Source organism: Schistocerca gregaria, chromosome X (assembly GCF_023897955.1).
Source record: "Schistocerca gregaria isolate iqSchGreg1 chromosome X, iqSchGreg1.2, whole genome shotgun sequence".
NCBI lineage: Eukaryota > Metazoa > Arthropoda > Insecta > Orthoptera > Acrididae > Schistocerca > Schistocerca gregaria.
The window spans coordinates 343422173-343494261 of NC_064931.1; the positions used below are offsets into that span (position 1 = coordinate 343422173).

Sequence of the window (72089 nt, forward strand, 5' to 3'; positions counted from 1 at the left end):
GTCGGCTTATTCTGACATTTTGTCGTATGCACAGGATAAGATTAGGAAACGGGTCGGTTATCACGTGACAATTTACATAATTAATGAGAATAACGTACTCCTACTGGGGGACGTATAAGTGACAGGGCGACTTCAGTAGCGATAAAATATCCATTGCGCAAATTATCACATGGACGTACTCATGGCAAGTAGCAAGTAGAGGAAGTGGAGGTACGTTGGAAACATAAATCGAAATAGTTCTAAACGCATTCTCTGAAAATTATTTTGAGCAAGTAGTTTATGAGCCCATTCGAATAGTAAACGGATGTGAACACGAATCTTAGCAAAATAATCCTGAACTAATACATCAAAATGGATACAGGAATTAGTGAACACAGGGTTGTCGTAGCGAGACTGAATACCGTAGCTCCGAAAAATGAACGAAAAATTTATTAATTAAAAAAAAAAAGCAGACAAAAGTTCGCTTTGCCCATTTCTGAGAGAGAATCTCCATTCCTTCCAAATTAACAATGTACCGGTAAGTGTAGACCACATGTGGCTTGAATTCAAAGAAATAGTAACGACAGTAATTCAGAGATTTAGATCAAATAAATTAACAAACGACGGATCTGATCCCCCATGGTACACAAAACATGTCAGAACGATGTTGCGTTCCCAGAATAATATCCAACAGGATGCTTTATATAAATTTCTGTAGTCTAGTTTGAGTAAGTAGACATGAAGTAATAAAAAGGTGGTGTGGTGGTAGGAGATAATGATGAGGTCTCATACTCTGAGGAGCGTACGGGACGACGCGGGAGACCAGCGCCGCCGACTAGGCAAGGTCCTAGCGGAGGTGGTTTACCATAGCCTTTCTCCGACCGTAATGAGGATGAATGATGATGAGGAAGATGACACAACAACACCAAGTCATCTCGAGACAGGGAAAATCCCTGACCCCGCCTGGAATCGAACCCGTGACCCCGTGCGCAGCAAGCGAGAACGCTACAGCAAGACCACGAGCTGCGGACGGCGGTAGGAGAGGAAGGAGTAAAATACTCTGGCCATATTTGTGATAACGCTAAATTTAACAGGTAGCAATACTACAAAGACTAAAGATATTTAAATTGAATACTGAGCAACTGATGGTATTGCTACCTCTTAAAGCTATCGTTATCGCAAATACCGTCACAATTGCTAGTATTTTCGTTAATTGTACATTATTTTCGTATATCTAAAATGATATCTCATAAACGCCCCGAATATAATTTCGTCTAGCGTTTTTCTTCACTTCACGTTATCACTATAGTATAAAATCTGTTTGCACTTGCTTGTCATCACTGAAAGTTGACTAGATACTTTCTATCTACGCTGAACATATCCATTTGGTTTATTATGCAGGAATGTGTTTCTGGTGAGTGATTTATTTCAAAATGTAATTGACATATTGTGCTACTGCCATAATTACCCTTCACTGATACCAGTTTATATTTAAGTAGTCTTTGAAAATGGAAAAAGCCGAAACGCGTAAGGCGTAATGAGTGAATAAATATCATAGACATGACACATAAAATGGTCTGAGTCCATTGTATACCACACAGAAGGTGCAGATCGGCCAACTCTTCATTAGTAAACCTACCCTCACTGCTATGTATAACTGTTAACGTACAGCTAGAGCTGCCAGAAAAAGAAACCGGATACAAAATGGAGCAGTACTGAAGGAAATTTATGGACGAAGAGTAAAATGCGCATTACTGTTGTCAACAGCAAATGCCGTCGCTAAATGAAACACTTTTGCATCCGAACAAGTCACACATGGCATACCGTGAGCGTTTCCACTATTTTGCGGATATTTTCAATGCAGTGTGGATACAATGAGAAATGGGGCAAGAAATCGAATGAAGTGCAGGTGCACTGTAACGGGCCATTGGACACCACCAGTTCCACGTGCTTTGATCCACCACAAATATCTCAGAAAAAAAAAGTTCAAGTGTGTGTGAAATCTTATGGGACTTAACTGCTAAGGTCATCAGTCCCTAAGCTTACACACTACTTAACCTAAATTATCCTAAGGACAAACACCCATGCCCGAGGGACGACTCGAACCTTCGCCGGGATCAGCCGCAGAGTCCATGACTGCAGCGCCTCAGACCGCTCGGCTAATCCCACGCGGCCAAATATCTCAGAATGTCAGATCCACTTTTCAGAGGTGGAACATTCTGCCAACTTATGCTGAGATGACAGGTGTCATGGGATGCCCCCTAATATGGTGTCGAACTTCCTTTTGTCGGCGTAGTGCACGAGTTCGACGTGGCATGGACTCAACAAGTCGTTAGAAGTCCCTTCAGAAATATTTAGCCACGCTGCATCTATAACAATCCATAAATGCGGCAGTGTTGACGGCAGGAGTTTGTGCACGAAATGATCTCTCCCATTATGCCCCACAAATGTTCGATGGGATTCATGTCGGGCGGGTAGCCAAATCATTTGCTCCAATTGTCTAGAATGTTCTTGAAACCAATCGCAAACAATTGTGGCTCGGTGACATGGCACATGCTCAATCATAAAAATTCCATCGTTGTTCAGGACCATAAAGTTCATGGAAGGCTGCAAATAGTCTTTAAGTATCCGAATATAACCATTTCAGTTAAATGATCAGTTCAGTTGGTCCACAGGACCCAGTACATTCCATGTAAATAAAACACACGCCATTGTGGAGCCACCACCAGCTTTCACAACTTCGGTCCATGGCCATATCATAGGTTCTTATCCACTGAAATCGGGACTCATCTGATCAGGCCACTGTTCTCCAGTCATCTTGGGTCCAACCGATAAGATCACGAGCCCAGGAGAGGTGTTGTTAGTATAAACAATTGCGTCGGTCGTCAGCTAAATTTCTCCACAATGTCCTAACGGACACATTCGCCTTACGTTTCACATTGATTTCTGCGGTTATTTCACGCAGTGCTGCTTGTCTGTAGCACTAACAACTCTACGAAAAGGCCGCTGCTCTCGGTCGTTAGGTGAAGGCTGTCGGCCAGTGGTTGCCCCCATTGAGGGGTGATACCTGAAATTTGGCATTCTCGGCACAGTCTTGACACTGTGGACCTCGGAGTATTGAATTCCCTTGCGGTTTCCGAAATGGAATGTCCCATGGGTCTAGCTCCAACTATCATTCAGTGTTCAAAGTCTGGCAATTCCCGTCGTGTTGCCATAATCACACCGGGAACATTTCACATGACTCACATGAGTGCAAGTGACAGCTCCGCCAGTGATACTATTATCATCTGTATATGTGCATAACGCTATCCAATGACTATTGTCACCTCAGTGTGGAACACACTCATGTGCTGGAACTGCACATGAAACTTTGCTAGATTTTCGTTTGCGTAGCACCGACTTTTCGGACCATACACGAGAGGGCGTCGCCGGATCTTTTTGAACACCCTGTCTGCGTTGTATTGATCCAAAAACTATTCACTCGCTCATTTAAATGCACCCTCATAACTATTTTAGCAAAACGATGGGTAGCATACATGTACATAACGTAGGTACAGTACGAATCAGCTGATGTCATGTCTTCGATTCTTGGCCGGTGAGAGCAAACTAACTCACTTCATTTCTTTTTGTTTGAGTGTTATGCATCAATTCGACAGCTAGGTCATAACAGACAACAGACTACCTCTGATCTGAAAAAAATTGGCGGCAGAATTCGTCTGAAACCTTTTCCATTCACTCGGTGTGATTAAGGAAAACAACTGATAACTCAAAGGAGGTTGACCAAACGACCCAGTTTTTCCCGATCACAAGTTCAGTGGTTCACATCTCCATCATAACGTCTGTTAAAGGTGTATTAAATTCTAAGTATATAAGCACCACGAAAACCGATATGTAAGGGACCCTCAACAAGTTTCCTTTTTAGTGCGATGCTACAGCGTATATTCAACGTAGCGCGACTCCGATACAAGTTTCTGATACCGAAGTGTAGGCAAGGTCTTAGTGTGGCATTCGTGTCTTTTCGATGAACGTGCGGTCAATGCGTTAATATGAACTATGGCGATGTAATTACCAAATACGTCCAACGTACTGTTATTCTTTTCTTGGCTGCCGAAGCACCAACACCGATAGATATCCAGTGGAGAATGAAAAATATGTCTGTCGGAAATCACCCTTGTGAAACGGTGCGAAAAGTTCCGTGCTGGTCGCAATTCGACACAAGATGCCCCCATGTGGCGAATGTCGTAACGCAGAAGCTACGCGATCCGATGTGAAAGACATTGAGCGTCCGGTCTCTTAAAAGAGGCCTTGAATTCTCGACGATTCCTGTCGGATGCGAATGTGCAGCAGGCAGTTACGGATTTCTTGACACAGTAGGAAACGGTGTTTTAGCAAACTGGTATCTTCCACTTGATGCATCGGTAGGGTGAATAACTCAATGCTCACGGTGATTTTGCCTGATTGCCACACGGATTCTGGATTCTACGACGTTGGAATGGAAACTTTTTGATCGCCCCTTACACATAAACAATTTAGCAGATAGGGCCACCAGCACTAAAAGATTTTTCGGTGCTGATGTTGTTGTGTAGATGAAAGTATCGTCGTTGGAAGATCTTAAGGAATTTCAAGAAACTGTGGACATATTTTCCTGCGGATAGATTAAATGAAGATCACTTTTGGTCTCTATTGGCGCAAGGCTCCCTCACGAGGATGCAGCAAGCCTCTGGTCACTGTCGCTGCAGGTAAGAATTTTGCAACAGAACACGATGTTTTATCAAACGGATATCTTCAACCTGGTGCGTCGGTGGGATGATTGCCTCAATGCTCAAGGCAATTTTGCCTGATTTTTCCGATTGAGGTCAGTACTGCTGTCGAATGGTAACTTTTTGATCACCCTTTTTAGTAGGCGAACTCTGATGGTGAGTCACAAAAATGTTCTTATTTGTTGTTTCTTTTTCCGCCAGACGTGTTGCACGCAATAAATTTCAGTGTTTTGTATCAGTAGGCATGCGCGTAACGATGGTGCTGCCACAGAGAGGATGCGATAACATTTCAAGTGGAGAGAGAACGATACGATTGTTTGTGTCAGTTTCTCTGTTGGCGGAAGAAAGAATTCTCAGCCGTATTTGGTCTGTTAGCTAATTCTGATACCGAGGAAATCGTTAGCTTATCACGTAACAAGCGCGCCACACAAATATCGACATCATCTAAAAAAAAATTATTATAAAAGCGGTGAGCCTTTACAGCGAATGTGGCTACAACAGATACAATTTTTTTATTGCTTGCCGTTTAGAATATCACAGGAAAAGTGACGAATAAACAGACTGTGAAGTTCCGACGGCATCGGATCTCATTAATTTCAGCATCGTTTTAATTGGGTTTTGGAGGTGCAGAGAGAAAACCTTCTGTCTCGTCGTCGGCAAGCCCGTGGTTGGTATTCAATAGAATATTCGTGTTCCCAGGCACAATACTTGTCAAATGAAACATTACGTGGGGGCAACATTATGAAAAATATGATATGTTGCTCAACTTTTTTGTCGTATTTACCAGTCCTGTTATTAAGTTAGCCTCCAGCTCCTCTGTTGCCTGACCATGATGTTGCTGTTTTCTGACTTTGTCTAAAGATCTGACTTGGACGTCCTCAGAGTGATGTCCTGTGTCAGTTAGCTATGCATTACTGGTAGGTAGTCAAGTCATTAACGTTTAGAAAACTAGTGAGTGGGGAAACTTTGGCAACAAATTATCGTTGTCTATGTCGATAACAATTTTATCACAACACTATTTCTCAAAAATGTACATTCCTTTGGTCTTCCAGCACACTACAAAAAAAAAAAAAAAAAAAAACAGAGCTGCTTTGATAGAGTTACGCGTTTGTATGAAGTGAAGCAATTATGAATGAAGATTCAGGCCTACTATAATGGGAAACTCGGCAAATAATAAACAATACAGTGAAGATCGATCAGATTTTTGGAAATTACCAAATAACAAAGTAGAACAAGCGTCTTTTACTCAGTACATTCAGAGTATAATGCACAAATGGTTCAAATGGCTCCGAGGACAATGGGACTTAACATCTGAGGTCATCAATCACCTAGAACTTAGAACTACTTAAACCTAACTAACCTAAGGAAATCACACACATCCGTGCCGAGGCAGAATTCGAACCTGCGACCGCAGCGGTCACGCGGTTCCAGAATGAAGTGCCTAGAACCGCTCGGTCACAGCGGTCGGCCTGCAGCCCACCTCAAATAGTGTAGCGGAAGACGTGACTGGTTTCCTGACTGGTTTGATGATTGTCGCATGATTGTGTTCACTGATGAAACCAGGTTCTACTTTGCCGTCAGTGATGCCTTTTCGACTAGGAGGTTGGTAACTACTGTGTCACCTAATGCTGTTTACTTTTTACCGTCAGCTGCAATAATTTATAATCCATTTCGAGACAGTCTGCAACAGCGGCCACCTGTCAGTTGTGCTTGCTGGTGTTTCCAGCAGTCGTCAAAATTTTGAACATTGTTCTCCTTTTTTCTACTACTTATGATAACAATGAAAAGAAAAATACGAAGTGTATTATCACATGAGTGTAAGATGACATTTCATATTTTTGTTATGCAAATGCAAAGGAATCTTTGAACTTGCAAGACGGAAAGTGCTTGGTACTGTGTTTCTTGTGAGTGTACCACTGAGGAGCTCAGTAAATCTTTTGTAATCTGTTTGAAATAAACAGTCTCAGCAGGTTACGGTTCCAGGTCGTGAATGAACTGCTGCAAAGAATATGTTTTCGATTGTGAACACATTTTCGTGAAATAATGTGAACATGGCCGTTGTTTTTTTTTTTTTTTTTTTGTTCGAGTAAAATAGCAACCGGCGTTGGTGACTACTAATTTCAAGTAGATAAACTGGAAGCACCTGAAGACAGGACAAAATGGAAATGGCATGTGTCGGCCATATGCACTTGAAGACGTCATTAACGGTGATGTGCCCGCGGAAGTCGGCGCAGGATGAATAGTCGGGTATTAAATGAATATGAAGTTTCTTGTAAAACATAAACAGTCCTCTCCGATTGGAGTTAGTTTGGAACACAGTGATTGAAACAAGTCAGTTCTCGAATACTGACAGAACATCAAGATATCTAAAGGCTGAGAGTCTGAAAATGGCACGGTAAGTTGAAAGTTTCAAAATACAAAGTCCATACACTAAGGGTCCCACAGTCAGAGCCCGGAAGGGACGTGCAAAAGTTAGAGTTCCGAGAGGACGAGCAATAGTTACAGTCCTGAAAAACGCACTAATGGTTAAGTCTGGCGTATTGCCTGTGGAAAAACAAAGATAAAGATTACAATGTCCAGTTGCTCGTCAAGGCGTCAGAGGCCCAATCTGTTCGGTGTAGAGGCCAGAATTGGTTCAAATGGGTCTGAGCACTATGGGACTTAACATCTGAGGTCATCAGTCCCCTAGAACTTAGAACTACATAAACCTAACTAACCTAAGGACATCACACACATCCATGCCCGAGGCAGGATTCGAACCTGCGACCGTTGCAGTCGCGCCGTTCCAGACTGTAGAGGCCACAAATGGTGTACGTTCGCAGCTGACAGCTCCTGGAGGCGAATGTCGATGAGGACAGCAACGTTGTCGTAGCGGCGGCTCCAGAGTGACATACTGATTTTGGGAATGCTTCTGTAATCGAGGAATCTCACTCGGAGTCAACTACCGGAGAGTAGCCTTTTTTAAAGTCCCATCGCTTCTAGCAGGTTAAGGTTTAGTTTTCATCACTTTATTTATTTCACTTGGGTAGGACTTGTAAGGGCCACAGGTCCGGAAGCCTCTCCTCTGACGGTTTGTTTCTTTCTATGTAGTGTCTCATTTCCAATTTTCCTATTCGACTAATGCCTTGGGGACTCTGAACCGATGCCAGGGTTCTGCTCTGGTAATACCTACTTCTCGGATGTGAAGTATGCCATGTCTGACTTGATCTAATTTCTCACGAATTTTTGTCGATCTGAGTTTGATCATTTCTACAATAAGTTCTGTATTGAGCTCCTCATGCAGTGTTCGGCTGCACGTTTATTGTGTGAAGTCCTAAGTATGCAACGGAGGACTTTTTTTTTTTTTTGTAAAACTTGGATGTGCTCTATTTGGGTCTTCCTAGCGGGGCCCCGTGATCTATGGAGAGTAGCGTGAGGGCAGGCTTAAATACTGCCAGGGTGCAAGGATACTGCAGGTACTACCGCCGGTCAGGTGGTCTGCAGAAGAAAATAGGTCCAGTGAGCGCTGCCTAGCGACCGGGTGGAGTGCGGCCACCCCTTGTGTGTCATCTGAAGAAAAGCCCTTGCGAGGTCCGTGCCCACATAATCCGTCAGTGTTGTCGGATGCTGGCTGAATAAGTGCAAAGTCTCGATACAGCAAACAGTACGTATAAGTGTACTGAGTTGGAGGAGGTACACATGAGAACTAGTTGACGATCTTATCTGATACATATAAGCATTGCCATCAATTAACTGAGCACATGGAGTATTAGTAACTGAAGTAGTTCTTTAGCATAAATGCTTTGTGTCCTTTTCGTATATTGTCGTATTCGTCAAACACTGACAATGAAACTGCACACTGTTCATATTTAAGAACGTCCTTCCTTTGTTGGGAGATAATTAATAAGCGAGCATGTGTCTTCCCTGAATCATAAATTTCTTTCTTTCCAAGTGTATTGCTTTTCTTCATTACAGCCGTGGTTGTTACCTCTTTGTGAATCATGTCTTATAAGCGAGCAAGTAATCTGTTTCTGAGAGCAGTGACCATTCTCTCACCAGTATGTAGAGCATCGTGAACATTTACTCTTTTATCAGCTTTATGACCAGAATGTTGACTGCAGTATCATCTTCAACAAACAAAGGATGCATGTATTGTGACAGAGCGAATTGTGTTATCTTGTTGCCGTGAGCATCTAACATTTGTCTACGACTTCTCTTCTCGTTATGAGAAATGGCAACTACTCCTCTCGATATTCGAAACATTAGGTCCACTCACAAGCATACTTCACTGCCTATGTGTTGCGAAGGTACGCATCCAGCTATCTGATCAGTATACAGCATCATCCCTGCAAGACGCCCTTTCTCTTTCCCATAGTGGATGTATGTCTGTTCACCAAACTGGTCGTGAGTTACAGAATTTCAAAACTCGGGTTTGTGTCGACGTATGTGAGCTCCTTTTCTTAGAAGAATTTTCGTACCTTCTGGCAATGTATAATATTTTCCATTTTTGGTACGTGAATTGTCATATAGCTAGCATAATTCCAGTGACCAGTTGCAAAAAAGTATGGAAGCATACGTTTATGCAATGCATTTATAACAACCAGTCCCCTTCTCTTTGCCATATTATGAGGAGATGGATAATTATCACGTGGTAAATAAGCATACCATCCATAACCTACTGATAGGATTATTACTAATTTCCTCCAAAGTTATCTGAAGTTCATCCGTATTAGAGAGATCAGTAGGAAAGAAAGTGCAGGGGAGAGCTGTGACTACCATATGTAAACGTCTAACTGCTTTTCGCCGTGCTATGCCTGACAAAATAGTGAGAACACACATATCTAAAAAAGGAACATCAGCCATCGGTAAATTCTATATAATTTTCATGGGGAATCCGAATCTGCAACCAAAATTAAAAGGTGTAATTGAAGAGTTTAAAATTGCCACCCCCATAACACTCGTAATGGAGAGGAGGGAGCGAGGTGGAAAAATTTTTCGTGTCATTCTCTTTCCCACTACTAGTGTAACACATTTTGTGATTCACTTTCTTCGATCCAACGCATAGTTTTCGTGATATTTCAATACCGTCAGTAAATTAGCCACACCATATATTATGTAATAAGACGAAATATATGAAGACATAAAAACTCATGCTCAAGAGTGCCAAAGTGGCATCCGCCAGAATATGAATTCTTTCATGTCTAACTTTCACCTTGGAAAGAAAAGCAATATACCAAATGTTATGGTGTCACAAATTTTTACATTGATCGCTGCCTGACTAACTGCAGGGGCCATTACGCAGTGAACTGCTTCGCCTTGAGCTGTAGTATTAATTTAATTTCATTTTCACAGCGACAAATAAGTACTAGATGTGAACATGAACATACCTGTATTTCCAAAACAGCAAGTGGTCAGGTCGTAACGCGAGCTGCAAATGTTTTCAGAAGTGAGGGAGATTTCACCCCATAACATTACGTTGAACAAGTTATACTGCTATTGCCATATGGCAGAAAAACAGGTGACTTTGAGTGTTTTCGCCTTATTCAACAGTTTTCAATTTCCTTCACAATGTTCTCAAATTTTGCTGTTTTCCGGGTGAACATAATTTGAAAATAATCTCAAAATTTCTTGTTTTAAGGCATAATTTGTAGGTGTGGCGTGTCAGGGAAAGGATTGGCAACCCTTTGGAACTACTGCCGAAATGAAATATGAATCTAAAGCAAAATTACACGGTCAGATGAGATTATAGTGTCCACCACGTATGTTCGACGTCAACATCCAATAACCACTCACTGGCGGCAAGTGGCAGCGCCAGCAGTGGAGGGTCTAAAAAGCGCGGGAAACAGTTCAGTCGTTGTCGTTATGCTTCAACAGAGCAGTTTAAATGACGTGATCATTGGGTTTTGGTCAAGAGTGGAAACATTTCCGCAACGGCTAAGACTGTAAACAGTTCACATGCCACCGTAGTTACAGTGTACAGTGCATGGCAAAATGGCGCTATCTGAGACCGGTGCGGAGGCAAAACAGTGGTGCATCGCGGGCCACATATGACAGGGCTGTGTGACGGGTGCGGAGATGTGTACGGCCGAACAGACTTGCAACTGACCGCCCAGATGAACCGAGGGGCTACCAACAGTGTCTCCTCAACGACTGTTCAGTTAACGTGGCTTATTATGAGCATCCGCAGCAGGCACCTGGTTTATGTGCCGAGGCTGACTGCTGTTCAACGGCGACGAAGATTGGAATATTCACGCTAATATCGTATCTGGACGTCCACTGAGTGGCGACAGATGGTGTTATGTTCGTGCGGACAAGTGGCCCTTGGTGTGTACAGCTTGAAATGCCTGAAAGTAAAGGGTCCAGACTGGAGGCGAGAGCGTTGTTGTCTGGGGAATGTTTTCGTTGTATTCCCTGAGTGATCTCGTCATTCTGGAAAGCACACTGGATCAACACAAGTATGCATCTATCCTCGGGGGCCATGTCCACCCCTACAAGCAGTTTATTTCTCCTTAGCATGTACGAACAAGACAATACAACGAATCACACAGCTCGCTGTGTACGTGCATGGTTCGAAGAGCACCATGATGAATTTACCGCACTTCCCTTCCCACCAAACTCCCCAGATTTAAATCCAATCGAGAACCTGTGGAACCATATCGATCCGGCTTTTGGCTCCATAGATCCTCAACCGAGAACCCAAGCTTAGCTCCTCCTTAGGTTAGTTAGGTTTAAGTAGTTGTAAGTTCTGGGGGACTGATGACCACGGCAGTGCATAGTGCTCAGAGCCATTTGAACCATTTGAGCCCAAGCTTAGGTGACCTCAGCGCTGGAGTCGACATGGTTCCGGTATCTTGCAGAACCTCACTGACACTTGCTGCACGTCTCGCAGCGATCCGCGCTGTGAAAAGTAGTTACTCAATTTTTACCCCGGGTCACATAATGCGACTAGACATTGTATAAAGTCACATTTTCACTCTTAAAGTGTTTTTCTCCAAAGGTTCTGTCTTCTTGAGATTTATCCTTATTTTTAATGCATGGTAAAGGCTACTACAAAAAGACCATTTATGGTTTATTTAAATGTTAACCTTCTAACATTAATATTTCAAGGACGATACAAAAGATACATTTATTGACATGAATTTTATTAATCTAACACAAATATTAGTAACACTTCACTCATCCAAAATATAGACACAAAATTGCCGTCAAAAATCATCTGTCATGGACTGGACAAACAACACAGTACGAAAGAGCAGAGCCTGCTTGCATGCAGATCCGAAGGAGCATTACATCATACTTCTTAATAACACAGGTGGATTCGCTGGTACCAGGGAGTTAACTCTCAATAAATATGGCTTTCCTGGACGGGAAGGAGGAAGGGACTACAGCGTGATAGGGTACAGACAACAACAAATACCGCTGAAGACAGAGTCCATTGAAATGTATTGAGAAACACTAAACATGACACACTTAAACCACATTCCAGTCTGTAGCAGTAGCTGTCATGGCTTGATCTCGGAGATCACTGAAACGCTCGCACATCCTGCGCACTCATTTCCCCATGTCCATAGTCAGTGAAAACTACCGTTGCGGTCGCAGCCGCAGTCTTGGACGCGCATTTATGCCAGAGTGCACCACGCCTGGCCACGAAGGGGATCCGGGGATGACTGCAGTGATACAGATTCGAGTGTTATCAATTGTTGTTGACCATACAACTCGTATTTCTCATGTGAAAAGTAGATTTCTGCCTTTTATACGGGCTATTTTCGAAGACAGGCTTACACGCGTTCTCACATCGCTAAAGTATCGTTATTTGTTGTGAAAATCCTGTAACAGTATGGCATAGCCTGCATCTCCTCTAAGTATTTTCTCACCAGATAAGAAAAAAATATTTTCTTATCTGTTACGTCATGTATCACAGAAATAGAATATTAAATTTATTTTTGGCTCATGATGAAGTGCTACGATCTACCTCTGTCACAGGACACCCACTCACTTTCGAACTCCCCTAAAGTAACCAAATGCCTCGCCACGTACGACGTCTCTTAAGGTAGCAGCACAGAGAAGCTGTAAATATCAGGTTTATACCATGTATCACTTTACAAACTCGAAAAAAATGGTTCAAATGGCTCTAAGCACTATGGGACTTAACATCTGAGATCATCAGTCCCCTAGACTTAGAACTACTTAAACCTAAGGACATCACACACATCCATGCCCCCGGTAGGATTCGAGCCTGCGGCCGTAGCAGCCTTACGGTTCCGGACTGAAGCGCTTAGAACCGCTCTAACACAGCAGCCGGCCGCTTACAAACTCGGTAATACATCTGATTTTGTTATGATGGTCGTCTCTACCTATGTAGGTCACAGAATGAAATATCTCTAAAAGGAATGGCCGCAATGAAACAAAAAAAACCTGTTTACCGCTCCAAGTCAAGAATCATATCAGTTGTACCCTAGCCACCGCTTCCACCCGCCAGGCGGAACATGACTGATACCACACGCACAGAAACAGACATGCAGAAAACAGAGTAAACGCACTGCAATTGTAGAATATCTGGTTGGAGGTGACTGGATGCATTCGAGTACAGTGCTATACTATGCCGTCCGACCAGAGAAATAGTGCATTTGCGCTAGGTGTTGACGATTGTACTACATTTACAAGCAATTTTACAACAAGGAGCGAGAAGTCATGTCATGATGGCATGGGCAGAAGTGACATAAAATTTGTAAAATTACGGAAAATGACGGAAAACAGGTGTAAATTGAGGGAAAATACTCCTAAATGCGGGGAAATTGGGAGAGTACTTTCATGTCTTGTGCTTGGTGCAGGACAATTCTTGTACATGGGATCGAACATGCGCCAGCAAGAGGAATAGGAGACAAAGTTGGCATGGAAGCATCGGGAACCAGGGAACCAGTCTTTTTTTTTCTTCGGCAGCGATAAGACAGTTGGAATAGAATGTTTAACGTGGCTGACCACAAATGCAGAGTAATACACTTATATATGTCGGATCACAAGCCAAATGTGACCCCAAAGTTATCGGTAAACACCTTATAGATTTTTATAAAGTGTCCTTAGCTAGAGAGAGTTGTATTACGAGCTGGGTGACTTCAATGTACAACTACAGAATAGATCGCGTGTTTGACCCTGTGCAGCACTGTTTAGGTGTTTTAAACTCCAACAAACAGTATTTACAATGTGCTTCTCTGTACGCTCCGCCAATCACAATCTTGGCGGTGTCAGCTAACAAACAGTTGCTATATCGTTTTTTAACAACATTTTACTGTATGTCTGTTGAGGTAATAGTGATACATACAAGACAAATCCTGTCTTTGATGATTTCCTGGAAAAGAGAGCCATCGGCCGCTAAACTGATATGGATCTGCATTAAAGGACTATAAATAGAAGATGGATTGATCGGTTGAGAGGGGGAGAGGGATATGTTACTGCAGGCAATTCGTCACGCATTTAACCATTTTTTGCATTGTTCTGTCGGTGTGTATCAGTTGTGTGGTATAACCTGTGATCGACTTGTATACAACTGCGTGTTCTGCGTGTAACTTAAAGCACTATCTATCTGCGATAATTAACAGCAAACCTCTCCAAACCACAGTCATCAAAGGACTTAAAACTCGTGTGTGATGAAACATGTCCATCGGTGGAAAAACTGCTTCAGTACCCTCCTCTAGATGAACGAAGATGTATGTGAAGTAGTACATTGCTCTGTCCATTTTGGACGTAAATCGAGTATTCAGTTTCATATAGGTACGAAGCGACTGTTACTACACTTTTCATGTTCGTGCTATCCTAAATACATACAAGTGGTTTATCAGGGAGAGGGCAAGTCTTAAGATTTTTTAGTAGGTTGGTGTATAAGACGTGCAAATATTTCTCGTGTAGAATCAAACAGCACATTCGTACGTCAGCAATATGACGATGTATATATGGAAAAGTGTGGAAAAAATATATAAAATGACATAAAATCGGTAAAATTCGAGGAAAATCTGGTATAATCACGAAAAATTAATGTGAGATACGTAAAAATTGAGGGAAATACCGTGAAATACGTAAAATCGCGAAAACCTAATAAAATTACAGAAATTGACTGAGAATACGTGAAATTAGAGACAAATGCCATGAAATGGTCACTGAGCAAAATCAATAAATTGTGTCTTCTATAGGAGGAGAGTAGACTTATGCTAGATATACAGTTTTTAACAGTGGAGAGAGGAGGCATTCTAGAGAAGTGGCACCAAAGCAAAACGGCAATATTATACCACACATGAGCAATACAGTCTAACATCATGTCATGACTTCTGTGTGCAAGAAGAAGGTTACCAGGGGTAGTGGTAAAGTGTAGTAAGACTGTTTCCTCCTATGCATTTTTGGCTGTAGACTATCATATTATAGGCGTGTTGTGGACATATCATAATTTCTGAACCACAATTGGGCTTGAACTTCGTAAACTGTAGGCGTCCTACACCTCTGGAAACATATTTACTGTTTGCGTTACATGGAATCGATGTGTTGTTTGGTGTCAAAGGTAGTATTTTTATCACTTTACTGTTTGTCATCATAGTTTATTGTAGAGAAGCTTGCAGGGAGAATGTATGACATGCGTTGGGAATATATTTATTACACTGGAATATTAACACCATTGCATTCCTCACGACTAATATGTCGGAAGCCGCACTGCTCTAGCATTATAGCACGTGTTAAGTACAAAACCGTGTATCCTTATTAATGTATGTGTTTATGTTCCACGATCAATTTTCTCTTACCAATATATTCTTGGTACTGACCCTGGAAACTAGAATAATACTTTAGAATTGATAGCGCCGCCGATTTATGTAAAATGATAAAAACTATGACCGTCTGGAGCTCCATTAAGCCTAAAAATCACACGTTTGTTCTCCGTAACCATCTGTTATATCATCAAAACACTTTCTCACCCACTATATGCTGATAAGGAGTACTAACCTTTTCGACATGCGCACATCTGTAGAAATCTTGTGCACTTGGATGGGTGCCGTGAGGAAGATTGATGCAGAACAGTAATTACTGACTCGGCTTGCTCTGTTCCTTGACGAGACGTGGAATGTAGCCTCCTATTTCTGGCTAGCTGCAAATTAAATCAGTGACAGTGTTGAAGGAAGGCTTGGTCAAAAGAAATGCCGGGAGACCTTTCAATCTCTAACTTTATCCTAAGAATGCAAGAATGCTCTGTGACTCTCACCCACATAGGGAAAGATCGGCAATCGTAATCGTAAATTATGCACTATGATCGAAGCACACTACTAGAAATATGTAGATCATTGTCTGGTATTTTTTGTTATATACACTCCTGGAAATTGAAATAAGAACACCATGAATTCATTGTCCCAGGAAGGGGAAACTTTATTGACACATTCCTGGGGTCAGATACATCACATGATCACACTGACAGAACCACAGGCACATAGACACAGGCGACAGAGCATGCACAATGTCGGCACTAGTACAGTGTATATCCACCTTTCGCAGCAATGCAGGCTGCTATTCTCCCATGGAGACGATCGTAGAGATGCTGGATGTAGTCCTGTGGAACGGCTTGCCATGCCATTTCCACCTGGCGCCTCAGTTGGACCAGCGTTCGTGCTGGACATGCAGACCGCGTGAGACGACGCTTCATCCAGTCCCAAACATGCTCAATAGGGGACAGATCCGGAGATCTTGCTGGCCAGGGTAGTTGACTTACACCTTCTAGAGCACGTTGGGTGGCACGGGATACATGCGGACGTGCATTGTCCTGTTGGAACAGCAAGTTCCCTTGCCGGTCTGGCAATGGTAGAACGATGGGTTCGATGACGGTTTGGATGTACCGTGCACTATTCAGTGTCCCCTCGACGATCACCAGAGGTGTACAGCCAGTGTAGGAGATCGCTCCCCACACCATGATGCCGGGTGTTGGCCCTGTGTGCCTCGGTCGTATGCAGTCCTGATTGTGGCGCTCACCTGCACGGCGCCAAACACGCATACGACCATCATTGGCACCAAGGCAGAAGCGACTCTCATCGCTGAAGACGACACGTCTCCATTCGTCCCTCCATTCACGCCTGTCGCGACACCACTGGAGGCGGGCTGCACGATGTTGGGGCGTGAGCGGAAGACGGCCTAACGGTGTACGGGACCGTAGCCCAGCTTCATGGAGACGGTTGCGAATGGTCCTCGCCGATACCCCAGGAGCAACGGTGTCCCTAATTTGCTGGGAAGTGGCGGTGCGGTCCCCTACGGCACTGCGTAGGATCCTACGGTCTTGGCGTGCATCCGTGCGTCGCTGCGGTCCGGTCCCAGGTCGACGGGCACGTGCACTTTCCGCCGACCACTGGCGACAACGTCGATGTACTGTGGAGACCTCACGCCCCACGTGTTGAGCAATTCGGCGGTACGTCCACCCGGCCTCCCGCATGCCCACTATACGCCCTCGCTCAAAGTCCGTCAACTGCACATACGGTTCACGTCCACGCTGTCGCGGCATGCTACCAGTGTTAAAGACTGCGATGGAGCTCCGTGTGCCACGGCAAACTGGTTGACACTGACGGCGGCGGTGCGCAAATGCTGCGCAGCTAGCGCCATTCGACGGCCAACACCGCGGTTCCTGGTGTGTCCGCTGTGCCGTGCGTGTGATCATTGCTTGTACAGCCCTCTCGCAGTGTCCGGAGCAAGTATGATGGGTCTGACACACCGGTGTCAATGTGTTCTTTTTTCCATTTCCAGTAGTGTATATGTTAGAGAATTAATAATGAATGGACGTACTGCACTGTCCTCTATCTACATTCACAATCTAGTATATGGTGCTCGCAAAGTAGTAGAGGGGTGGTTTAGCTATGATATAGAAATTGGAAAGCATGTTACCGTGTCATTGGTTGGCCTTGAAATTATGGAAGAAACTGGTAAAATTGCTGAAATTGATCGCATTATCAACTGTGGTGCTTATTACAGTACATCGAAGGTGTGTTTTCCATCCCATCTGTCCACTAGTATGCTGTTTATTGCCACATAATGGTTGACAGACATCACTTGTTTGACATGGAGAGTCTTGGTGGAAGCGACACCCTCCAGGGAGGGCCTGCACCGAAACAGTGGCCGCATACGTGACTGCAGTATAGGGTATCAATCGAAATGGGACACCTAGATATCTGCTACCACATAACTGTGAAAGATAACTTTAAATGTACAGGACATCAATGAGGGATCAATCAAAATGGGACACCTAGATATCGGCTACCATGTCACTGTGAAAGACGACTTTAAATGCAGAGGTCATCAATCACATTCGAGCAGCTGTTTGGAAATGCCCCACAATGCCGCAAAAGACTTACAGTTTCCCTACGTCGCGATGTCTTCCACATTTATTTTTTTTGTCAATAAGAAACACTGCCCCTAGCTTTCTATTTCAATCATCCTGTGTATTGTGGAAGCAGCAGCAGCATAATTTACACCAAGCGAGGTTCAGTTTTCTGTGAGAGCCAATGGATCAAAATGTGTTAATGTTGGTTTAGCACCTGACACAGACCTTGAAGTTGTGGTGGAAAAACAAAATGATGGCGGTGTATGTAGCTGTAATCATACACTACTTGGATGTGGCACAGCAGAAAAAAACAATGTATCAAACAACAACACAGGGACTCTCTCTTGCGACTGATAGTCTGTGGGATATGGTCCTCCTACAGCACATGTGATGAAACTTTATACTGGTCCGTGGAATGGACTTTGATCACTGGCCACCTGCTCCAATCAACCAGTACCTGAATATTTAATAGGATCGCCACATACACTTGATGTCAGCACACAGACAGTATTTGTTTTCCAAATATATATTGGAAGAGAGGTACATGGTAATATCTTATCGAGTTCTCTATTAGATGATGTTTGCAGAGTTTTTATAGTTCGTAGTTTATCTCTTTTGGACAGAACAAAATAACGATGATTGAAGGATGTTTGGGTGACAGACATGAATGCACCCAAAGGGATGCAGATCTCTTTCAGACAGCAGTACCTGTATGTAGATTGGAGATGCACCACAATGCTGTAGCAAAATCCTGTTCTTTCTTCCAGTTCCTATGTGATGTGGGGTCTTTCTACTTTCCCAATAAGAAACACCACTATAACTGCTCATACTGTCTTTTTCTACTACCTCGCGTTGCAGTAAAAAGCTTCATTTGGCTCTGGTCTTACACATCGTACACAGTTGGCTGATCTACAACAAGATGTTTCCATTTACACTGAGTGGTCAAAACATGGTGTGGTCGCATTTACTCAGCGCGAACTGTTTCTGCATAGGTTGTAGAAGGTGGTAAATATACCCCTTTCCAGCATCTGTTCAGTTCCGACAAAAACTGGAGTGATCACATGCGGCCGGCCGCGGTGGTCTCGCGGTTCTAGGCGCGCAGTCCGGAACCGTGCGACTGCTACGGTCGCAGGTTCGAATCCTGCCTCGGGCATGGATGTGTGTGATGTCCTTAGGTTAGGTAGGTTTAAGTAGTTCTAAGTTCTAGGGGACTGATGACCACAGCAGTTGAGTCCCATAGTGCTCAGAGCCATTTGAACCATTTGATCACATGCACAAAGCTACAGGGAGGGTGGGGCAAAGACTGAGGAACAGTTACAAGATGCAGAGGGACTGTCTAAAAACCGCCATTCGTTTTGCTGTAGCAGATAGGTTTGAAAAAAGGTAAGTCTTTTTGGGATATGAGCGTATTACGAATATGATTACCAGTGTCTGTAATCATTAAAAGACATCTCCATAGGATCCAACGCTCTCCATAGGATCCAACGCAAGTATGAGGTTGAATGGATAGACTTGATTCCAAATCACAGACAGCATTTCTTCCAATAAGCCTCAGCAGTATTTCAGGATCGCTCCCAATTAGATATTTGCTTTGGAAGGAAGGCCTCTCTCCCGTGTGCTGCTGTCCTACAGGTTGGTTCACGCATACATACCACTTGAGATGGCAGCCGACAGCCGGCAGTGGTGCGGCGAGCCCACTGGCGTTTCCAAAATCCCTTCGGTGCGTCCAGACTCCAAGCAGCCTGCACACATCGTGAGACACGAGAAAGTTTTCAGATATGTTTAAGCTTTGTGTGACAGTTTAAATACATGTTTTCTTATGCGATCAGAATGAAAAAGCATCGCAGCTGTATAAATATCCCATACATCACTTCTTATTATGTAAATTATATCAATAAACAATATTCCACACATCGTCTAAATTATTTAAACAATATTCCATGCATTGCAATCTATTTCCTGCCAAATTCTTTACATAAATAAAAAAATTATATTCTGTACACAGTCTCATATCCTATAAATTGTTTAAATAAACCATGTTTCGCACATTGTCTAAATTGTTTGAACAATATATTCCATAGAGTGCAATCGATTTCCCTACAAATGACCAATCATCTGAGTCTTTTTCCTTCAATTTCCAACTGGGTGGGGGGTGGGGAGGGCTGGGGGCGGGAGGGGGGGTTCCCAGATGGGGAGGGGTTCATTAATTGATGGATTTAATTAACTAGCCAATCAAATTGATCCCAAAAGCTTTTTTGTATGAGCGAGGGGGAGTTCCCTGAAGGATGGAGGGGGAGAGGAGAGGGAGGGAAAGGAGGAAGGGGTGCAGGATTGGTGCAGGTTTCTTGGAAAAGCACCTAACCAAGCAATAGGTTAAGGACCTCTCAATCAAAAAGACAGATTATCCCCAGGGGGTCTAATACTCTTAGCAGACAATAAATTAAGGACCTGTCAATCCGAAGAAACAATAGGTTTATCCTTGAATGTATACTTGCCCCTGATGTAGGTAACCCACAGCGTTTGCTGGTGCCCTTGTTGTCCCACTTATTGTGTCCAGTACCATGATGGCATTGTCCTTGTCTGCCTGTATCATTGCTAAATGAGGGTTCTTCTTCAGCTCCACGATAGCATGGCTTTCCTCCCTGCTGATGTTTTGTTTGGGTGGCTCTGCCTGAGTCAGGACTTGTACCGTTTCTTGTCGGATCTTCTTCACTTCAGCTTGTGGCAGATGACGTACCGAGGTCTCATCAGATTCAATTACATCCTCTTTCGGGACTTGTTGTTGTGCAATTCCCAAATTCACCCCTTAGCCAGAATTTAAGTGGTTGCGTCACTTAAGGTGTGGCTGGGGAGGTTTACCACTGTCCATCATGTGTCCAACATCGGTTCTTCTTCCATCGATTTCGGCTGCAGTTTGGGGAACTTCCTCATCTGACGGACAGTGATATTGTCTCTCGATCTTGTGGTTTGTTGAAAGGTCGACCGTCTCCCAATCTTCCATCTACAGCTTCCTTGTCAGGAAGAGGTACGATTCACCCAGTTTCCTGTTGTTGTTGTTGTCGAGGCTAATACAAATGTACTGGCTCCTCTCCTTTTTAAAAAAAAGCACTTGCAAACAAATATTCTTACCTTCTTCTATTTTATATGGGCAGTCAGCTGTAAGAATTTGGCACTACATTAGAGAATCTATTTGTAGGGTGATCGACACCCAAGATAATCAAATCGACACAAGCACTGCTGAAACAATCTAGAATGAACTTCAACAGGGCCAAAAGACTCATCCCACAAGTTCCACCGTTACCTAGGATGTATGGGGTACCAAAGATCCACAAAAAGGATATTCTTTTCAGACCCATTGATAGTATTAATTCACCGACCTCCAGACTAGCAAAAGGACTTGCACCGAAGCTACGACGTCTAGTGCGCCACACAGATTCGTATGTCAAGGACTCCACACATTTTGTGACACTTTAAAAGAAAAGTGCGTCTTAGCTACGGATATGATGGTCAGTTTTGAAGTGAAGTCTCTATTCACGAATGTACCAGTGTTAGACACGATCATCATCTTAGAGGAACGTGTGGCAACTGACATTTGCAATCTAATGCGCCACTGTTTAACGACCACCTATATGAGGTGGAAAGGGAAATTTTATGAACAGACGGACGATGTAGCTATGGGTTCCCCTCTCTCGCCTGTTGCAGCAGACATCTTCATGGAGGCATTTGAAGAAACAGCTCTCCAGTCCGCACCATTACGGCCTGATTGCTGGCTCCGATATGTTGATGATACCTTCGTCAGCTGGCAATTTGGACAGAAAGAACTACTGAAGTTCCACCAATATCTCAATCAACAGCATAGCAAAATACAGTTTATTATGGAGAATGAAAAGAATGGGGTGCTGCCTTTCCTCGACGGTAAGTCTAAGGGAGGCACGATGGTAAACTTGGCCACAGAGTATACAGAAAACCTACCAGCACGGGCAGGTATCACCTCCCGCTATCATCCTGTGCAAGAGAAGTCCGCCCTTTACATTTTAACCAGGAGGGCCCACAGGATCAGCTATGACGAACACCTGAAGGCGAAACTGCGAAACATCAGATCCATTTTTGGAGCCAATGGTTATGGCAAGAATATGACAGATAAAATTATGTCGACAAAGCGTGACGGCAACAAGGAAGAGCAGAAGGAAGCACAGAACATAGCTCAATTACCATATGAACAAGGGGTCACTGAACGTGTCGGCAAAATTCTCTGCCGAGCCAGCATCAAGACAATCTTTCGGAGCAATAACAAAATAAAGGATGTTCTCGGCTCAACTAAAGGTGTGGTGGGTAAGTTAAAAATCGCAGAAGTCTACGAAATCGGTCACGAATGTGGACCGGTGTATGTAGTCGAGGCAGGGCGGCTGATCATCAAACGAATTGCAGGGCACGCAAGATATATCCGTCTGGGACAACGCACCAGGTCAGCGGTGGCGGAACACCTGGATGAGTGCGATAAAGAAATTACATTCCGTGAAGCCCGACTACTGGCGAAACAGCCATTTCTATTGAGGAGGAGATTAGAGAGGTGACAGATATTGCCAAGCGACCCGCCAGATGAATAGAGAGGACGAGTATAGGCTTCCGGCGTCCTGGCTCCCAGCAGTGATAACGCTACGGGAGGACAGCGAGCGCAAAATAAATCACACAGGTGCGCGGGAGACCGTACACAGAGCGTGGGCACGCCGCAGCCCGAACCTGGCAACAAGTAAACGGCGCTACGTCACAGCTACCGCCCGTTTCTAATTCTCCTGTTTCCACCAATGGTAAGAAATAATGTAAACATCAGTCAAGCACGAATTTATCCGCCAATGACAAGGAATATTATAAAGACCAATAAAGATGTTTTTTTTTTCCGCGAGCTGTTCGAGATTGCAATAATAGAGAATTATTGTGAAGGTGGTTCCATAAATCCTTTGCCAGACACTTAAGTATGATTTGCAGAGTATCCATGTAGAGGTAGATGTAGATGATCCACATCCATATTACCTGCGAAAATTGTCGACAACGTTGTAAGTGATGTGTTGATATAAATAGTTTCATATATTCATTGGTGAATACAGATAATCCGCTACAGTTGTGTGATAACTTTCGATTTTTAATCAGAATGAAGTGTAAACTTTGTAAAAAGAAGCCTTATTTATTTTCCTGCCAAACCAATTAGATGCATTTTTAATTCTACATTCGCTGTTTATAGAGTAACTGTACTAATACTGCATTTCTTTACTGAGGTACAGGGGGTATTTAGTATTCTGTAACTGTAGCTGGAAGATAGAGATAGAATGGATATTGGACCATAAATGAACCAACAAAGACAGTATAATTAATTGGAATATGACAACAGAAGACTTCACGATTTATCCACCATTAACTACACGTTTCTCTTGCTGTACTGATGTCAAAAGAAACGCTGTAATTACTTTGGCAGAAAAAGAGACACAGCAATTTGTTGCAAAGTATACACTTCAGTCTGATTAAAAAACCAAAGATATGACGTATTCACTCGTATGTAGCCTATAAATATGTTTCCATTTCTTTTCTAGAGTCTGGATTGTTGATTGTGGCAACAGAGTGATGCAAGGGGAGTCCACTACATGACTTTTACCACTATTATTAGAAACAGCAACCAGTCACATTGCTTCCATTCACGGCACAATGCAGCAAGTAAACCAGACGCAACATTAGTGTTACAGTACGGTGGAACTAAATACAGCTGACATTAGATGCTAGCGTTGTATTAACACCTCCACGGTGCCGTATCGTTAAAGTCATCACTACCGAGTAACAATCAACCTTCGAATGACTCCTCACTCACACACCTTACTCCCGTAAAGTTATGTGCGACAAGAAAACTCGACAATTATGCTGGACAAATGAACGACATTTTGACGTCACTTCCCAGGAAGTTTTGGGTGAAACTAATTTTTCTCCCAGAAGCTACTGTAATTCGTTGCGTCGTTTTAATCCACATATACACAAATGCCAGAGGGACTGATTGCAGAGAAGTGTATGTACCTGTTGAATCTGTGGCTAAGCGATAGAGCTTATTAAAGAAGTCGCCAGACTGCATGATTTTTCCATGTTTAAATCGCTGTCTCTGTTAACTAAATTCTTCACCAAACGAAGTTTAACCATTTCTTTCACCACCGACTCCCAAAAATATGAAATCGACCCATAGCGTGACGAGAACTGTCTCCAAGGTGAGCTTCTACACTTAAGGAGAGTTTTCGAAGCAAATGGATGTTCTCCACAATAGATACGTAACATTACAATTTGCCACAGTTGGCCCTCTCCACAAGAAGGGTGACGCCACGGAAGTCAGTAATTACCGCTCACGTCACTCCTTACACCATTTTCTAACATTTTTAAGGTTTCAATGTGCTCCAGAGTTGTCACCCACCTGTTTAGTAATGGGATACTAACTCAATCACAGTTTCAACTTCAAAAAGGGCGCTCTACTGAGACAACTGTCAACATACCTGCTGAGCACATAATACAGTGTCCAGTCATATTAAAGTGACCACCTGTCGAAAGTGTGATCAACCGACCATCCTCTGCAGCGGGGAACACTGCAAGACGTGCAGGGTGAGAGTCAACATGGGTTCCGACAATAATGATCTTGTGAAAACTAGCTCGTTCTCTTCTTCCATGAGACCCAGAAAGCAGTGGATACAGGTTCACAGGTTTATGAGGTGTACTATGACTTCCGGAGGACATTCTCCACTGTTCCGCACTGTCGCCTAATGAACAAAATACGAGTGTACGGAATATCAGACCAACAGTGTGACTGGATTGAAAAGTTGCTGCAAACATATCACAGCATATCGTTAAGAAATGAGAGAAGTCTTCAGACTTAAAAGTAGCTATGGAAGTGCCCCAGGGGAACGTTATACGAACATTACTTTTCACGATATATATAAATGAGGTAGTAGATGACGTCGGAACTTCCATGAGGGTTTCCGAGAATGATGCTGTTGTATACAGAGAAGTCGCCACGGTGGAAAACTGCAGCGAAATGCGGACGGACCTGCAGAGAATCGATGCTTGGTGCAGGGAGTGGCAATTAACCCTCAAAACAACCAAATGTTAAATATTGCGAAGACATAGACAGAAAGATTCTTTATTTTGTGATTACATAATTGCAGAAGAATCACAGGAAGCAGTTATTTCCTTAAAATACCTATAAATATGCGTGCAGAGCGATTTGAAATGGAACGACCAAATAAAATTAATCGCTGGTAAGGCAGATGCCGGACTGAAACTCATTGGAAGAATCCTCAGGAAAATGCGGTCCCTCAGAAAAGGAAGAGGCTTACAAAACATTCGTTCGACCAGTACTTCAATACTTCTCGTCAGTATTTGATCCGTACCAGATAGGACTGATAGAGGAAATAGGGAAGAGCCAAAGAAGAGCGGCGCGTTTCGTTATAGATTCATTTAGTAGGAACGAAAGCGTCACAGAGGTGATCAACCGACTCTATTGGCAGACACTGTTAGAGATGCGTTCTGAATTACGGTGTGATTTATTGCTAAAGTTCCGAGAGAGTACGTTCCTAGAAGAGTCAACAAATATATTGCTTTCTCCCATATATACCTCTCGAAGGGACCATGAACATAAAATCAGAGACATTCGAACCCACACGGAGGCTTACTGGCAATAGGCCTTCCCCCGAACGATTCGCGACGCGGACAGGAATGGGAGTAAGTGACTGTGCAACACAAAGTGCCGTGCGTCAGCGCAGTATAGATGTAGATGTAGGTGTCGTGAGGCTCTGGATGGTAGCGACAAGGATTTGGAGCGACGCCAGCTCTACTGCTGTGGCCAGCTGCTCAATATTTCACGGTTGACGATCCATGGCGCGAACAGCCCACTGAGGTGGTCCCACAGATTCTGCATAGTTTACGCCCCCTTGTAGCATTTATTAAAGTTTTTCCCGTTCCATTCGCATATGGAGCGAGGGGACACCAGATAAATCCGGGAGGTTTGGTGGGCAGGGGAGCATGATAAAATCGTCCTGGTGCTCTTCGAACCACGCATGTACGCTGCGAGCTGTGTGACACGTTGCACTGTCCTGCTGGAAGATACCTTCGTCCTGAGGAGAAACAATCTGCATGTAGTAGTGGATATGGTGCTCAAGGATAAATGCATTCTTTTGTTGATCCATTGTGCGTTCCAGAATGACGAGATCACCCAGGGAATACCACGAAAAAATTTCCCAGACCATAAACCTCTCTTCTCCAGCCTGGACCCTGTACTTCCAGACTCGTCACGCTGTACACGCAAGGGTCATCTGTTCGCTGGAGCATAAAACGTGATTCATCTGAAAAGGCCATCTGACGCCACTCAGTAGATTCGGTGTTGCGGTACTGGCGTGCAGATTCCAGCCTCCGTCGCTGATGAAGAGCACTCAGCATGGATGCATGAACAAGATGCCTGCTGTGGGAGCCCATGAGCAGCAAAGTTCACTGAACGGTCGTTGAGGAGTCACCGTTCGTAGTCCCATGGTTTATCTGGGCAGTAAACTGTCAACAGTTGCACGTCTGTTCGCCCATACACATTTCCGCAGCCGTAGTTCACCCTGTCATGTATGGCCCGTAGTGAACCACAGTTGCGTCAGGCCCTGTTTTGGACACCGCCATTTTACCATGCACGATATTTTTTAACCACAGTGGCACGTAGACAGTTCACAAACTTAGCCGTTTCGGAAATGCTTCCACTCTTGGCCCGAAAACAAATGATCGATGGACCAAAATCTACCTCCTGCTCTACCCACGATTGAACCTATGTGATCATTCCATTTCATATCGCTACAAAGTGTAACACCCTTACATTTCTATGAGCTGACGTGTTCCAACTAAGTTATAGTAATAAAAAACAGGTTTTTTTCGTTTTGTAAAGTGCATAATTTTACATTTATGAACATTTAAAGTAAGTTGTCACTCTTTGCACTACTTCGAAATCTTATCAAGGTATGACTGAACATTTGTTACTATTGATAATGTCTGCAAGCTCATTAGTATACAGTATGAACAGGCAGGATCCCAACACACTTCCCTGGGGCAACCCCGAAGTTACTTCTACATCTGTCGATGACTCTCCATCCAAGATAGCTTGCCGTGTCCTCCCTACCAAAAATCCTCAATCCAGTTATAAATTTCCCTTGATACCGTGTACGACAGTACTTTTCATAAGTACTGAGTAAAAATGATTTTCGGAAATCAAGAAATACTCCATGTAAGTAACTGACTTGATGGAAAGCTTTCAGTACGTCATCTTAGAAAAGTGCAAGTTTGGTTTCACATGATCTTTATTTTCGGAATCTACGGTGGTTGGCATGGAGAAGGTCATTTTGTTCGAGATACCTCATTATGTTTGAGATCACAAGATGTTCTAAGATTCTACAACAAATCGATGATGATACATCTCTTACATAAAGAGCAAATTGTTCTAGTCCATTCTGCTGTACGATTTCACCATGGTATTTATATTTACTGACTCTATTATACTTGTTTGTTTTTCCAAATATTCTGGCGCATTTTTAAAAAAAAATCATGATTTAGGTTTATCAGTTGCAATTCTGGGACCAGTTCTATCGTCTATTCTTTCCAGGAGATTTTTTTTAAGTGACTTTTCCTGTTATATTTTTTGGAAGCATTGGAGATACGTCTGCAAAATGTGAGTAGTTCATAAAGTGAATGCAATTGTGCGTTCCTCAACCTACTCACATGCAATTTTATCTCCATCGTAGAATTATTGGTTAAATTTTGTGATTTTTTTGCTCCAAATTCAAGGTCCTCTATTCTAAAACACAGTTGAAAAGTGAAGGTGATAAGCTGTCCCGTTGTTTTAAACCATATTCTATTTCAGATGGCTAAGAGATTCCGTAAATTTCACGTTAGATATCGTCTTTGCTGTATTTAATGAAATATGTTCTCTAATTTTGCTTCAACAGCTAATCCTCTAATGACTTCATCTATTGATATTCTGTCTATGAATCAGTTTAGTTTTATTTCAAGTATTCTGTTTGACATTCTGTGGTGAACTGCCCACAGTTTATGGTCTACTGGCTAGCAATGCTGTCCCAAGATCACGGGGTCCTGGGTTTGATTTCCGGCTGGGTCGGAGATTTTCTTTGATCGGATACTGGGTGTCTGTGTTGTGTTCATCGTTTCATCTGATCTTCATCAACGCTTGGCTAAACAACTCCAGATAGGATCTTCTGGACAATAATGTCATGTCATTTCATTTTGTGGTGAATTATTCATTTTAAGTTAAAAATCTATTCTTAAAAGCATCTACCCTTTAAAAAACCAACATGATATTCTTTCAGTTTTTTCTTTGGGTTTCTCAACTCTGTTCAAGATAATTTTCGACAATATTTTGTATTTCACTGGTAGAAGTGACAAAAATTTTTAACTGTCAACATTTGGTTTGTGTACCATTTTATGCAGTGAGTGGGTTAGTGCTATTTTCCACTGTTCTGGATTCTTTTTCTCTTTTCCAAATGTTCTCAAATACCAAGTGTAAATCATATATAATTTTCAGTTATGGCCATTTCAATACTTTTGCTGTCATTGAATATTCACCACATACTTTATTAGCTTCGATGGGTTCACAAGTTTCTAGCTCTGATGATGGAAAATCTTCGTCAAGGTTTTCTGGAATTGTTGATAATTCTGAACTAATCATTGGAACTAACCTGTTTACGAGTCTATCAAAAATTTGCTAATAGTTCATAATTGTCCTTGTTATTTAATCCTGGCATCTTTAAAATCTCTCACCCATTTCCGAACCCCATTGCTCATCGCTCATAAGTGTCGAGAAATGTGCTTTATGGAATTGTTACTGAACGCTTAAATTATTGAAAGCTATCCTCAGGCGACAGATTTCTACGAGGGTGGCATTCAACTCTTGTTGTACGATACGATAATTGCCTTAATATTGGTGGGAGCTGGCAGAAAGTTTATTAAAGTACAGGCTTTCATGTTAGAATGATGTTGCCAAGAAAAATCTACATGTTTTATTTTTATTTCAAAATGATAATTACTTTTAAAAAAAGCGTGCCTCGTAGTAGTCTTTCGTAATGTTAAGTCATTTTATTGTGTCGCATGTATATTAAATAAAGCGTAAGGTGTCGATTATATTCCACAGCCCAGAGACCACGATCCACGGAATCCGTGGAACTCAACTAATCTACTTTAGTGTGATGCTGCTTGCATTTGTTCTAGCTTTTCGCCACTTTCACTGTCCTGGTGGGTCATTCTGTTTTCAGCAGTCTTGGCCATAATTTGTGGTATTCCCTATTTACATTGTGGATGAGGTCTTAGTAAAGGCCAGTCTCTTTTAGCTAGCAGATTGGGGGGTACAAATCTTCCTTAGATGCATGTCTAATTCTTTTCATTTCAACCATACTATCCCAGAACATATCTGCGAAAGTTCCCGTGATCAGTCAAGAAACAAATTATTGCATTTTCAGAAAATTTGGAAAATTTATTCAAGAAGAAAAGCTTCACAAATTTAGTAAGTACACACTGTGTTCTCTTACCTCTGATTCTTATGCAAACCCTTATTCGGCTTGGCGTGATTGACAGAGTTGTTGTTGGATGTGGTCCTGAGGGAAATCGTGATAGCCAGTGCGAAGCCGAATAAGTACTCGAATAAGGACCAGAGCTGGACCTACATGTTAGTGACCTGCTCAATTTGTAAAGTTCTTTCTCTTCAACAAATTATCCATTTTTTCTAAAGTTGTCATTATTTCTTTGTTTATACATGTACATCACATCTACCTCCTTTCTTCCTTTTATTTTTTTAGTTTTAGAGTGTAAGTTGACGGGATTTAACTGTATTTTTTATTGTAACTAGTGTACATTAAAGGATTCGTTAACTTTTTATTTCCACATTCATTCCACATGTGATAAGTACTTCTAAGGCTATAAAAGATGTTATGGACAGTTTTGAGATTACGACACGAATAATGGCCTATGCACATAATACTGCAGTGAGCCATTCTACTTCACCGAGTTAACAATTTTCATTGCATTAGCTTTCTATTTTTTTAATCCAACATTTCATGTGTTAATGTTATAAAAAAATTTAAGTGCTATATTTGTAAGTTACGAAACGAAAGTTCAGTCTGATAGCAACCCAACATTGTCTAACAAATACAATAACACTCACACCCCAGTTATGAACTATTAACATTTACCGGACATCGTCAACAGGTTCCCTGACTGTATGACTAGAGAAAATCAGTTTAAATACCTGTTTCCTATTTCTGGAATCTGATTGCATGTAAGTCTGATGTATTTTCTGTAAAAGTTACCTCTACAAATAGTATTCTTAGAATTTTTACATAAGCTTGATGATTAAAAGCGCCACAGATGTGCACTAACTGGCATTTTGTCTACATCATTGCAGAGTTGATGCAATCGTCTACTTCTTAATATAATATAATATATGACATGTCGTAGAACTGTCCTCCCTCCTTTCTCTCCTCCACTACCATTTGTATTGTTATTTGTTAGATATGCACTTATGGTATCTTATTAGCATCTTCATATCAGTTTCATACCTTCATGCAATAACAACATGAGTGATTTCTAATCATCTCATACTTTGAATTTGAGCCAGATGTTTCCTCAGTGGTATACTATAATGACAATCGACATTGCATAAGTTAATAATTTCATATAGCATTGTTACTTTTACAACAACAATAACAACAGTTTGATTAGAGAAACTGTCGACTTTTTAGATGTATATAGGATTCCCCCCCCCCCCCCACCTCCCACTCTTTCTCTTTGTTTTACTTTCGAGTCATGACTTCTTCACAATGTTATTCTTACACATATATAGATGGTGGTGGTGGTGGTTAGTGTTTAACGTCCCGTCGACAACGAGGTCATTAGAGACGGAGCGCAAGCTCGGGTTAGGGAAGGATTGGGAAGGAAATCGGCCATGCCCTTTGAAAGGAACCATCCCGGCATTTGCCTGAAACGATTTAGGGAAATCACGGAAGACCTAAATCAGGATGGCCGGAGACGGGATTGAACCGTCGTCCTCCCGAATGCGAGTCCAGTGTGCTAACCACTGCCCCACCTCGCTCGGTAACATATATAGGAATGGGCACATTAATAGCTTAGCAAATTGAAAGTATTACAACTACAATGAAACAGAATTAGTGTTCTTTTTCATAGCTTTTACGCAGATCTTATTATCATTATCTTTATGTGATTGCAACTCCACGAATACCACTTCATATCATCCCACTAAAATAATATTTTATGTATTCTGAGTACAAGATAAGGAACTGGTATTAACTTTACAGGGTGTAGGTAGAATGTATCTCTTTCTTCTTTGGTTTTTCATTTTTTTCTGCAGAAGTCATCAAACTATATAAATGTATAATGGCTATATTATGATAGTGACAGGTTGCTACTCACCAAATAGTAGAGATATTGGGTCACAGATAGGCACAAGAAAAATATGGTCAAACAAGTAAGCTTTTGGTCAGAGAGGCCTTAATCTGAATTAGAAAAACACACACATACACACACACACACACACAGACACACACACACACACACACACACACACACACACACACACACACACACACACACACACGACCACATTCTATGGCTTCTGAGGCCAAAGGACATCGTCATGTGAGTTGCGTTTGTGTGTGTGTGTGTGTGTGTTGTCTAATTCGCATCAAGGTTTTTCTGGCCTAAAGCTTACTTATTTGACCATCTTTTTTGTGCCTATCTGTGACTCAGCATCTCAGCTACGTGGTAAGTAGCAGTCTATCCTTTTCATAACGTAAGATTGTTGACCTCTGTAGAAAAAAATGAAAAAACCAATGAAGTACAATCTGCTTACATATTGAGAAGGTAATACCTGTTCCTTACTCAGTAACACACACATACAGACACATATATATTTGTCAGTGTGTGTGTGTGTGTGTGTGTGTGTGTGTGTGTGTGTGTGTGTGCAGGTTGACTTTTCAGTATGTATGGAAATGTTTGCACGCACAAAGTACAGGTAATTTGCTGATGAGAATTCCTAGTCCAATTTTGCTTGATCAGTAATCTGTATAAAGGTATTTTGTTTCTAGGAACACCCTACAGAAAGTGACTGTAGCCCCAACAGGCAGCCATGCTCTGTAATTATAAGGACAAACAGTAGTATGGGAGAATTCCTTGTTTGTTTTAACAATATGTGTCAAATGCACACGAGGAGCAGTATGCCCCAGTTGGTCAATCACAGGCACCAGGTAGCTTTTCCAGCCAAGACCCAAGGATGAACAGATTTACTAGAGCTCTAACTCTCTTCCACTTGCATCACTTCTGAAACTCCTGGTGTATTTTGCAACCTCAGTGCTTCATTTACACAAAGTTGCACCATGAAATCCTTGTAATTAGGTCATTTTTCATACACATTGGCTAGTTTTATTTTCTTACAAGTTGTGTGCGAGTTACAGTAAAATAATGAAAGCTCCATAAATATTTATACATGTGAAAGATGTTACGTAACTTTTCGATGCCTTCCAATATTATCTCCCTTTTTTTAAATTTTCAGCATACAACAAAAAATCACCCTAAATATGTATTGCTTTTTTGCGTCCCATATTCTTCAGTTTTCGTTATCTGCATCTGGATCATGTATGAGAGAGACAGTGCTCAACCGAATAAAAATAAAATTTCGATGCGTTATACATTCCTTCCACAATGAGTCTATAAAACACTAAAGTTCATTTCACTGAGTCACATTATTTTGGCATTGTTGGTTTCAATATTTATTACCACTCTTCTTACATTAAACACACATAATTAAAAAAATGTCTGAAGCACACAGTAAAACACAGACTACTTATCCATCATAAAACATGAAAGACTTGAAACATTTTGACTACATCAATTTAGGTAGACAAAATAATTTTCCAAAAATAGATTTGTTTTTAACAATATTTAAATGAACTAAAAGCAGGGCAGTCCTATAGGTCCACCTGGTAAAGTTGTCCTTTATTATCACAGCCACTGCATTCAGTACCTGAAATTAAAAAGAAAGAACCTGCATAAGACGTCATAAAAAAACTGAAATGCAAATACACATAATAAAGAATGAACTCAGGAGAGTTCAGGAACAAAGAATATATAAAGGAAAAACACTCAAGTACTCTTTTCTTAAATTATTTTGTTTGTTTACTTATACAGAGCCAAGACTTAAACACAACTATGAGGTGCTACAATTTTTTGGTAGCAATGTTGATTTTAATGAGGAAATGCACACGGCACTTTCAATATTTGAAATTTCTTGTTTGTCTCTGCGAAACTGTTTGACTTGCAGATACCTACATAGCATGTAACATTAAATGATAAGTTACTTTAAAAGAAACATAGGTCACATTGTGTAACATTTCTTTTTCCATGATGGAATTATGTGTGGTACTTTATCTTGGAATTCTATTTCAACCTTATCCACTTTCTGAACGTGGCTGTGAAAAATGCTAAGTTGCGTCGCGGTTTGGCATCCACATTAAACTGTAGGTCACTCTATGTCTGGCTGAGTAAGTCAGTTCATGTATCGGAGGAAAGAGAATGTCACCTGTAATAGGACTAACTCTAGAAAAGCATTGTGGTGTTCAAGTCAACCTTTGGATTTATGTTACATCTCACTGTTTAAATGTGACTGCTCCTTATGTAAATCGAATTCTGCACAGTTTGTTCCGCCTGAAGCTGCTGAATGACTTATACAGTTATTCCAAGATTTTACTGTCACTGAATATCAATTAATTTCTCCAAAATAAAGAAACGTAGAACATGTAAACAAAATGGTTCAGATGGTTCTAAGCACTATGGGACTTAACATCTGAGGTCATCAGTCCCTTAGACTTAGAACTACTTAAACCTAACTAACCTAAGGACATCACACACATCCATGCCCGAGGCAGGATTCGAACCTGCGACCGTAGCAGCAGCGCGGTTCAGGACTGAAGCGCCTAGAACCGATCGGCCACCGCGGCCGGCTGCAAACAAGAGATGCATGCATTTCTGGAACAAAATTAGGTTGCAGTTGTTTGTGCACTACCGTACTAGTGTCCTGTAAAATGTGACAAAATTGGTTATTTCATTATCTTTGGCTTCAATGGGGAAATAAATGCAGTTTGCTTCTGGAGAATGTCAAGGAAACCACGGGAGACCAAATATCAATAGAGAATGGTACGAGGGTAAGATTGATTGTCATTTCTGCTTGAGTCACCCTCTATTTACACCAAATATGAGCAACCTTTGGTGACCCGTGGGCTGGCTTGAGTTACATACTGAAGCTCTCGGGCCGTCTTTTCACGTAACACAGTAGCAGAGCTCCTAGCGCATATAGTCAAAACTATAGCTCCCATGACGCTAATGTTTACGGGGTAATGCACCGATATGAATGCCACACTTTCCGCGACACGCCACATCACAGCTTATGTCTTGATAAAATTTTGGACACTTTACCTTCAAGACAAGAAGAAGATGACTTGCCTACAGAGTTTTCGTAATCTGTCTTGAAACATTTATCTGTGTAATATATATAAAGGGGAAAGATTGTTATGTTCTTGGACGATTTACACCAGTTTCTACATTCAGATTAAACAATTATGAAAATTAATGAAAAATTAACGGCCTAACAAACGAAATATATCCCGGTGAACTAACTACAATTTCTATCGTGATAATAATTTACAGTGCCAATTCCCGTCCTGAAGATAGTTCATCAGACGTCACTAGATCGCGGGACGAGCGAAAGCTCGAGATTTTGACAGAAAGATGATTGCGGACTCTTATTTACTGACATCACTTAAAACTTCCGGGCTAATAGGCCTTGGTCAATGTATAAAACTTTCTCCTAACGTTTCCTCTATGACTGCGGGAGACTTATTCAAATAGATCGATCGTGGCATATCAGCCGGGTTGTTGTAAGTGATGCCAGTACCAACCATGAAAGCTTGCACTGTATGGTCTTCTTTACTGATTAGATGCCGTTGTTACATATTCAGTGGAACAAATCTAGCCGTGAAGAACCTATTGCCGAACGTAATAAAGGGTACCAACATCACTGGTTACGTGACAAGTGAAGACGTAATCATTCTTGCATTCCGTTGATACCCAGTGATTTAAATATGCCCTTCGATTTACATAGACTGCAGTCTTGCATGCGGCTTGCATTCTTTATGCTTGTCAACAAGGCACAGTGCCATTCACCTTGTTTGGCAGGTATTAAACATTCCGGACAACGCCGGTTACTGCAACTTGCGTAATATGAAGCAGAGTAGTAGCTCTAATTTTATCTCAGTCAGTTGCTCTCTGAATTTAGTAAACAGTTTTTGAACTGCAGAAGTTTAAAGTTGAAAACAGGCTTCAGTAATCCCGTTTTACTGTATAATTCGGGAAACGCCGGAATTCGAATTATTCCTAAAGTATTTCGTTCTGAAGTTATCATTATTTTAAACATAAGTTGTACACATTATTTTCCTTGGAATACGAAACAGAGTTAACATCAATGGAACTACCTGTTCTCTATCAGATACAAAGAAAAGAGATTTTGTTCACAACCGTAGTTCAGCAGCTGCAGAATAATTTCAAAAAAGATAAAAAGTCAGTCGTCAGCTGCACAGAAAAACATTCACTTGGTTCACTTTACGTGTTTTGACAGTTTAAACTGTTATCTTCAGAAGTAAAATAGACTCAGATCATTCGTAAGCCAGCGTCGAAATAAGAATTAGGCGGTAGTGTAATTTGCTACAGAGTCAATAAAACAGAGTGACATTTCTAAAAGTATATGATACGTGCGATGAGTGGCAAACAATTAAATGTCAAATTTCGCAACGTACATAGTATGTGCGAGAAAAGTCAGCCAGCAAACTTTAAACATAAACTGAAGATGACAGTTTAAACTGTCGACACGGGAAAGTGAACCAAATAAAGGTTTCCTTGTGCCACTGACAACTGACTGTTTATCTTTGGTGAACCAAGAAAAGTTTTAGTATGAACACTTTCCGACGTAATGTTAAGCTAATTGAAAAGTGTACACATTTTACGAAGTATAGGCACTGACGAGCTTTGAGTATTCCAAACGTCGTCCATGACGCAACGGCGAGTTGCGGCTATTAGCTTAGCTGTAGCTTACATTTACATCCACGGCAGAGCTGCAGCAGGTCCACCTTCAGCTCCACCATCGGCTTGTGCTGCACCTACAATGACAAAAAATCATACATACTCTTATAATAGATACGTCTGTCGATCTGCACTTAACACACAACCACAGTCAACAAATTTGAAGTAATCTCTGGCGCAACAGATTTAGAACATAACAACACGAAAAAGTAACCTAACTCCATAGAAAGGAATTTTTTCAGACGGCCGTTTTGATCATCTTTTATCAGACTACTCTTAATTTTTCTTGCACATATGAAGCTGAAAACTGGAAAGTTTCTTAATCTGCGGCCCAGCCATTGTATCCGGGAACCATTTCAGCAAATATCTCCAATTGTATTTATAACCGATGATTTTCAGGACCTACAAAGAACCATCGCTCGCATTTGGTAGAAGCATAATGACCTACACACAATGCAAACTGTATTGGAATAGCAGTTACCAATCACATGTGTTGGAATAGCTCATTTTTTTTTCCAAAAGTGAATGGTTTCGGCTGGTGTTTAGGATTGTTTCTGTATAAGCTTGTGTATTTTAATATCATTTCTGTATAAACAGGTTAATAGAGAACGTACTATAAACACCTTTCGTGCGAAAGGAGCACTCTGACTGTAATCCGTAGGTGATGATTTGATTAAAGAAATAATGAGCTTCCAACACTTGTAACTGGTTGCTGTCAGGCCAATACAAACTGTAACAGTAGAATCCAGGAGTTTCTTCGTCAACGATGGACAAAGTGTAGTGACACATGAAATCATTTGGTGTGAAGAAATACTACGTGCTGACAGATTTCATGATTTGACAGAGGAGACCACCACAGTCAACAGTAAGAAACAGACGAAATTACACACTTCATTCTGCATATGCAGGAACTTACTAACAAATGCACGTTTGCTAAAGGATAATGTAAGAGACTGCTTTCACATGTAGGGGAAAGAGTAGTACCTACAGGAAAGTGTTTCTAGGAATACACGATGTATTTTGGTCGGTATTTCAGTTTAGCGACTGATTTTAGAATCACATGAAGGAATGCGCACTACAGACAGTCATTAGCAGTTCCCGTCATTTTCTACAGTTTTTGTTGTTGTTAGAGATGAGGTTGTGTTATGCCCTGCGTTTGTAAATATTTCGCGTTTAGCCTACGTTTGTAAATATTTCACGTTCGACACGTTTAAGTGTTCAGTAATAGATTAAAGCTACTTGAGATTTATTGCTAATTTTTCAGGCACAGAATTTACGACGAGTAAAATGCTATATATCCTTATAAGTATTTATATAACATGTGAACGGTCTAGCACGATTTCGTCGGTCGTGCACCGTCTTGTAGCTTGAAACATTTGATAGTTGCAAATGAACTGAGTTTCTTTAATCTATTAACAATTTTTCTCTTCTAGAAAATAGAAATTTGTGTTAGTTTCCGGTAACTTCTATTTCCAAATGTAGTTAACTAGTAAGTAGTTTTTAATGAAACTTCTGCTTAATTTGATTTCACTTGCTGATTATTGATGTGTAGGAGATGGTGGTGGTGGTTAGTGTTTAACGTTCCGTCGACAACGAGGTCGTTAGAGACGGGTTAGGGAATGATTGGGAAGGAAATCGGCCGTGCCCTTTCAAAGGAACCATCCCGGCATTTGCCTGAAACGATTTAGGGAAATCACGGAAAACATAAATCAGGATGGCTGGAGACGAGATTGAACCGTCGTCCTCCCGAATGCGCGTCCACAGTGCTAACCACTACGCCACCTCGCTCGCTATGTGTAGGAGAGTAGTAAGGTAACCTATAGACTATTAAATACAGTATTAACAGCTATGCTTTTAAATTTCACTGGAATATTTGTTCCTCGGTTCATGACCTTAGAACATGTTTTCACGTTTGGGAAAACCTTAATTTTCCGGGGTAATGTTCTTAATTTCAGATAAAGACTGCGTACCTTCATTTAAACATGGAATAAGAAAAGATATTAAATTTCTCTTACAGGGCTCGCAGAGGCAAAAGTTGAAAAGTGTACCAAGGTACAACACTCTTTCTTAAATGCTTTTGTGGTACATTTCTATGGAAGTCAAAGTTTGGGCATTATACATATTATGAATTACAGACCCGAGCAGTCTATGACCTTAAACATAACGCTAAACGGAAATGACGTGAGAAGACAAATATTACCGGGAAGTTAGATGAATGAGGATAAACTTTATAAAGGATCAGCCACACAGTGCAATTATTTGTATGAAAGTAGTAGCTGTTCTCGAGTGAACAGATATCATTGATGACAGTGCAACTTCTCTAGGATAAATGATAATTAATTGAAATTTGTGGTACAGAATAAAACTGGCAATCCGTCTGAGTCATCCAGTAGAAAGTTGTTACGTGCTTGCCAATGAATATCTGTTAACTCTATATAGACACCGACGGAAAAAATCGCAACACCAAGACGTAGTTGTACAACATAACCGGAAGTTGGTAAACGTCTTTCTACAGACCAGGCTGCAGATCTCCACGTGGCACTACCGAGTAGGAAGACTATTGTGTCGGGCACATGGCTCTCGCGCTTTATACTGCACCTGCAGCAGCTATTTGAGCAGCACTTGGCACCACAGTGACACAATGAACTGCTACAAACCGATTATTTCAAGGACAGCTCCGAGCCAGACGCTCTGTAGTGTGTATTCCACTGAGCTCAAACAACTATCATTTACGACTTAAGTGGTGTCAAGCGCGAGCTCATTGGATGGCAGTGTGTAGGTCTGTTGTGTTTTCTGATGAAAGCCGCTTTGCCACAGTGCCAATGATTGGTGTGTGTTGGTTAGAAGGACGCTAGTTGAGGGTGAGCTCACCTGGGGTGAGCATGACAGCAGTGTATTTAGCATGACAGCAGGAGCACTCTCATGGTTATCCAATGCAATCCGACTGCAAATCTGTAGGTCAATATGGTGATTCCACTTGTGCCGTCATTCATGAACAGCATCCCAGGGGGTGTCTTCCAGCAGGATAACGCTCACCCACATAACCGCTGTTGTAGCCAACCTGGCCTACAGAAACTTGTCATGTTGTCTTGACCTTCGCGATCACCAGATCCAATCGAGCACATAAGGGACATCATCCACGACAACTCCAGCATCATCCACAAACAGCGTTACCTGTCCTTGTATTGACCGACCAAGTGCAACAGGCATGGAACTCCATCCCACAAACTGACATCCGGCACCTGTACAACTCATGCACGTTTGCATGGTTGCATTCAGCATTCTGGAGGTTACACCAGTTATTAATGTACCAGCATTTCACATTTGCAATGGCTTATCTCGCGCGTATATTAACTTGTGATCTTACAATTTTAATCACTCAAATATGTTACCTACACGAATGTATTCCCGAAATGTCATTATTCTACTTTAATTATTTTTTGCTGTTGTAACTTTTTTGAGTGTATATATGCCGCTAACATACGAACTGTTTCTCCTTTACATCGTAACATTTCTATTATTTCTATATAAAAAACCTATATAGCATATTTGCATCTTCACTGATGAACTATTATTAATGCTTTTGTGTGAAATACAAAACTTGGCTGTGGTGACAAAGTGATACAAATTAGTCACGTTATATGGACGGGCGTTACTTTTACTGATTTATACAGATCTCATGCACTATCTGTTTTGAAATATTATTAACTTTTCCGTTTGAAATGTACAATCTGCGATGTGGTGACAGAGTGAATGACAAAGCCAACGAATGTGCACAGTATATGAAATTTACATAATTGTGGCAGAATGATCTGTAGTGTAGCCCGAGGTGTGGGTTAGGTTGGAATGTGATAGTTTGGTTGTGAGTTGGTGAAGCTAAGAAATGTAGAAGTGAAATCAAGGTTGTGGTGGCACTGACCTCTAACTTATTGAGTTCTAGATAGATTGGAAGGTGAAAGCATAAATGTGTAATCTGTAGCGGACCCTAAGCACTAGATTAGACTGGAAGGAGAAAGTTCGGTTCTGAATTCTGGAACACAATCAATATGAAACTGGAATCTGGGTTGTGACAGACTGACACGTAGAGTAGTCAGAGATGTAGGTTATATTAGAGGACGATAGGGTGGTTATGAGTTGGCGAACACAACATTTAGGTTGTGGTGAAAGACTAATCTACAGAGTAGCCCTTGTACAAGGGAGCATTGAAAGGTACTAGTTTGGCTATGATTTGGTGAAGTCAACGATTTTCAATGTGAAATCTAGATTGTGGTGACGGACTGGTCTGTAGTGTAGACAATGGTCTAAGTTAGTTTGGAAGGTGACAGTTTGGTTGTGAATTGGTGCAGTCAACATCTATGAAAATCAGTCAACATCTATGAAAATATTATCTCATTTCTGATAACAAACTGATTTGTAGCCTAGCCCAAGGTCTTGATTAGGGTGGAAGGTAGTGAGTCGGCGAAGGCAACGAATGTGAAAATTAAATCTAGGTTGTGGTGAATGACTGATCTGTAGAGTAGTTCGAGTTCTAGGTTAGGTTGGAAGGGGACTCTTTGCTTAAAAGATGAAGTCATTGTCGTACCAGACTGATCTGTAGCGTAGTCTGGGGTTTATCTGAATTTGGAACATGGAAGTGCGTCCATAATTCTGCAGTATATACTCTGACGAACCAAAATTTTTGACCACTTTGCTTATCCCAGCACGCTTCCAGGCCAACCCAAACTTCCACATGTCTCGGTGTCAATAACCCTTAAACTCCCACATTTCGTGATTCCAGAACAGAGAAAGACAAATATTTTATCGTCAGTTTAGCCTGTTGAGGCGTGGGTACATAATTGATGGTTAACTGATTTTTCAGTGTTGTAGGATTGCCTTAAGGGGCTAAAATCACAATAAGATATTCGTCTTTCCCTGTAGGGAATCACGAAATGCGCGAGCAAAGAGTGGTGGACTGCAGGACATATGGATGTTTGGGTCGGTCCTGGAAGCATGCTCGGATAGCTGTAGTGGTTAAGGCGACCGCTCGCGATGAGCGGGAAATCTGGTTTTATGACGTGGTCCAGCACGAACTTTCATTTGTCTCAAACAGCTAATGTCAATCTGGATTCGCAAAACGCGTTTCCATTTTGTAGTGTTTATCACAGCTATAAGCGTCAGAACGGTGTTCCGTCAGGTATGCTTGCAGGTATGACGATATAATATTTCTCTCTTCCTGTACGGGAATCACACAGTGTGAAAGCGTAAGGGTTGTGGATTCCATTACATGTGGAAGCTTAGGTCAGTGCTGAAAGCATGTTAGGATAAGCGAAATGGTTAAGGTGACCTCTCACAATAAGTGGGAAAACAGAATTCGAGTCCCCGTCCGACACAATTTTTTATTTATCACAAACAGCTGAATTCACAAAATGTGAATCCATTACGTAGTTTTTATGTTTGATTTAGAATGATCTGTGATTACTTTACTTTAATTTAGGTATTCGCTAATCATGCTGAAAACATATAACGAATTATAATGAATCAACAGCCTCCAAACAATCACTGGCTATGAAATTGTATCATATTAAATTTCTGTCCCATCACTTCAGTACAAACTGGACTGATACTATGAAAATCATTTCCCCTCATACAGTGCGTGTATCGAACATTATTAAATTCGTGTGTTCTTACTGTTTCTTTAAATTGCTTTTAATGTGTTACTTGCAGTAACAATTTCTAGATGTTATTTTATGAATAGAACTGTGACACTGCAGCACCAAAATGGAATGAACGCTTTTGTTGGTTGGTTGATTTGTGGGAGGGATCCAGACAGCGATGTCATCTGTCCCATCGTATTAGGGAAGTATGAGGAAAGAAGTCGGACGTGCCCCTTCAGAGGAACCACCCTGGCATTTTTCCTGGAGCGATTTAGGGAAATCACGGAAAACTTAAATCAGGATGGCCGGACGCGGATTTGAACCGTCCTCCTCCAGAATGCGATTCCAGTGTGCTAACCTTTGCACCACCTCGACAGGTAACGCTTTTGTAGAGATACATATACAGCAGTGTGTGGCATACTTCCACTATTTAAAATCTATTTCATCCACATTATCAATAGATGATTCTGCTTTCAGCTTTAAGAGTAAGTTCGATGTGTTAGTCACAGTTTTGATGCAGCAATATGTGACCTAAAGTGAACCAAGGGCAATGTAATTAGTGACTACGTTTCCAATGCGGAACCTATGACTGGGTTACTTACTTTCGAAACATTGGAATAACTATGACGAATGCTTGAAACATTTCTAGTCCATTGTCAAGTATCGGTGTGAAACAATAAGACGAGAAATTATCAACTGTTTTAAAGGAACAGTTTCGTCCAAACAGTTCGAGAAAGTTTTAGGTCCCTTGTGCACATCATGAACACATCCACACCGCAAAATAAACTATATACAGCGATCGCAAGGTAGGAAACGTTGTTAGCAGTCGTCGGTGTAGGCAAGTCCATTACACGCCAACTGACACAAAATTCGGATTGAAATTTAAATGCTCCGGCGGTCGCGACGCAATTTCTGCCACGTCACAGTGAGGAACGCTTAAATTCTTACCAACGAGTAGTTGTGCTAATTCTGTCACTGTTTAATATAAACTGTAGCCTTTTCATTTTTTCATAAAAATACTCATCAACAGCACCAGAAAAAAACGAATGATTTACGTCACAAGGCGTTTCAATGGAGAACTATTAAGAAAGTTGTGAAAGGTGTCCAAAGGATAGCTGCACTAATATTAAAAAGACGTTACATGAAAGGAGAGCTACTAGATGAGCAATGAGAGAGAATCAGAACTATCTGGACATCGTACAGATCGTGTTTACTAACGCGAAAGAGGACAATGCATTTACAAACTGCGTTTGTCCAGAATTTAAGCGTTGCCTACACAACAAAGTTTCCTGTGGACCTTACCTTGACCTGGTAGCGCAGCCATTTCTTCTACAGCTGCTAGCTGCGGGACTACTAGAAACAAAAGGAAAAAACCATATTTTGGAACTAGCACGGATTACGTGAAAATTATATTGCATATAAGAAGCTATATTATTTATGTCTTACGAAACTCTAAACACAACGAAGGAGTCTGCAGACCATACCTTGCTGTCCTAGTGCAGCCGCGTTGGGTTGGAAATTTACTTGTTGCTGGGCAGCTAGAAAAAGAAAAACATCTTTTGGAACTAGAATAGACAGGTAAACTACGGCATCTCACACAGGAAACTGCTAATTCTAGAATTTAAAACTGTAGGCAACAAAATTATCTGCATACGTTACCTTGCGCTCTCTGATCGTCATTGCCGGCCTGTGGAGTTACTTGTCGCCGTGGTGCTAGGAAGAGAAAAAAACTATTACATATACTGATGCAAACTTAATAAAAATGTGCAAAACTATGACTCTTAATGTGTATGTGAGGTACTTAACAAAATTGTAAGATACGGAGCAGGGAACAATGTTTAGGTCAATATGTGAAGACGGCCATTCCTATTACTTCTATGGGTGTAGTTATTAATCCGTTTCGAATAACAGCACATATTATAAATTATTCACGTGTTGCTGTAGCATCCGTGTCCAGAAAGCTTGTGCAGTGGTACTTGATTCGGGGACAATCTGCTAGAATCTTGGCGACAGAACTTGTTGTCACCCTTAGCATTGGCACATTAGTGGAGATCACTTTCTCTCATAATGTTCCTAATCACCAGACTTTCTCCCAATATCCTGGAATAAATTCCAAATTTCTGAACACTGCGGCCCCATGGCCCCATCCCCCATCTGCGCTACTGTAGTGTAGGCTATGTGTTTTCATGCTCTTCCTTTAATCTGATGATCATCCACGACACTACACTCCAACATTCCACAGTCACCCACACCTAAGAGTCATATTTGAGACACATTATTGACGCGTAACTAAAAACACCTGCTCAATGAGTATGAATGAAGAAAGCCTTTCTGATTCCCTAGACTTAGCTTATGTCCCACGCCATAAACATTATCTTTGGTGCAGCGCAGAATACATAAACACTCTTGGGTACGGCAATGGGTCATTGTCATCCCGGTATATAACTCAGTGACTGTACTATACAAATCAACGGATGTACCGGCTAATGTGAAAACATCTCAAAGCATCCGACAGCATCAGGAGTGCCAATCCTTAAAAATGATGCTCGGAACAGATCGCAGAATCAAATCGACTTTGTAAAGGTCATCATCGTAACATGCAAGGAAATCTTCTCTGACAACATATTCTTTAGTGGCTAAATATGGATGCACAGCATCCTGAAGCATCTGGGATTATGTTCCAAAAACATTTCAGTGATTACAATTGGAGGGATAGTGGGCATGATGCCAACGGAGAATACTGATTATCACTGACAAACACGAATTTTGCGAAATGTGTTCATCCTCAACAGTAATCATTGCTTCAGGGAAGATTTAATCACTGAAAATATTCTCTTCTTCAATACATTCCAATAATACAACACACAATCTCTAGCTGCTAAAAATAGCTGTTTTCTGTCTGAAGTTGCATCGTTTTTCAGCAAAGAGACAAAATTCCCATGTCCCCATGCCATGTCCAGCTCTTCCTGCTTTCTCCACACCTCACACTTCACCGTCGAAGCTTAATTCAGCACGGAAAACTTACATAGACTTTATCGATACCTAGAGAGTGGAACCACTGTGCCTGACGTCATTGAAACCTCAGATAAAAGAAACATGGCTTAAACGACGGAGTGGCTAGAAAAAAGTGAAGAATTTTAATGCCTTCGATCTTAGAGCGTCTCAGAGTTTCATTGGTAGTGACGTAACTAAACTCACCAAACAAAAGAATAAACATCCAAGTGCGCACGCGCAGCTGAATCATGAGGTCTTTACAGACGCCTCTACGTAAGTACTGTATAAGGCAGTAGCGATCAGTGAGTTACTAATGTTACAAGCGGACATTGTACGTAAACGTGAATAAATGTAGGGATGTGACAAAATGGCAAGAAGTGGCAATCGAGTTCGGCAGTGCCCATGTCCATACAGTGTTCGAAGTTGGATTTGTTGGTGTTTCGCGGCAGACTGTTCAACGTGTGTACAAGCAGGGGTGGAACACACGTGGCCACCAAACACGACGTCAGAATTGTGGTCGAAAGAAGATCCTGACGGAGAGGTACCGGAGACGCGTTTCACTGCTTGTGAATCAAAATCGCATCCAAGCCCGACAGGAACTGCTGTAGGTGGTGAACGAAGGTATATCCCAACGCGTTAGCGAGAGAACGTTGCGACGGGAATTGCTTGCAATGAACATTTGGAGTCGGTCACCTCACAGGAGGGCATTGCTCATACTGGCACATAAAGACGACAACAGCAAAATTTGTGGGGCTGGAAAACTATGTGACAGGTTTTCTGAGCACTTCCCCGCTCTATTACATCTCGATTGGCCTACAAAATCAGCTGGCGTGAATCCCACATAAAATCTGTGAGACATGTAGGAACAGCGGGTAAAACGCCAGCATTAGCCTCCCCGCGATTTGTTGGAATTGTGTGATCAAAGCCTTAGCGAGTGGCTTAATCTGGATGCGATGTACCTGCACAACCTCGTGGACTCACTTCCTAAGCGAATCCAAAGCAGGGGAGGAATTAAACAGTAGTAAATGATGCTTGTAATGATGTCTCTGGGGGTGCCTAATTGTTTTTCTGGTGAGTTTACACCCAATGCACAGGCTGGACCTATTTCCAGTGGTGTAGCAGCACCCGGTATCTGTGTCCTAGGAACACAGACCAATCGCTGAGAGCGTGTTTGTTTACATGGGGGTTAAACGGCGAATAGAGTCTGTGGAAGTTTTAAAACGTTCGACACACTGATACCAACAAGGGAATTGCAGTACTTAGCGTGATTGAGATTGTGTATTTTGAAAATTTGTGGTAAGGTGTTATGGGACCAAACTTGTGAGGTCATCGGTTCCTAAGCGTACACACTAGTTAATCTAACTTAAAGAAACTTACGCTAAGGACAACACACAACCCATGCCCGAGGGAGGAATGGAACCTCGGCCGGAGGGGGCCGTGCGGACCGTGACACGACGGCCTAGACCGCGCGGCCTAGCAACATTGTGTTGCTTCCCTAGTTCATATGAAGTGATATTTCGGGGTAAGTTTATTATTTATAATTTGAAAGACTGACATTCTATTAAATAATTGTGTTAATTTAATTATGCTAACCGTACATGACATTAAATGCAACTTTCTTATCACGCATTCAGTATTAAGGTTAGGGGGTTATCATTTAAATAAACGATAAATATTTTTTTAAATGCAGTAAAATAACGGTAATGTCCCGTAAGATAGACCAGTTGGGGATAAAGCACTTTAAGCGTGGAAATGTTACTTCAGAAACCAAAACTGTGCTTTAGAGAAGTTACGGAAGTAGTTGAAGACACCCCAGAAGAACTGGAAATTCTGAGGTCTGATGCTATAAAAACTTTCGGGACTTTTTGAGAGAGCCACTGAAATTTGGCAACAGCTAGACATCTCAATCTTGGTTTCCAGGGTGGTTAAGATCCGAAAGAAAGGATCAAACTACTTTATGTGTGATCTTGAACAGTACTACTGAGGAGCGGTCTTTATTCCATTTTAGATTGTTCTATAACAGAGTTTTAAAGTTTTCAGAAAATAAGAAACTGCTGCCTGGATTTTCTTCTCTGTTCCCGATTTCTACCAGTGAAGTACTCTTCAGTTGTGAAGTACGAAAAGAGGCCAAGGCTCTGATCGAATTCCGCACTGAAGATACGGAATGCGGGGTTGAAGACGTTCTTGCTGAATTAGATTTATGGCGAAGGAAATCTGTGAAAGAAGATTCTAGACCTTCATCTGCCATGGGAGCACTACAGTTAACCAACAAAGACATGATTCAAAATATCAGCAACCTTCTGAAGATATTAGTCGCACTTTCTGTAACTATATCTACAGCAGAAATGTCATTTCCACTTTAAAGAGAATCAAGACATACTGTGAAATCCAACAGGACAGGCGAGTCTTGTAGTTTATTGTCACACATTAAGTCAGATAACAATTATTAGATTATTGTTTATTGATATTTACACGTTCTAAAAATAAATAATTTATGCTGCTGTATCAGTTGAATTAAGTTAATAATTGTCTTTTATCCTTTCAGAGAATACTAAATGGATTAGCCCTCTTGTCCATTTTTCGTTCAGTATCTATTACACCACTGGAAGGAGATAACCTCGCAAAGAGAAAGGAGGAACTGGATATGTCATTATATAGAGAAGATCCTTGTTATTTCCCGGTGCCGATGTTAAGTGCTTTCTTTCGAGATCGACTATAATGAGAAAGAAAGAATTTTAAGTGGGGTGTTGCGTACCTTGCAGTTTACAGGCGCTAAATACTCACGATACGCGTCAACATCAATACACGTCGCAGTTTTTCTACTACAGTGCTTTCATCTACATTCGTTTGTATCTTTGACGGCTGAATTCCATGACTTCTGAACGACCGCCGAACGACTGTCGTGTCCTGCGATCGCCGCCGGAGAAATACACACGCTCGCCGCATCTATTGACGGAGCGAGTGTTGTCTCCCCTGTCGAGCTATCAGCAAGAATAAAACATCGTCTATCATCATACCGGCGACCCCTGGGCTGAGTGTGCCATGTGCCTCGACATGGCAACGAGCTGTACTCACCAACAAGATTTGGGTTGGTTTCAACTCAGATTGGCGTGTATGAAATTGCACACTAAGAACTTGAGTGTCGGAGGCACATGGTTACGAACGTTCTATAAACTTCGCTATTGACAAGTTTAAAGGTGGCTGTATTGTTTATTTCCACAAATGTTTTCTATTCATTACTGACATTATGAAGTTTCATGTTAACGTACGTTACCATTTAAATGGCAGTAGAAGTGTTTTTCTTTTTAAAACCCATTTGTGGTAACTGGAATCATCCTTGTTCCTAATATTGTGAGTATTGAGTATTTTTGGAGGCCCTATTTTAACTACACTGCGTTTCCTTAACCTCTGGCGATTACTATTTGATATTGTTTTCCTTTTTAAAGCATCTAACTGGATTTGAAATAATGATGCACGCTATATAATTGATTTAAAAAGACAAGTGTACATGCGGCCACAAAGCTGAGACTTTTAGGATTTTTTAATTTTGGAATTTCAAACTGGCTAGTGTGATAATTAATTTTGACAGATTCTGTATAAGTAGTTTTCTTCTGTATTTTCTTTAGGTGGCCGTGGTTTGAGGTCTCTATATGCGGTGTATTGTATTATATGGTTAAGTGGGGGGAGGGCCGGGAAGAGGTGTGATTGATTTTAACTTGTCGCTTAAGATGTTATATGATTTATAAAAACGTTTCCTGAATGTTGTTTGCACACCGCTCAACCTGGCAGTACCAGTCCCATCGCCAAAATATCAGAATTTCCAGTAGATGCAACCTGTGCTCCAATTACAAAGGGCGAAACAGTTTAGACAGTTCACTTGCTAATCTTTTGCGATACTGATCTGAATGGACATCTTGTCCTTGAACAGACTCGCCCCCGCCCCGCGGAATGAAACAATTATCTACGATCATGATACAGTAACCAGTCGTATGCCAAGTAAATTTTGTTACCCTCATATTCTTCAAGTGAAGAAACAAATAGTGAAGAAAGGGAGTAGCTCACACTGTAATAGTTACCCACGTAATATAATGCTCTCGTAGTATCTTAAGAAACATCAGAAGCAACGAAGTCATTTAATTGAAACATATAATCCACAATCATAAACTTTAACGTTCGTTCACGTGAATGTGCAGTCCTGTGTTCTGCACTTGTGCAATTTTAATATCTCTTTATATTCTACTAATTATCCCTGCACAATTCTATGAGTGAATTACGTTTCCTACTTAACCATGTATATACTCGCAGAATCGATGCGCAAAGTAGTACAGTACTATTACTATTCCATGAGCGCATAATTACTCTTTGTAATATTCTCTCTGGTGTGTGTTGAGAGGACTTATAGGATTTTCTCCGAGCCGAATAGCCGCATTGAATAATTGTAATTTTGCTATCGAGATTGCTGGAAGAAAGAGATTGAAAATATATTTTATGCTACTCAAGAAAATATATACTGAGCATTTACATCAAAGGTGTGTAAGGAATTGGAAATTTGCACGGAGGGGTCGTTTCGTTGGTAATCAGAAGGGAACTTCCGATGAATTGGAAACGAACCTGCAACTATTAGATCCAAGAGCTCCATTATTTCATAGGATGATTAAACTCTATCTGAGCAAACTTTCCGCCTGATCTGAGGTTTCACCACTGACTACGCAACGTAAGAAAACCAAGACATTTTATTTACACAGGTTTGCATATCGCTTCGAATCATCGAGACTGCGGACAAGGAGAGTCATCGCCCGATTCTGATTAAACACGTAAAGCTTAATTATAACTTTATTGAGCGACTGTGATGACTGTGATACGGCTGCCTATGAATGAGATCATTAAAAAAATACTAATAACTAATTTTCCTCCTCACCAGCAACCAGTATAAACACAATATTAATTAAAATTATACAATAATAAAAGACAGAGAATTTTTGTAAACTGCAAGCGCTACAATATTTGAAATTAGTAATATGTCTCCGCCTAAATGGAAGATTTTTTTAAATAGTGACGAACAAAAGGTGAAAAAAATTCTGACTCATATATCCGATGCAAAGAGTGTGCATCTACTTTCAACTTAAGCCATTGTGAGGTGAGGGGGGAGGGGGGGTAGCGCTGATTGGATATATCACAACAACATATAATCCGCGAAAAACAAAAGAATGGTGGGGTGCGGTGCGAGCAAGTGCTTCTTCTAGCACTTTTTTTTTCAGCTGTTGAAGGAGCGTTCGCTTACCATACTGTTCAGTACAAACAGTCCTTCAGATCAGTGCTGCTAAGCTTATACCTTATCCATTGGACTACTGACACAAAATTTACTTCTGGCCGGAGCAAAACAGACAGTTATATTAAACGTTTTAACCTCATTTTCCACTTCTCAACTAGAAACTGGTTTAGACAAAGCTAATTTTATTTCAGTAATGATGGATGAATCAAACCGTTTCCACTGCTTGTTCTACGCGATCAGTCCGGAACCGTGCGACCGCTACGGTCGCAGGTTCGAATCCTGCCTCGGGCATGGATGTGTGATGTCCTTAGGTTAGTTAGGTTTAAGTAGTTCTAAGTTCTAGGGGACTGATGACCACAGCAGTTGAGTCCCATAGTGCTCAGAGCCATTTGAACCATTTGAACCATTTGAACCATTTGAACCACTGTTTGTTACACTAGCCACTGAGAAGCGCATCTACAGCGCACCGGGCCGAACGCCGCTGCGCGGCTCTACTGCAAAGAGAAGTTGCTCCTTTGCCGCAGCTTTAATCTGCTGCTGCCGCCGCGTCTCCGTGTTTCTGGTTCCGTCATGGAGTCTGATGAGCAGGGTGCCTCTCTTTTATTTCTCTTAGCGAATAACAAAATGAAAAACAGATAGTTTAATAGTAACTATTTCCCGAAGGAAGAGTTATTAAATATTTACTAAAAAGATTGGCAAATGGCTCTAAGCACTACGGGAATTAACATCTGAGGTCATCAGTTCCCTAGACTTAGAACTAGTTAAAGCTAACTAACGTAAGGACATCACACACATCCATGCCCGAGGTAGGATTCGAACCTGCGACCGTAGCAGCAGCGCAGTTTCGGACTGAAGCGCCTAGAACCGCTCGGCCACAATGATAGGCTACTAAAAAGACAGCCAATTTATCAAACTATACGGCGGTTACAGATAGTAAACATATACACGATATCAAGGCAGGTGACTGCTTCATACACCACGAGAATGTCGGCTTTTTCCGCAACAGTAAATCCCATCGTCCACTCACGACCTACTGCTTGGACTGCCAGGCGCTGACTCGCAAGTCGCAATGCAGTCAAAGAACACACAAGCTCACTGTAAGCAAACATAACAATGTCGTATCAAATGCAACAAAGCTAATTAAGATGTCAGGTAGCAACAACGTCACACAAGGTCACACAACGCTGTGGGCCTGACCTCCAGCAAATACCTAATGACATTAAATGAGTGATTTATTGATGTGTTTAAGAGTTCATTTGTACACCGTGATTACGTGCCAACCGCGCCGGGCACCCATGATTTGGATTGCACTGAGGATTGTGTATTCAGTGCCACGTGAAGAATAATAGCGTGTGACGGCATTAATAGGCGACCTGTCATGAGTTAACCGTTATTACTTTGTTAGACGAAGGGAGTGACTGCCTCATTGGTGCTGTTTAGACAAAAGATATAGAACATTAACAACAAAGTATGTACCGATGGTTGCTACCTGACATCCGGGTTGAATGGCACCAACAAGTCTCGGTGTGGGAACTTTTCAAAATACGATATCTCGTAAACGACTTACACTAGAATCCGGCAATAAACACCACCGACATTCTAATTTACCCTACTTTTTAGTCTATTAATGTCAATGGGCATTGTTACATTGAAAAAGAGTGTGTTTGCACAAAAATACACTTCCTAAGCGTTATTACATTCTGTTGATTGGTTAACAATACGAGCCCCTTACTACCAACTCATTCTGAGAAAACCGCACTACAATAGCAGTCACCTAAGACTTGCACCGTAAATATTGCGGAAATGGAAAGTGTTGTTGGTGTGCTATAGCTCTATTCAGTGTGGTCAGAAAATGTTTGAAACGCTTGTAGGGATGTTGCAGAGCAGGTTGTACTGAGATATGAATGTTACCAAAAAAATTCGATACGTTGCTCCGTTTCAGGTTTATTTAGCATTGAAGTTAGCCAATCAGATAGTCGCGCGCATAAATTCAAGCTTCAGCTAACGAGACAAAGCACTCGTTGGGCAACACCGCCCCTGTCAGGCCGCTTGAGTGTGACCGCGCGACGCCCCGATTGGCTAAATTCTACGCTAAATAACGTGGAAACGGAGCAACGTATCGAATTTTTTCCTTAACATTTATGTCTCAGTACAACCTGCCCTGTAACATCCCTACAAGCATTTCACACATTTTCTGACCACCCTGTATATATCGATGTTGTCTTGCGTTGCAGATAGCATAAAAGTTTTCATTGCCGAACGTAAGTCTTGTTTATACTGCAGAAGTAGCCGCAATGAAAGAAGTAATTATGTTTGGAGCAGGAAAAGAGAACAAAATATTTATTCTAATCGACTCTAGAAGTACTCTGGAGCAATTAGAGCACTCGAAGTGAAAATCTGATAATTGCTGTATTTATGACGTGGAGGAATTAATAATGACAGTTAACAAATAAAAAGATTGTTCATCTAATGTGGGTAAAGGGGCAATCTGGTATTCGGCGCAAAAAAGTGGCAGATGATATAGCAAAAAACAACATCAAAGAAGGCGATCGACTATTTGCACAGCTTCTATTTTCCTACTTTCTCGATTTTTCAAGAAAAGAGGCATGCGAGCAATGTGAACAAGAGTGCCAAATATAGCAGCAGAGGAGGGGGTTCTCGTTCGCTTCAGTCAAAGACACTATTCCGGCAAATCCGTTGTACAGCCAGAAGAATCTTCCGCGGAGACACGTGATATCACTTATTCGAGAAAGGTTGGGATCACATGGTTCCCTGTATACCGCTAGCGGACTGGAGTGATAGACGCTCGCCGGCCGTTGTGACCGAGCGGTTCTAGGAGCTTCAGTCCGGAACCGCGCGACTGCTACGTTCGCAGGTTCGAATCCTGCCTCGGGCATGGATGTGTGTGATGTCCTTAGGTTAGTTAGGTTTAGGCAGTTCTAAGTCAAGGGGACTGATGACCTCAGATGTTAAGTCCCATAGTGCTCAGAGCCATTTTGTAGACGTTCCTGCTTGCAGCGATCTTCCAAGATCTTAACCATGTCACTTTGAGGTGCTCTAAATATGAACCACATCAAAATAAACTGTATGGAATCACTGCAAAAATGTGGATTCCCTTGATAGTAAATATTAAAACACTAATGAATGATAACAACGTTAGCTGCAAGAAGCGGATATAAGTCTCTCACGTATTTCTATAAAATAGTGGTAAACTTCAGATTTAACTGTCTTCACTAACCTTAATAAGCCATTCTAATGGCTGTATTGATTCCAGCAAAAAGCCGATAAAATTAAATTAAAAAAGCTGGAGAAGAATGAGAGACATGATTGGCCTTTTTAACAAACCATTCTATCATGGGCTATCGCAAAAAGAGAAAAAAAGAGAAAATTAGTTATATTAAGGATCCCACATGGAATAAGCAAACAGAGGACGGTTATGATTCTAATACTGCAAATAATGCAAAAATGCTTTAAAGATTTTTTATGACCTTCATGCTTGTGTTAAAAATGATGTACTGTACGCATATGCAAGTTACAAACATGTAACGTACTTAACACGTCAGGTACAAACAACCAGAAACATGTGTTATGGAAAAATCAGTAAGGCATTAGTTGTAATAAATATTTACATCAACGTAAGGAAAAAAAAAGATAATCTACTAACACTGCAGTAACAGTGGCGATATTTTTTTGGGTGCAAACTGTTTTTCCATAGATTGGAGCAAATCTGCAACCATATTTTTAACAATTATCGCAATAAGTGCTACCGAAAATGGCTAATGAAACTAAACGCATGGAGGGAAGTTAATGTACAGATGCACGATACTAAGAAGCTTTATTATTTGTATAGGTAAGATTCAGATAAAATGTAAATGGATACAACTGGGTAAATTTGTAGTTAGAAACCAATAAAGCATACAAGAGGGAGCGAAGACGAATTTTTTGGTAGGGGCAATTTCTGTGACAGTTACAATTTTAATGCGAATACTGTAGATTGTAGCAATGGAAAAAATTCGCTGCTTTCAGTTGCAGTGCACTTGATCTCTTTCCCCCCATTCTCTCTTTTTCTGCCTTTTATGACCCACTTTGCACTACCAATTCTTAATATGAAACATGTACTTTTACTTTAAATGACAGGTGCAAGCCACAGATCAATGGGTTTTTCATCTAATTAAAGTTATTAATTAAGGAAATAGGTTGATAAACACAATGAAAAGAGAGAATTCTGCAAAAATATAAGTCGAACGTGGTGTTTCGATGAACATGTTTCTTCACGTTTGCATAAACTATCAAGTAGCAGCGGAGTAAATGATGATGGTGATGTTTGGTTTGTGGGGCGCTTAACTGCGCGTTCATCAGCGCCCGTACGAAGTCCCAACTCTCTCACAGTCCAATTTTTTTCGCAGTCCAATCCCGCCACTGTCACGAATGGTGAGGATGATGATGAAGACTACACAAACACCCAGCCCCCAGGCACAGAAAATCCCCAACCAGGCCGGGAGTTGAACACGGGACCCCGTGATTCAGAGATAGAAACGCTAGTCACTAGACCACGAGCTGCGAACACGGAGTAGATGAGAAACACATATGAAATAAACATTATATGTTTGTAATTCTTGCCTAATTTCGATAATTCAGTAACCCTTACACGGTAGTAGTGGATTATTTTCATTACACTAAGTGTGAAAACGCACGTAACGCATGCAACACATTCAGCTCTCGGAGACTGTGGATTGAATACGGACAAAGCACATTCAGTTCGCTATAGTTTACGATTTAGGACGCTATAGCTCTAGCCTCTACAACAACTGTGTGATCTTTCACGCTACTCCTTAGAGTTTGTCCAACAATTAAAATATCCACAAGCCTTCACATCTTAACGAAGATGGTGACGATGGTTTGGCTCCTGATCACGCGACAGGCAGTTCATTAGCACCTGAATTGTTTATCTGCTTATTTCCTGTGACTGATGTTTGTTACATATGTAATGATACAGATGCGCGCTGTTCAATATGCAAGTGCTTAAGTGGTACAATTATGAGAATTAAGACTTTGTTAAAGATATATATAAAAAGCACTGAGTAAATTGGCACATTTGTTAATACCCTGAACTCTAATTCGGAGGGACGCTGGTTCCGATCTCCGTCCGATCGTCCAGATATGGGTTTTTCGTGGTTTCCCTAAATAACTTAGGGCAAATGCTGGGATGATTCCTTTGAAAAGGACACGTGCGATTTCCTTCCAACATCCCTCACAAATCAGAGGATGATCCACCATAAAACGAAAAGCAAAAAGGATAAGGAAACAAACCTTAAACGTAATAACCGGTAACAGAAACACTGAAACAGCCTAGCTAATTGTTTGAACAGAGACCACACAACACACAAAATCCTATTTTTCTATTGCTTATTTTCAAAAAAGAAAACATAGTGAATTAAAATGTCGAGCGCCGATGCTGGTACGCCACGAACACCACTCACTGAGGTGGCCTCCCACTAAAGGATACAATCGTGTGTCAAAGGACAACGCCGTCAATGTGAAATTCCAAACCTTATATCTGTAGAATACTCACCAAGAATGTTGCAAAAACGGGTGAGAACTCGCCAGTAGCGAACACGTGTCAAGCGGTCTTTCTTCTCTAGCCACCAACGTGGGCTATCCGGCAGCCTGTTTGTGTGAAGCTTCGACAGCTGCGACTCAAGCTCTTGTTCTGAAATCTCACTTTCTGGAGGCTTCTGAGCAGTTTCTGGCCGCTCAGGACGTACGTTCTCGTTCTGTGGCGCTTCATATGCTGGAGGAGGTTCTTCAGGCTCCGGGCTGCTCTGTGTATCAAATTCCTGATACTCCGATACCCGCTGCTGTGTGGCAGTACCCAGCTGTGGCAACAGTTGGCGTCGAGCTCGTCTTCGTTGCTCTTGTTTGGAAGTACCAGGTTGTGGCGACATTTGGCGTCGAGCTCCTCTTGGTTGCTCTTGTGTGGAAGTACCAGGTTGTGGCGACATTTGGCGTCGAGCTCCACTTGGTTGCTGTTGTCTGGAAGTACCAGGTTGTGAAGACATTTGGCGACGAGTTCCTCTTGGTTGCTGTTGTTTGCAAGTACCCAGCTGTGGCGACAGTTGGCGTCGAGCTCCTCTTGGTTGCTGTTCTTTGGAAGTACCAGGTTGTGGCGACATTTGGCGTCGAACTCCTCTTCGGTGCTGTTGTTTGGAAGTACCCAGTTGTGGCGACATTTGGCGTCGAGCTCCTCTTGGTAGCTGTTGTTCGGAAGTACCAGGTTGTGGTGACAGTTGGTATCGAGCTCCTGTTGGTTGCTGTTGTTGGCAAGTACCAGGTTGTGCTGAGAGTTGGCGTCGAGCTCGTCTTGGTTGCTGTTGTTTGGAAGTACCAGGTTGTGGCGACGTTTGGCGTCGGGTTCCTCTTGGCTGCTGTTGTTTTGATGTACCTGGTTGTGACGACATTTGGCGTCGAGCTCCTCTTGGTTGCTGTTGTTTGGAAGTACCCAGTTGTGGTGACAGTTGGCGTTGAGCTCCTCTTGGTTGCTGTTCTTTGAAAGTACCAAGTTGTGGCGACATCTGGCGTCGAACTCCTCTTGGTTGCTGTTGTTTGGAAGTACCTAGTTGTGGCGACATTTGGCGTCGAGCTCCTCTTAGTTGGTGTTGTTTGGAAGTACCAGGTTGCGGCGACAGATGGTGTCGAGCTCCTCTTGGTTGCTGTTGTTTGGAAGAATCAGGTTGTGGCGACATTTGGCGTCGAGCTTCTCCTGGTTGCTCTTGTTTCGAAGTACCCGGTTGTGGCGACATTTGGCGTCGAATTTCTCTTGGGTGCTGCTGTTTAGAAATGTTGGGTGGCGGTGACGGTTCGCGAGATTCCAGTCGATTTGGCAATAGCTCTCTGTCAGAGTCGTCAGTGCCGCTATCTACCACCTCGGCTTCGGACTTGCCGCAGATACTCCCACCGCCAGACTGATCGCGCAACGCTTGCCTCCGGAAAGGAGGCGCTCCAGTGCTGCCAACCTCATCGCTATTGCCAGCAGCGCGTCCGTCTTACAGCACGCGGCGCTGCGTACTTAAAGAAACGGTGAACCCATGAAGCGTTTTGCACAAAATGTAGTTGACGCTCTCGGCCATAAATAAGTTTACTACGAGTTAACTTTACGTAATATATTCTACCTATTTCGTGGGAATAAACGCTGTAAATCATAATTTAAATGAAGGAACAGGCGTTCGTGTGCATAAATTAGATCCTGTAACACGAGGAACAGTATGATGCTGTAAAAGAAGTTTCTGTTCCTGTGCCTTGCAATAATTTCATGCCGCTTTTGCATAATAGGCCTGGTGATTTGAAGAAAATTAAGCATATTGCTCTTGCGAAATAGATCTCCTTCACATAAGGTGGCCAACATTATCTCATCCTTTTTTGGTATTTGATATGAGGAATGTTTTCATACTGTATAGAAGCCGAAGAACATGCAAATCACTTCACTAATTCCATCGCTTCAGTTTACGGGGGTTATTAACGCGTATCCTAAAAATAGCTTTCGCTACTTCTCCCTCTCTCCCTATCTCTCTTCCTCTCCTTCTTGCTAACACTAGTTCTCAGATAGCTTTGACACGCGGAAGTCGCTGGTAATATATTTCAGTCAATATCAATAGTCACAACATGCTCATAAAATAATGACTGATGGAGCAAAGGAGAAAATGAGGTTTGCAGCTTAGTTAACTAATGAGATCGAAATGACATCAACTAAAAAGTATTCCGTCTTTTGACGGAGAATAATACTTGCCTATAAGATATACTCAGTAATATAATTATTTTGCAGGAATGAAAACAAATACGAAGCAAATTCGCGTTTCAATTTGGGAATGTTTTATTCATCTCTGCGCGGACTGATGGCAAACTATCCTGTGCATGCCACTACACAAGAAATATGCCCCTCCGAGGTTCTGCCTCTATTCTATCAACGCAACATAGATAATGTTCAGAGACGTGTAATGAGAAATGTATAGGTACCGCAACGAAATGCATTTCGACGCCAAAAAATGGAATCGATTCTCACCAGCGTATACGCACAATACTCTGATCACATAGAATCATACACTGAAAAAGAAAAAAAATAGGAAGCTGTCAACTTAGCTCACGGCAAAATCCTGCTGATAACAGCAAACATAAACGCAGAAAAGTGAACTCTGGTTTAGAAGACATACGATAATAGGTGCTAGAACTTGACCTGTTAGTGGTGAATAGTCCGTTACAACCAGAGACATTACCACAAGTAAAGGTCTGAATCTGGCGTTTGTGATCGCTCGAATTGCATGATGCCTGTAGTCACAGGAAAGTTCGGCAGCTGTCTACTCTTACCCGACCGCCGCCCATTCACCCTCTGCAGCATTACGTCGCTTGAACGTGAAATGAAGGAGTGTGTCAGAAGGAACCTTAATGTGAAAAAATATATCCTGAGTGCGAAAGTAGATGCTCGCAGCAAATTTTTGGAAGAGATTTTCATTGGAAATCGTGTTGGTTACATGTACTGTGGTAGGTACTCTGCTCTCATCTCTTAGACATTACCTACACTGTATCTGAAGACACATGTCTGCAGAACACGACAAATTCGAAATTATGAAGCATTACCGGCTTAATTTAAAGACTCTGTAACTAAAAAGTGCATAGAAACTTGTGCTAGGTACCTTCGTCCAGTTACATTAAAATCTGGTGGAGGATTTCATTCTTTATGTCAGAAACTTGGAAATGTCGGTTCTGAATTTGAACAGGTGGATGTCTCCAACATTCTGCCTCATAGTACGATGATAGCACGAAATATTGAAACACAAGCCAATGAAATACGGGCTAGTATGACGCCAAGCATTGTTTTCGTCATGCACAGTTCGTTGATCTACATTGGACACTTAAGAACATTGTATTGGCAACAACTCACTTTTCTGAGAAGAAAAAATCTGGGAAATTTATTAAGAATCATACTGAGGAAACATTATTTAATTTAGGAGTAAATCCCCAGCACCTCAGTAAGAATTCGTTTGCCACCGACCGAGGCTCTAGTACATTCAAGGCACAGAAATACATTCCGCATTATGCATGAATTGCTCATCTTTTGAATATAGTCCTAAAACACGTTTTCGATGACGATTATTTGAAAAATGAGCTAGCATCGGTTTATTTATTCAGCCATAGACACTGTTCATTACATGAAGAAGACAGATGATGTGAATACGTCACAGACGAGCTTGAAGCATGAAACGGAGACTAGTTGGACTAACTTATTTGCAATACTACAGTCTGTAGGTATCCAATACGACAAAATCATTTAGTTACTTGCTGAGAAGGACGTCCCTTAAAAATTTAGTGGTTACAATAACGAAACTGCGAAAGAATTCGTGACGTTTTGGAGGCCTGAAGGATGCACAGAAATGCTCGAGGGCGAGAAATTTTCTACAGTTCAGCTTGTTTTGCTATGGGTTCATAAACTGAAAAGTCAATACTACGCAGGGCACAACGATACGGAGATAGGTTTCTTTAAATTATTGTAGATCCACTTTTTGTCGTTTGATCATACGCTGCGTGTTTAGAAAATACAAACTGTATTTCATGTAGTTGCAAAACACCAGTTTCAGCGTCAGTGGTACTTGACAGTACAGTGCGAATGTCGCATTATTTTATGTTAACTGTATTTACTATGTACGCTGAGAGAGCGTAGTCTCCCTCTCATGGAGGACAAAGTAGAGTCCGCAGCTCGTGGTCGTGCGGTAGCGTTCTCGCTTCCCACGCCCGGGTTCGATTCCCGGCGGGGTCAGGGATTTTCTCTGCCTCGTGATGACTGGGTGTCGTGTGATGTCCTTAGGTTAGTTAGGTTTAAGTAGTTGTAAATTCTAGGGGACTGATGACCATAGATGCTAAGTCCCATAGTGCTCAGAGCCATTTGAACCATTTCAATTTGACAAAGTAGAAATTCAGACGTTGTACGGAATAGTAACATTTCTGTGGCTACCCGTCTGACTACTGTAATTATGTTCGTTGGTAATAGAGACGAGACTTTGAATGCTGTGCGTGGAATTTGTGACGAAATGTCAGTGCCAAGTAAACAAGAATAAAAGTGTAACTTGACAGTAATATGCCATTCTGTTTTTATCTCCTTCATCCCCTGAAGTATTATACCAGCTGACCATTGCGAAATCAGTCCAGCTTGTTTTGAGTTTCGGGATGTACCGTATCAGTTATTTTGAAATACGTTTATCACCTATTCTTTGTATATATTATTTCTATTCTTTGCTTTATTCCCTAACCTTTACATTAAGTTCTAAATTCCTACATTATTTCGCATGTTCTCACTTTTAATCTCTCTTCTGGTCTGATCTCTAAACTTTCATCTCGGCTGTTGGAGTCTGCTATGTGCTCTAGAGTTCACAGTCCAGTTTTCACTTCCACATAGTCGATAGGAAACTGCCATAACTTAACAAAATTTTAGCATTGGTCCATTCGGACTTTTTCCTTGAGAGTTCTTTCGATTGTGCCATATTAAATGTCTAAACTTTTTTTTTCTTTTTTTTTTTTTGCAATATCCACTTCACTGGGTTATATTCGCATCTCAAGAATCTGAAGATGTTAAGTTGTTCAATAGTTTTGTTTTCCAATATGAATATACATCTTAAAGGTTGTGAGCCTTGGCATGTCATGGACTTCGTTTTATTTGTCGAGGTACTCAAAATATGTTGCTTTGCTATTTTGTATAATTCATGCAACGCTCTCTGTAAGTTATCTTCGTCATTGGAAAATATAAAGTTTTCATAAAATTTCTTTCTTTGAAGCTGTCTTCAAATTTTTATAATTTGTTGTGTCCACTCCCTCACAACGTCGTCTAAACTTAAAATGTATCGGAGAAATACATTCCAATCTGAACCCTTTATTGTTTCCTTGGGCGATATTACCAGAGCTAGCATTAAATTTATGTGCGTTCCGGTATATATGTACTTCGTATAACTTCGATGAGATGTAGTGGTATTCCTGTTCTTCTATTACTATTCTTCCATAACATTCTGCAGTTTTCCTTTCTACATGATGCAAAAAGCTTTCCTATAACCTGTAAAGCCTACGCAGGTTAGTAAATCGCATTCTCTTCTTTTTTCTATCACTTGTTTTAATCAGAAAGTGTTATCCTAGCAGGACCTTCCTTTCCGAAAAGCAATTTGTTCTTTGAGTAATATGCTGTCACTGTGTTTCTGTTATCGTCACATATGTAGCATATGCCATAGTTAAGAGAGTTACATATCTAATTTCTACAGTACGTTACTGATCTTCTTTTGAAAATGGATATTGCTATTGCTTTCCTCCATTACGATGGAAATTTTCTTGCTGCAAACATTTATTTACAAAATCTAAAGCTTATACTTAAGTTCTTTTCGTAGGTATTTAGGATGTTCCATATTTAGATTATCCGTTCCAGGAGATCTTCGGATTTTGCAACTCTGTAAGGCGTTCAAGTTCCTTAAAGTCAATTTTATCGATTTCCGGAAGACAGCTGCTGATTTATTTTACTTCCAATTTCTCCTCTTCCTCCGGCCACCGACTTCTAGAGAACAGTTTTTCATTTTGTATCAATTAAATAGTCTGTTATTGATCTACATCCGCGAGATGACCAGGTAAATTTGCGAATCTCTCTTTGTTACAGAAAGTTATTTTCTACTCACAGTGAATTTAAGTTCACGAAGTGTCGTAACATTTATCCAATCTGATTAACTGCTGGTTCTCTATTTAGGCTATTCCGATTAGGACCTTACTGGACTGTTTTCCTATTCTAGGATTCATACCTTCACTTTTGACAATATAGTCTTTCTTATTTACAGAATCAAAGAAATTTTGCAGGCTCTTGATAAATTCATCAAATACACTCTTTCTTCTTCCCCGGTATATACTGATATAATGCTCATATAGCCTATAGCTATTTTAAGTTTACTTATTACAATTCATCCATTTACCAAACTGTAAGATGTTACCCTGCTCATTCTGTTGTTGTAATACTTCCTATATGTTTATTTAGGGGCGTCTGGAGAATGTCATCCACGCTTACCAGCCAAAAAAATTAAGTCCATGTTTACGGAGTGGCTGGACTGTGGGTCAGCTGATGCTCAATCCACGGATGAGGTTGATCTACACTAATGGAAACTGAAATAAGAACACCGTGAATTCATTGTCCCAGGAAGGGGAAACTTTATTGACACATTCCTGGGGTCAGATTCATCACATGATTACACTGACAGAACCACAGGCACATAGACACAGGCCACAGAGCATGCACAATGTCGGCACTAGTACGGTGTATATCCACCTTTCGTAGCAATGCAGGCTGCTATTCTCCCATGGAGACGATCGTAGAGATGCTGGATGTAGTCCTGTGGAACGGCTTGCCATGCCATTTCCACCTGGCGCCTCAGTTGGACCAGCGTTCGTGCTGGACATGCAGACCGCGTGAGACGACGCTTCATCCAGTCCCAAACATGCTCAATGGGGGACAGATCCGGAGATCTTGCTGGCCATGGTAGTTGACTTACACCTTCTAGAGCACGTTGGGTGGCACGGGATACATGCGGACGTGCATTGTCCTGTTGGAACAGCAAGTTCCCTTGCCGGTCTAGGAATGGTAGAGCGATGGGTTCGATGACGGTTTGGATGTACCGTGCACTATTCAGTGTCCCCTCGACGATCACCAGAGGTGTACGGCCAGTGTAGGAGATCGCTCCCCACACCATGATGCCGGGTGTTGGCCCTGTGTGCCTCGGTCGTATGCAGTCCTGATTGTGGCGCTCACCTGCACGGCGCCAAACACGCATACGACCATCATTGGCACCAAGGCAGAAGCGACTCTCATCGCTGAAGACGACACGTCTCCATTCGTCCCTCCATTCACGCCTGTCGCGACACCACTGGAGGCGAGCTGCACGATTTTGGGGCGTGAGCGGAAGACAGCCTAACGGTGTGCGGGACCGTAGCCCAGCTTCATGGAGACGGTTGCGAATGGTCCTCGCCGATACCCCAGGAGCAACAGTGTCCCTAATTTGCTGGGAAGTGGCGGTGCGGTCCCCTACGGCAGTGCGTAGGATCCTACGGTCTTGGCGTGCATCCGTGCGTCGCTGCGGTCCGGTCCCAGGTCGACGGGCACGTGCACCTTCCGCCGACCACTGGCGACAACGTCGATGTACTGTGGAGACCTCACGCCCCACGTGTTGAGCAATTCGGCGGTACGTCCACCCGGCCTCCCGCATGCCCACTATACGCCCTCGCTCAAAGTCCGTCAACTGCACATACGGTTCACGTCCACGCTGTCGCGGCATGCTACCAGTGTTAAAGACTGCGATGGAGCTCCGTATGCCACGGCAAACTGGCTGACACTGACGGCGGCGGTGCACAAATGCTGCGCAGCTAGCGCCATTCGACGGCCAACACCGCGGTTCCTGGTGTGTCCGCTGTGCCGTGCGTGTGATCATTGCTTGTACAGCCCTCTCGCAGTGTCCGGAGCAAGTATAGTGGGTCTGACACACCGGTGTCAATGTGTTCTTTTTTCCATTTCCAGGAGTGTATATTTAACGCGAATGGATGGTGGTGATGACGACGATCCGCTTGAGTGGTGAAAACGTAACAATAGCATTTATCAAAAGCTAGCTATTTTAGCGAAAAGAGTGTTTTGTGTACCAGCGTCAAATGTAGCTAGTGAAAGAAATTTCAGTGCTGCAGAGAATGTTACCTCAGACGGACGAAGAAGACTTGATGAGAAACGAGTCTATGATATTCAAACAATTCATTGCAATTAAAATTCTAAAAAAGAATAGTTAGGAGACAATTTGTTTTTTAGATTTCTAATTTTTTATGTGGTAACTTTCATACATATAAATTTGAACCAATAAACAGATGGTGTTATAAAAAGAACAATGTGTCTTTGTCACTCCGAGATCGGCCATCGTTACAAAAGTTGGTAGGTCCTCAGTTTTTCTTTCAAACTTTTAACTGTTTCCAAATCTTGCTTTTGTCAAAAGCAAACTGTCTTCTCTCTTAGGCGTCATAATGATGTTGCGATTAGACGCTATCATGCAGGAATATACGTCTACTGCATAACTAAATTGATCTTGAGGTAGTTCCATCAGCTGGGGGGAGTAAAACGCAATAGTGGGGCGTGGCGCGTTCGAGAGACCTCAATCACAACAGATCCGGCGCAGCTACCAACAGAGATATCTCAATAATAAATAGGAAAGTCATAAACAATTTCCTAGTGGGCAGTTCACTCTGGATTGACCAGCAGTGATAACAACAGAATTAAATTAACGGTTAACGGTAGCAGCAATACCGAGTGAATCCTAATTACGGTAGAAAGATTTACCTTTAAGAAAGCAAATTGTAACAAATTGGGCGAAATAGTATCCAATGTCAACCAAATATCAGGCTGTGTAGGTCTAAGGGCTCAAGTATTACAAGAAATAATACCAAATGCACAACTGTATCCTGAAAACTGACATTACATCATTAAAGAATAGGCCTTGAACTCTTGACCTGACAGACAAAAGCGAGCTAGATGGGGCTACCAGAGGTCCTCCACTGCGACCACCAAAGCAGCCCGACTGACCCAATACAGAAATCTTACGTCGCAGTACAGAGAATTGCTTGATCTCCACGAAAAGGCCGATGTGTGGCATAAACCGAACAAAAACTGACAAACTAAATCAAAACTCCATTCATTCACCCTAGACGTGGATCCATGATTTCTCTTAGGGGTGAGCAATTTTTGCATCCACTGCCTATCTGCCAAAAAGGTAATTCCAAACAACAATATTCACAATATTTTAGTTTATTATATATGCAATACTTGCACTTGAATTATACTCAGATTCACTAATTTTCATTCGGAATGTAAGGGACGATCGGTCGCGAAATGGAAACCACAGTGAAAATCCGATGTAGTTTTTCACAGGTGTGTTGGGCCGTGTCTGTAGTATGCCTGTCGATCGCGTTACGTCGTTCTTTCTAGTTCTGAGCGCACAGGGAGCGTAAAAAGGTACCTAGAACAGTAGTGTCTCCCGCCAAGTACGAGGGCCTAGTGACAAATTTTGCCTGAAGCTAGGCAGCCAACATTACATAACTGTCGTGCGTTTTCTTCTTCAAGACAATTCTCAGCCGCATTCTGCACGGGCAATGAAGATGCTCTTGCATCATTTTCAATTTGAAATGTTTGATTACCCACAATACAGCCCGTAATTGTCTCCCTCTGAGTTTCATCTCTCCCCACATGAACCGCTGGCTATGGAGACAACATTTTGGCACAGACAACGAGCGGTAGGCCAGCGTAGAGAATTGGCGAAAAGCACTGGCGGCTCCCTTCTATAACGAGGGTATTGGAAAGTTGGTACAACGCTATGACAAACGACTAAGTCGCATCGGCGACTATAGGGGTAAGTAGCTGGGAGTTGTAGCTAACTGTTGCAAATACAACAGTTTTGATTTTCACTGTGGTTTCCATTTCGCGACCTATCGTTCCTTACTTACCGAAAAGCCCTCTTACTATCAAATGAAAACTCAGAAATATAGAGAAAAAATGTAATATGAAGTAAGTAACTCCATTCCACTTCTATGGCCGGTTTTTTTCAAATCTTTAAATTACTTTTTCGATGTCAACGGGGATATGCTGATGCATGCGCATAAGAACAAGACCGAGACCGCAGTTTTCGGTCATGGTTGCTCTTAAATATGTCTTAAGACGCCGCAACGGCGACAGTAGTATCTCGGCGGCTACATTTGTCACTGTAAGCGTTGTAGGGATTTGTACAACTCATACATTATAGGAAATGCATCCTTGCCGCACCTACCAAATATATCTAGACTAATTATGGGAATCTCTTTTTTCCATTCTTTTTGTTGAATCAGTTTCTCTTGCCGCCTGCAACATTTCAGCTTTTATCAGAACGGAAGCAGTACCCTTAACGACATCATGAAACAATCGGAACAGGTCGAGGAGGGACTCCGTAACTCTGACGTTTTCACTTCGAGAGTTCTTCACAACATTCCCTAGGATAAATATGATAGCTGAAAGACGTACGAGGAATGTTGAGATCGACGCACAGTTGATTGGCTAGATTTTCTGCACGATGCCAGACGTTGTTAGAACTAACGTCCACATTTTCCTCTGACGACCGGCAAGAATAGAAATCATGTTATTGACTTGTATAGCACTCTCATTAAGATCGAGCGACATCTTCTGCAGTAATTTACTCAGAGACTGCCTTAGAGACAGTACACACAATAGTGATATCATGAACTGTGTGCTGCATAACGTAGAGTACCAAGCTTACGCTCAGGGTAAATATTCGTATTACTTCCGGCTTGTATCCGGTTAAAATATGATCAACTAAATGTTGGCACTTTACAAAGTGTTTCGAAATATATGCCGAATTCTCTCGCGTCAGTGTAAATTTTAACACGTTTGTCCTAGCATTCTCGAAAGAGGAGATTTTTCTACCTCTTCTAGCAATGTTTGTTTCTCATATCCTTTTAGATTATATGTATTTATGCTCTGCTGTGACAACATAGTACGAACAAAAGAGATGAATTTCAGTATATCCATTGTATATGACGAACTGCGACTGTGATTTAAACTGGCGTTTATTTGGTAATAAATATGCAGCCAGTCGCTTTTTACGCTTTATTCAACGATGAACATGTTTTCGAGCCACTGCAGGCTCATCTTCAGATGGAGGTGTTACAGAAACATTATCTTGTGGACCAAGTGTAGCTAGACGCAGTGCTGGTGTTGCTCGCGGAAATTTAGTAATCGGTGACGAAACATTTACGAATCCGAAAGTTTTTATGTTTTAGGTGCTTACAGTACACTGTCTTGTGGTATTCACATCAGACTGCTTCTTATAACGTGCATTATTACGCTATGTACACAAATAAACACAGTATGTAGCTACACTTGGCTTTACACTGGCTTACAGGATGTAAACATTTGATGTTTTTACAAAGAATACGGATATGACAGATACTGCACTTTTACTGCATAATAGTCTTTAGCAAGATATGCCTTGTCTTATGATACAAATATTTCTAATACAGGTTTTACATTTCAGTAAATGTTGCTTCCTGCATGCAAAAGGTATACAGCTAGAGGTGAATATTTAATACATAATTACAAACTTTTTTAAGTTACAAAATACCATAGTCGTTACACACCAAGAACAATATTTATGCAGGAAGACGAATTATTCTCATTTTGTTGTTTTTTTGGTGTCAGGATATCCTGGAAATTCTGGAAGAAAAGATTTTGCGTTGACTCAGTCTGTTCATTCAGGAGTTTTTGGGGTGATTTTAATTTGTGGATGAAAATTTCTAATTGTCAAGAAGGTCCATCTGTAGTCCTTTCTCAGCAATGTGTAGCATGGAAAGACTGTCATCAACAGAGTGTTCATGGTGAGCATCATGTGATGCAAAACTGAACTTACCTAAGTTTTTGAGTCGAGGGGCATCCATATGTTCTTTGTATTGGGTTACAAAGTTTCTCCCTGTTTGGCCTTTGTACAAGGAAAAACAGGAGCATGTGAGTTTGTATATGGCGGAATTTTTATGCCAATCTCTAGTGGATTTATTATTGTGAACGTTTTTATTTTTTAGTTTATTGTCAGTGTGGAAGGATATTTTTATGTTGTGTGATCTGAAAAGATTTGCAAGTTTATATGACACTTTGACAACGAATGGAAGATTGTGGTGTTTATCAAAGAGGCAGTTTAACCATTATTTTGGGCTATAGATTTAAGTATGTTCATTTTTTTACATGCATCTTCTTCACTGATAGGGGTGTGGAGCATGCGGTTTACTGATGACCTGAAGAAATCAGTTTTATGTTGGTTCAGCCGGCGTGAGGTATTGTTAATGGTAACGTCACTGGTAGTGGGTTTTCTGTATATTTGGAAGGTATGCTTGTTATTGTGAGTGGAGATAGTCATGTCGTAAAAAGCGACTGGTTGCATATTTATTATCAAATAAACGCCAGTTTAAAAGAGACGAAATTTAGGGACCAGCATTACTGCAAAGTGTGACTGGTCGCCGTCCCTTCGCTCTCTCACTGATCGTCTCGTTTCGAAGTGGCTAGCCAACTGGGGCTTGTAGTCAGATAGACTGATTATCGTTAAGTTGCAACTCTGCCAAATTTATGACAAGATGTAGAGATGTGGGCTACTTTGCTTCCTGCATGTGCTGCTGGGATGGGGGGCAAAAGATTCTCAGCTCCCTCTCTCTCCTGGCATCACCTACGCAACAGTTTGCTGACCGCCTCATAGAAAACTATATTGGTGACGAAAATGCATCTTTCTGATCTCGTATTTGGGCTGAAGAGTCTACCTGACCTCGTACTTGGCCCGAAGAGTCCTCTGCGCTTTTGGAAAAAATTCGTGAGAGAGTTTTCAATCTCGTTTTAACTCGTTGTTTGAACAAACTCACCCTAACATTTACAGGTTAATGGTTCAAATGGCTCTGAGCACTATGGGACTTAACTTCTGAGGTCATCAGTCCCCTAGAACTCAGAACTACTTAAACTTAACTAACCTAAGGACATCACACACATCCATGCCCGAGGCAGGATTCGAATCTGTGACCGTAGCAGTCGCCCGGTTCCGACTGTAGTTTACAGGTTAGTTTCATTAAGCAGATATCCCACAGTTAAATTAGAAAACATCTCCATCACCAGACAAATAGTCACCTGATACATTGGAGTCCAATTGGACGAAAAGTGTAACATGACACACCGCAGTCTGACAATCGCACACAGAGCAAGCAATACTATGCACTCTACAGCTAATTACAAACTACCGCTGCATGTGGTGAGGACCTATCACGACGCCATTTTTACGTCCATCGTAGGCTTCGCAGTAAGCGTGGAACAGGCTAATCCTACGGCACACACAGAGGGATGTGCTGCTCGGACTCACAGGGGCCTTTGGCAGCACGCCAACCAACGCTTTACATGTGATCCTCGGAATCTACCCAAGAGACATTATGGTAAAGAGTCATGCAGCCATCAACTGGTTACGTAAAAGGGATTCACAAAAATCCAACGAATCTTAAACCGAAGGCCAACTCCTGAATTGGAAATTGAGTACATGGCAGAACGGGCGTGATAACAGTGGAATGAGCTGAAGAGTCAACCAACTTTTCCCGTTCATTCGAGAATGCCTAGCCGTTGGCCATGTAAGCCCCAGGCAAGGAATGGCACATTACCTAACGAGACACGGCCTATATCCAGTTTACCTGTTTCGCTTAGTCAAGCAAAGGCGTCAGAACCAGCTGAGATACCTATACACTTGTACAAAGGTTATTCGTAAGAACTTACTCCCTTCTAGCAGCAGCTTATTATAAATTGCTGGAGCAAGAAAGGGTATCAAACGACGGGAAAAGGCGCAGATCATTCCCGTTTCCAAAAGGGCCATAGGACAGATGCACACAATTATAGACCTATATCACTGATATCAATCTGTCGAAGGATTGTGGAACATGTTTTACGCTCAAGAATTATAGCGTTTTTGGAGAAAAAAGTCTCCACTATAAAAATATCAACATGTATTTCGTAAACAGAGATCTTGCGAAACTCAGCTGTTCCTCTACGAGAGTCATAGCGCTGTATATAGTGCCGCTCAGGTTGATATCGTGTACCTTGACTCCAGGAAGGCATTTAACACCGCCCCGCACTGCCTTTTAGTGAAAAAAATACGAGCTTATCTAGTATCTGACCAGATTTGCAACTGGATTCAAGATTTCCCTGCAGACAGAGCTTAACACGTCACTCTTAACGGAACAAAACCGACAGATGTAAAGGTAATTTCCGGAGTACTCAAAGGAAGTGTGGTAGGGTAGTATAAAGCGTCGCATGCTCTTTAAGACTGTTCGCAGATGATGCAGGTGTATGTAAGAAGGTAGCAACGCCAGAAGACAGTATCAATTTTCAGAATGAAACTTCCTCGCAGATTAAAACTGTGTGCTGGACCGAGACTCGAACTCCGGACCTTTGCCTTTCGCGGGAAAGTGCTCTACTAACTGAGCTGCTCAAGCACGACTCACGCCCCATACTCATAGCTTCACTTCAGCCTTCAGAATGACCTGCAGAAGATTGATGAATGGTGCTGGCTCTGGCAGCTGACCCTGAACGTAAATAAACGTAACATATTGCGCATCCATAGGAAAAGAAAGCCACGACTGTGCAACTACATCATTGGTGAGAAAATGCTGGAAGCCATATCTACCGTAAAATATGTGAGAGTAACTATCCCGACCGACATTAAACGGAATGACCACATAAAGCAATTAGTAGGGAAAGAAGATGCCAGACTGAGATTCATAGGAAGAATCTTAAGGAAACGCAATTCACCACGACGGAAATGGCATACAAGGCCCTTGTTCGACCGATACCTGAGTACTGTTCATCAATATGGGATCCTTACAAGGTAGAACTGATAGAAGAGAGAGAGAGAGCGAGAGAGAGAAGATCAGACGAAGAGCGGCATGATTCGTCACAGTCGGCCGGCCTGGCCGTGCGGTTCTAAGCGCTACAGTCTGTAGCCGAGCGACCGGTACGGTCGCAGGTTCGAATCCTGCCTTGGGCATGGATGTGCGTGATGTCCTTAGATTAGTTAGGTTTAATTAGTTCTAAGTTCTAGGCGACTGATGACCTCAGAAGTTAAGTCGCATAGTGCTCAGAGCCATTTGAACCATTTGATTCGTCACGGAGGAGGAGGAGGACGTTAGTGTTTAACGTCCCGTCGACAACGAGGTCATTAGAGACGGAGCGCAAGCTCGGGTTAGGGAAGGATGGGGAAGGAAACCGGCCGCGCCCTTTCAAAGGAACCATCCCGGCATTTGCCTGAAACGATTTAGGAAAATCACGGATAACCTAAATCAGGATGGCTGGAGACGGGATTGAACCGTCGTCCTCCCGAATGCGACTCCAGTGTGCTGACCACTGTGCCACCTCGCTCGGTGATTAGTCACGGGATCGCATAGTCGGTGCGAGAGCGTTACCGAGATGCCCAACAAACTGCACTGGCAGACGTAACAAGAGAGGCGTTGTGCATCACGGAGAGTGAGTACCTTGTGGAAAGAGTTAGGCAACATGTTACTTCCTCCCACATACATCTCACGTAATGACCACGACGAGAAAATTGGAAAAATGAGAGCCAATACAGAGGTTATCGACAACCATTGTTCCCACGCGCCATTCGCAAGTAGAACAGGGTAGGGGAGATCATTTAGTGGTACTAGAAGTACCCTCCGCCACACACCATGAGGTGGCTCGCCGAGTATAGGTTCAATAGGAAAGACAATGTCATTTGTCACTGTGGTCATACCAGAGGTCTCAGACACATTATTTTTAACTGTGACGCCTATAATGAAATTAGGGAATCGATAGAGACTAACGTACCTCTGTACGAACTTCTAAGAAATTAGAAATGGTGGACACCATTTCGTGCATGAAAAAGATCTGTTTGCCAGATTACGGCAACTTCAAAATCCCTCAAGCGCGCCGCTATCGGCTATAAGCGTTGGTAATTTTTCTAACAGAATTATTCTGAGTCTCGCAGCTTATCCAGGACGACGAGGCTGAGCCAGACGAGGGTGCCACACTGGCGTGCCAGTAGAGGTCACCGGTTTGAACCATAGCAGGGCAACAGGTCTACGGACTAATTACCTCCGAGAACTTAATGACACAACGCAGCGCGCCATGCCTGGTCATCTACACCGGCACGGCCGACTCCAGCCTATGGGTGAGTGGGCTGCACGCCGTGTACATCAGTCACCATTCGCCATTGCCAGATGTGCGCCTCAGCGCGGCGGGCAGCCCCCACCATGACACAGCCCTGCGTCGACAGGGGCAATGGCAGATACACCATATTTAGAGTCGAAAA

The 72089-nt window shown here is 41.9% G+C and overlaps 1 protein-coding gene across 1 annotated transcript; it reads right to left on the bottom strand.

Annotated features, from left to right (window-relative positions):
* Positions 1-32878: 32878 nt before the first annotated feature.
* LOC126298273 (protein FAM186A-like) lies at positions 32879-57109 on the bottom strand. The gene is made up of 6 exons (XM_049989572.1): positions 55724-57109; positions 43545-43598; positions 43370-43423; positions 43188-43238; positions 36266-36329; positions 32879-33145 (listed from the first exon to the last, which is right to left on the bottom strand). The coding sequence occupies exons 1-5, from the start codon at positions 56949-56951 to the stop codon at positions 36268-36270; spliced, it is 1449 nt and encodes a 482-aa protein (XP_049845529.1). The 5' UTR covers positions 56952-57109; the 3' UTR covers positions 32879-33145; positions 36266-36267.
* Positions 57110-72089: the final 14980 nt, after the last annotated feature.

Excerpts from the sequence above, each read along its gene's own strand:
- LOC126298273 (XM_049989572.1), bottom strand. The coding sequence starts at position 56,951 with ATGTCGCCACAACCGGGTACTTCGAAACAAGAGCAACCAGGAGAAGCT. Across the intron at positions 43,239-43,369 it reads GGCTGCACTAGGACAGCAAG|TAGTCCCGCAGCTAGCAGCT; the intron begins GTATGGTCTGCA and ends TTTTGTTTCTAG. Across the intron at positions 36,330-43,187 it reads GGCTGCGCTACCAGGTCAAG|GTGCAGCACAAGCCGATGGT; the intron begins GTAAGGTCCACA and ends TTGTCATTGTAG.